Source organism: Bidens hawaiensis, unplaced genomic scaffold (assembly GCF_021521415.1).
Source record: "Bidens hawaiensis isolate Kalapana, Puna unplaced genomic scaffold, B.hawaiensis_p1.1 tig00030319_1, whole genome shotgun sequence".
Lineage (NCBI taxonomy): Eukaryota > Viridiplantae > Streptophyta > Magnoliopsida > Asterales > Asteraceae > Bidens > Bidens hawaiensis.
Genome location: NW_027495060.1, coordinates 136,743 through 206,614, shown reverse-complemented (window position 1 = coordinate 206,614; position 69,872 = coordinate 136,743). Strand labels below are relative to the sequence as shown.

Genomic DNA, 69,872 nt, shown 5'->3' with positions numbered 1-69,872 from the left:
GGACAAGGATGACAAGAGTACTGCTGGCGAGTGCCAGTGTGCTCTTCCGGTCGACCTCTATCAGTACGTCGTCAGGAAGTTCATGCTCGAGCCTTTCGAGCCTGAGTTTCCTGTATCTCATCAGACGGTGTACGATGCCCCCAAGGGCAAGATAGGGGTGTACGCTGCATTCTTTGTCTATGGGAATCTCATGTTCCCATTGACGAAGTTTGTATACCCTGTTCTGGAGAGACACGGTGTGCATCTGACTGAGGTACACCCAATGGCGATCGCCAAGATCCGCCATTTTGAGTGGGTGTGTCTCATTCTGGGTGTGGAGCCCCATGTTGACCGCCTGATGACCTTCTATTCCTGGAGGTGCATCCAGGGGTGGTATATGTAACACCCCGACCAAAGGCGGATTATACATCGGGGCGCCACATATTGTTTCATTACTCGTGACACTATTGGGTGTCAATATTTAATAAATATATTCATTCACGCATGCGCAACGTATACATAAGATATAAATAAACCAACATAAATCAATATATTATAAATCAAAATATTCGAACAGCAATAACTAGTCTTGATACATTTTAATCTAGGTCCAAAAGTAAAAACGTCCTATGTGTCCACAAGCTCCAAAACAGCTACTGCAAACCTGAACATGTGTTAAAATAAACGTCAAACACTTGCGTGTTGGTGAGAAATCAAGTTTAATACAATACATAGATAACAATAAATCTGCGCGCAACACGTGTATGTCTGGTGTTTAACAAGGGTGCAATCAGATTGTGATCAAGCCTAAATAGATCATAGCTCATAGTTCATAGTTCAATCCGTGCTCCCAATTGAGCACAAAAACGAGAAAACATCTGTGCAAGTGTAAACAAAGAAAACCGTAAACGATAGGTCTCCCGTGTTCATCTAATGGATCCATGAAAACTTCGGAATAGGCCGAACAAAGCGGTTAATGATACACACATACAAATAAACAGCCAAGTAAACGTCCTCAACACATGGGATACTGCGCGACTAAAGTTCATAAACAAGTTTAAGACTCTAAGTTTGTACGAACACATGAACATCCCAAAACATTAAAAGTAAAAAGGGATTAGATACGAGATTACTCACTTGATAAACGATGCGGTGTAAGATAAAGCAAGAACCAACTTTAAACAAGCACAAGTTAACCTATAAATAAGATTATTGTTTTAATGAATTGATTTAAGTCTTGATTATAAGTTAGCATAATTAATAAGTAAATTATTATATATAATATATATATATTACCGGAAAAGCAGGGCAGAACAGGGAGGAAGACGAAGGCAGAGAGGGAGGCGGCAGAGAGCAAGGAAAACAGGAGAGATTAAGTGTTTTGTGTGTGTAGTGTTAAGAAAATATTACTATTATTATTTATAGAGAAAACCCTAGGAGACACAATCCCTAGAAAAGGGGAAAGGATCTCAAGACAAACAGAACAAGACAAAACAAAAGATAACAAAAGATATCAAAAGCAAGTAAAAGATATCAAAAGATATGGCAGCTGCAGGGGGCAAGATAAAGCTGTCAGGGAACAGTAAAAAGCATGGGCGGGTCAGATAAAGGTATTGGTCAAGCATGGCAAAAGCAGATCTCAACAGATAATGTCAGTCACTTTATCTGCCAACCAATGGGGTTGGTGCGCATGCTGCGCCAAAAGTGGCTTTTCAGACATAAAGCAGATTAGGTCAACAGCTCAAAAGATAAGACAACACAAAAGCAACGGCTAGATTAAACAGAAGAAAACTCAAAGGGTTTAGCGCGAGAAGGCTAAGGCGCGAAGGCAGACACAGAAGGTCAAGAGAGCGCGAGCGCGAGCGCGAAGGCAGACAGAAACAACCTTAACGCGTCGCGGAAAGAACTACATTCCTAAGCGCGTCGCGGGAAGAATCATATTTCTTAGCGCGCCGCGGGAGGAACTAGAATTCCTAGCGCGCCGCGGGAAGAACTATAATTCTTCGCGCGTCGAGGGATGAACTACGATTCTTAGCGCGCTGCGAGAAGAACTACAAATCCTTAGCGCGTCGCGGGAAGAACTACCGTTCTTAGCGCGCTGCGAGAAGAATTACAATTCTTAGCGCGCTGCGAGAAGAGTTCGTCTCGCGTATCGCTGAAACAGGTGGTCTTCACGCAGGATTCCTTGCAAGGGGTCTGCGCAGACAACCTTAGGCGGGAAGGAACAAAAGAGTTAGAAGAAAAAGAGGGAAACAAGGCTTAAGGGCGGGACGGCGACAAGAGGGAAAAGAAGGCGGAAAGAGAGAAGGAGAGGGACGGGACGGCGGAAAGAAAGAGAGAGAAAGAGGCGGGAAGGAAAATACATTATTATTATTAAAAGTAAAATATAAGTATAAATAAATACTAAATCATAAAAGAAAGGGATCGGGTCAGAGAAACGGGTACCTGGGTCGGGTCGGATCGGGGCAGATGTCACAGTCTCCCCTACTTTAAGAAATTTCGTCCCGAAATTTATCTCGAAGTAGGTTGCGCAGAGAACAGGTGCGGGTACTTGATCTTCATTTGATCTTCCCTTTCCCATGTAAACTCGGCTCCGCGCTTGGACTCCCAGCGAACTTTCACGATAGGGATACGACTGCGCTTGGTTTGCTTTACCTCGCGATCCATAATCTCAACAGGCTTCTCAACGAAATGCATAGTTTCATCAACTTGAACTTCATCAAGTGGAATGTGAAGGTTCTCGTCAGCTAAACACTTCTTGAGATTGGATACATGGAACGTTGGATGCACATTACTGAGCGCGGGCGGCAGGTCTAGTCTGTAGGCAACTTTTCCCACACGCGCGAGAATCTTGAATGGTCCAACATATCGAGGAGCAAGTTTACCCTTCTTCCCAAAGCGGACAACACCTTTCCAAGGCGACACTTTGAGGAGAACAAGATCACCAACTTGAAATTCGAGAGGCTTCCGCCTACGATCTGCGTAACTCTTCTGTCGGCTTCTGGCAGTCAGCAGATGATCACGGATCTTGGCGATTTTATCGGTTGTCTCTTGAACAAGTTCGGGTCCTGTGATTTGAGTTTCACCCACTTCGCTCCAACAGATCGGGGAGCGGCACTTACGACCGTAAAGTGCTTCAAATGGGGCCATACCGATACTGGAATGATAACTGTTATTATAAGAGAACTCGATCAAAGGCAGGTGCGAATCCCAATTACCTCCAAAATCAAGAACACAAGATCGGAGCATATCCTCAAGAGTTTGAATAGTTCGCTCAGACTGACCGTCAGTCTGAGGATGATACGCCGTACTCATGTCCAAGCGAGTTCCTAGCGCAGATTGGAGAGATTTCCAAAAGCGAGATATAAAACGGCCATCGCGATCGGATATGATGCTCAAAGGAGTACCATGGCGGCAGACAATTTCCTTGACATAAAGCTGCGCGAGCTGCTCAACACGGTAGTTTTCACGAATGGGCAGAAAGTGAGCAGACTTAGTCAATCGATCCACTATTACCCAAATGCTATCATGTTTGCTTGCTGTCAAAGGTAACTTGGTAATAAAGTCCATCGCTACACATTCCCATTTCCACGTAGGAATTTCTGGTTGTTCGAGCAAACCAGATGGGCGTTGGTGTTCAGCTTTTACTTTAGAACAAGTCAGGCATCTCGCTACGAACACAGCAATATCCTTCTTCATACCGGGCCACCAATAAGTAATGCGCAAATCCTTGTACATCTTATCAGCGCCGGGATGAATAGAATACCGAGATTTGTGCGCTTCACTCAGGATATCAGCGCGAAGATTCTCATCAAAGGGAATCCAGATGCGATTGAGATAGCAGAGAATTCCACTCAGATTAGGCACAAAATGCGCTTACGCGCCACACGCTAACTCGGCGCGAAGGCTACCATTACTGATGGATGCGCGCTGCGCGTCACGAATACGCGATTCAAGGTTGCTTTGGATCGGCGCGAAGTGAAGCTGCGTGCGCGGCAAAATACAGTTAAGCTGGCAGGGTTTTCGGCTGAGCGCATCGGCTACCACATTAGCCTTACCAGGATGATACCGGATCTCACAATCGTAATCGCTGATGAGTTCGTTCCATCGGCGTTGCCTCATGTTAAGTTCCTTCTGATCAAAGATATGCTGAAGGCTTTTATGGTCAGTGTAAAGGATACACTTAGTACCATAAAGGTAGTGTCTCCAGATCTTCAAGGCAAAAACAACTGCACCAAGTTCGAGATCGTGAGTTGTATAATTCTTTTCATGAACCTTAAGTTGCCTCGATGCGTAAGCGATAACCTTGCCTCGTTGCATAAGAACACAACCGAGACCTTGGTTGGAGGCATCGCAGTACACGACAAAATCATCATTACCCTCAGGTAGCGCAAGAACAGGAGCTTCACACAACAAACGCTTGAGCGTTAGAAAGGCTTCTTCTTGCTTCGAGCCCCAAATATACGGTTTACCTTTGTGCGTTAGAGCTGTTAAAGGCAGTGCGATCTTTGAGAAGTTCGAAATGAATCGCCGGTAGTAACCAGCTAAGCCCAGAAAGGAACGGATCTCGGAAGGAGAGGATGGCGTAATCCAGTTCTTGATTGCTTCAATTTTGGATGGGTCGACATGAATACCCATCTTGTTCACAACATGGCCAAGAAACTGTACTTCATCAGACCAGAATTCACACTTGGAAAGCTTAGCATAGAGTTGCTCAGCTCTAAGCTTTTGCAACACCAACCGAAGATGTTGCTCGTGCTCGGCCTTGGTCTTAGAATACACCAGAACATCATCGATAAACACAATCACGAATTTATCCAAGAAAGGCCTACACACCCGATTCATTAGATCCATGAAAACGGCGGGTGCGTTGGTTAAACCGAAGGACATGACCAAGAATTCAAAATGGCCATAACGAGTTCGAAAAGCAGTCTTCGGAACATCTTCATCGCGGATGCGCAACTGGTGATAGCCAGAGCGGAGATCAATCTTCGAGAAACAAGAGGCACCTTGGAGTTGATCAAAGAGGTCGTCAATACGCGGTAAGGGATACCGGTTTTTAATGGTGAGTTTGTTCAACTCGCGGTAATCAATACACATGCGAAACGATCCATCTTTCTTTTTAACGAACAACACCGGAGCACCCCAGGGCGAAGAGCTAGGGCGAATGAATCCTTTAGCAGTCAACTCTTGAAGTTGGCTGGCCAATTCTTGCATCTCAGCGGGTGCAAGACGATAAGGAGATTTAGCCACGGGGGAAGCACCAGGGACAAGATCAATACGGAACTCGACTTCACGAGCGGGAGGGATACCAGGAAGATCATCAGGAAAAACTTCAGGGAAATCACGCACGACAGGGATATCGCGAAGCTTCTTCTTTTCTTCAGCAGGTTTAACCACATGGGCTAGAAATGCAACACACTTCTTCCGCATGAGTCTTTGGGCTTCGGCGCAAGACATAAGTTTAAGACCACTGGAGGGTTTTTCGCCGTAGATGTGAAGATCACCATTTTCTCGAGGAATGCGAATCATCTTCTTGGCGCAAATAACTTCGGCGCGATTATGCGAAAGCCAGTCCATACCAATGATAACATCAAAGCTTCCAAGAGGCATGGGGATGAGGTCGATCAGGAAATCGTTTTCGTTAAGGTTAAGCGTGCAATCTTTAATCACAGAGTTAATTAAAATAATTTCACCATTAGCCAATTCAACTGAAAAATCTTCTTTTAAATCGCTGCGCGGTCGCGCAAGCTTCTGCTCGAAGGCGCGAGAGATAAAACTTCGATCGGCGCCAGTATCAAAAAGTACAGAAGCATAAAATCCGTTAAGCAAAAATGTACCATTAACTACGTCATTATTCGCTTGCGCTTGGTGCGCGGTTATGTTAAAAGCTCGTCCGCGTGTCACTTGGTTCGAAATCTGGTTCACCGGATTCGCTTGTGTGATTTGCACTTGTAGTCTCGGGCACGCGTTCCGGAAATGACTGGGATCACCGCAGTTATAGCACGACCTGGGTCGTGGGTTTTGGTAGGTTGGTTGTGGATTCTGCGGGTAGACTGGTGGTATTGGCGCAATTGGGTTGGCGGGAAGGATCCTACAGAACTCAGCAGAGTGACCAACGCGGCCACATCGGTTACATTGTCGACACGGGGTCTGAGTTGGGTGGTGAAGTCTACAGGTTGGGCAAAAGGGTTGGTTTCCTGTGTAAGGTTTCTTAGGAGGCGGGGCAGGGAGTGCGGGATTGGTTAAGGCATAGTTGTGGACTACAGGAGGTGTTGGGTAGGCTGACAGTGGGTTAGGCGCATAAACTGGAGGTTGGTATGCGGGTTGCTGGACTATGGGTGGGCTGGTAAGCGCATAGGCCTTGCGCCTGCGCTTGAGGTTGTTACGGTTTGAGGGTTCTGGTTTGGTTTCTGTTGGTTCAGGAACAGTCTTGGTGAGTTTGGTCTTTTCTGTTCCCCGCAGGAACAGGGTTCCTGCTCTGACATGGTTGTCGCTGAGCACAGCGGCCAACTCGATGGCGTCAGAGAGGGTAACTGGGTTTCTGGCCCATACAGAATCTTGAATTTCCATGGGGAGACCCCCAAGGAATTTCTCTATGGCTCGGCGGGAAGGGGTAACAAGGTGAGGGACAAGCAGGCTTAGTTCATGGAAGCGCGTCGCGTACTCGCGCGCTTCACCGCTGTATTGCTTAAGATTCCAAAATTCTTCCTCCAAGCGCTTAACTTCGTTGGGAGGGCAGAATTCTCGCGAAAGAATTTCCTTAAATTCCTCCCAGAGCATGCTGGAAGCAGCTTCTGCGCCACGCGCATGAGCTACTCCATTCCACCATGTAAGCGCTCTGGATTCCAGGACACTGGAAGCATACAGGGTTCGTCTGTCTGAGGGGCATTGGGTGTGGAGGAAAGTGTTTTCTATTTTCTCAAGCCACTGAAGCATCACGGTGGCTCCTTCAAGACCTGTGAACTTTGGAGGGTTACCCGCGTTAAAGGATTTAATGTTATAACTAGAGGTGTTGGTATTGTTTTGGCTCAAGGCTTGGGCTATCGCGGCGGCCATTTCCTGGGAACGTTGCTGTCTACGCATGCGCGAGGCTTCTCTTCTCTGAAATCGGCGAGATAGCGGAGGCATTCTATAAAAATTTTAATTTTAGTTAATATCTTGGCCTTAGCGCAAAGTTTTAATCTTATAAAGCTTGGTTTCACGGAGTCAGTTACTGTCAAAAGTTAAAGTAAAATAAATGACCCTAAATGCAGACTTAATAAAGGTAACAAATTCGAATCAAGAATCGACAATTCATGTATCACCATGACTTTCCGAATTCCTAATTTAAAATATACGAGCAACGAGTATTGGAGATTGACGATTCATGTATCACCATGACTCTTCAATCTTCAATATAAAATATACAAGAAAATGAGTATTGGAGGTTGACAATTCATGCATCACCATAACTTTTCAAGTCTCCAACCTCAGAACATAATCGTAAATGGAAATTGAAAATCAACTATTCATGTATCACCATGACCTTTCGGATTTTCAAATCCAACAAACGAATATGTAAGAAAAATCAATAAAAATCGAAATTCAACAAAAATCGAAATATCGCGAAATAAAACATAAGATCATATACTGCGCAAGCGCGAGCATATTCATAAATAACGAGTAACTAACAATAAGCGCGCAAACATGAGATTTCTCTCATGCGCGAGAAGGGACTCTTAGGTATTCTAGGCCGTTACGTCTAACCACCTATCCTAAAGTCAACGAGCTCTGATACCAATCTGTAACACCCCGACCAAAGGCGGATTATACATCGGGGCGCCACATATTGTTTCATTACTCGTGACACTATTGGGTGTCAATATTTAATAAATATATTCATTCACGCATGCGCAACGTATACATAAGATATAAATAAACCAACATAAATCAATATATTATAAATCAAAATATTCGAACAGCAATAACTAGTCTTGATACATTTTAATCTAGGTCCAAAAGTAAAAACGTCCTATGTGTCCACAAGCTCCAAAACAGCTACTGCAAACCTGAACATGTGTTAAAATAAACGTCAAACACTTGCGTGTTGGTGAGAAATCAAGTTTAATACAATACATAGATAACAATAAATCTGCGCGCAACACGTGTATGTCTGGTGTTTAACAAGGGTGCAATCAGATTGTGATCAAGCCTAAATAGATCATAGCTCATAGTTCATAGTTCAATCCGTGCTCCCAATTGAGCACAAAAACGAGAAAACATCTGTGCAAGTGTAAACAAAGAAAACCGTAAACGATAGGTCTCCCGTGTTCATCTAATGGATCCATGAAAACTTCGGAATAGGCCGAACAAAGCGGTTAATGATACACACATACAAATAAACAGCCAAGTAAACGTCCTCAACACATGGGATACTGCGCGACTAAAGTTCATAAACAAGTTTAAGACTCTAAGTTTGTACGAACACATGAACATCCCAAAACATTAAAAGTAAAAAGGGATTAGATACGAGATTACTCACTTGATAAACGATGCGGTGTAAGATAAAGCAAGAACCAACTTTAAACAAGCACAAGTTAACCTATAAATAAGATTATTGTTTTAATGAATTGATTTAAGTCTTGATTATAAGTTAGCATAATTAATAAGTAAATTATTATATATAATATATATATATTACCGGAAAAGCAGGGCAGAACAGGGAGGAAGACGAAGGCAGAGAGGGAGGCGGCAGAGAGCAAGGAAAACAGGAGAGATTAAGTGTTTTGTGTGTGTAGTGTTAAGAAAATATTACTATTATTATTTATAGAGAAAACCCTATGAGACACAATCCCTAGAAAAGGGGAAAGGATCTCAAGACAAACAGAACAAGACAAAACAAAAGATAACAAAAGATATCAAAAGCAAGTAAAAGATATCAAAAGATATGGCAGCTGCAGGGGGCAAGATAAAGCTGTCAGGGAACAGTAAAAAGCATGGGCGGGTCAGATAAAGGTACTGGTCAAGCATGGCAAAAGCAGATCTCAACAGATAATGTCAGTCACTTTATCTGCCAACCAATGGGGTTGGTGCGCATGCTGCGCCAAAAGTGGCTTTTCAGACATAAAGCAGATTAGGTCAACAGCTCAAAAGATAAGACAACACAAAAGCAACGGCTAGATTAAACAGAAGAAAACTCAAAGGGTTTAGCGCGAGAAGGCTAAGGCGCGAAGGCAGACACAGAAGGTCAAGAGAGCGCGAGCGCGAAGGCAGACAGAAACAACCTTAACGCGTCGCGGAAAGAACTACATTCCTAAGCGCGTCGCGGGAAGAATCATATTTCTTAGCGCGCCGCGGGAGGAACTAGAATTCCTAGCGCGCCGCGGGAAGAACTATAATTCTTCGCGCGTCGAGGGATGAACTACGATTCTTAGCGCGCTGCGAGAAGAACTACAAATCCTTAGCGCGTCGCGGGAAGAACTACCGTTCTTAGCGCGCTGCGAGAAGAATTACAATTCTTAGCGCGCTGCGAGAAGAGTTCGTCTCGCGTATCGCTGAAACAGGTGGTCTTCACGCAGGATTCCTTGCAAGGGGTCTGCGCAGACAACCTTAGGCGGGAAGGAACAAAAGAGTTAGAAGAAAAAGAGGGAAACAAGGCTTAAGGGCGGGACGGCGACAAGAGGGAAAAGAAGGCGGAAAGAGAGAAGGAGAGGGACGGGACGGCGGAAAGAAAGAGAGAGAAAGAGGCGGGAAGGAAAATACATTATTATTATTAAAAGTAAAATATAAGTATAAATAAATACTAAATCATAAAAGAAAGGGATCGGGTCAGAGAAACGGGTACCTGGGTCGGGTCGGATCGGGGCAGATGTCACAGTATACCTTGGTCAATCGGATCAAGGGTTTGAAGATCTGCGCTACCGAGCGCAGTCTTCGATCTTGGAAGCGGGAGTTCTTCTATATCTCCGCTCGCGTCATCCCCATAGCGATGACGTTCAAGAACGGGAGAGCTCTCCCGAACCTTCACGCCTTCAATTACCAGGAGGCGGAATGGTTCTCCAAGGTTTCCCGGATCCAGTCTCCGGTTTACCGCTTTGCGGAGTCTGGGATGGTGATGCTCGGGATGAGCCGGGTGTGGAAGGAGGCGTCACAGATTCCCATCGTCCTCGAATACGGTTTGAACTCTGTCCCTTACGGTATGCTTCATATTATCCGTTAATTTAGGGTTTTTGTTCTAACCGTTTTTTTCTTTTTGTTTTCAGAGGGAAACGACTTGCAGTCTCTCCTGCAACCGCGGGAGAGTGATGGTCCCGCTCGGATGGGTACTCGTGCTCTAGATGAGAACGAGTTTTCCATCCTTGAGCAAACGGCGGATCGTTCGTGGAGGTCTACCCACCGGGCCACCCGATTCTAAGCGCCACGCGGCCAGGTAAGGAGTTATTTAACCCTCGACCTGTCAATGCTCAAACCTCTGCTGGAATTCCTCTAATCTTGTCATCTTCTGATGAGGAATCCGCAGACGGTCCATTCTTCGTGAGGAAGAAGGCTGCTGGCGGGAAGGGGAAGGCGAAGGTTGCCTCCACTGCCGATCAGGTGAATCGGTCTGACTCAGAGACCGAAAGCGAGGAGGTGGCGGGGAACCCTGGTGGTGTTGAGATCACTGCTCCGGAGGTTGAGACGGCTGTCACCTCCGGGCAGCCCAGTATAGCGACGGTGGCTGGCGTAAAGAGGCCGGTTCCATCGGGTTCGTCCCCGCCTGTTCGTACCTTCAAGCTCAAGAGGACTCGTAAGTACAAACTTCCTTTACTTTTAACTTCATATCTTTCCGCCATTATACTTATATATCTTGTCTTCATGTAGGCGTGGATGCTACCGCATTCCAGGGTGGAGCGGGGAGGAGCATCTCCGGACCCATGATGGTAGGTTTGGTCAACCTACCTGAGGCGATGACCCAGGCGGCTGCGCCTGCTTCAGTTGGTTCAGTTGCTCACTCGGTTGAGGCAACTGTTCCAACTGTGACGTCGTCTCCGCCGGCTGTCAGTGCCATATTCACTGATTCCTTCACAAGATCTTCGCTAATACTACCCAGACTTAGCTTCTTTGAGTTGAAGCGAGTGATGAAGTCTAGCAAAGATTCATCTTCCTCTCGAATGCAATTGAGGATTGTCCATTGCTCTTCGGTATACTTTCTTTGTTGGCTGAAGTGTTGGCTAAACTTCTGTTGGAAGTCTGCCCAATCATAGATGTGGTGGACCGGTAGACGGTCAAACCACGCTCTAGCCGCTCCAACTAGCGTCATCTGGAACATATAACACCACGTGGGTTCCGTCCAATTGCTGACGGTTGCCCCCGCTATGAATCTGTTCAAATGATCGTCTGGGTCGGATATACCATCATAAGTGCCGATGTTGGGCATCTGCTTGGCACTATTCAGGGCGATTGCTTCCGCAATGTCCCTTGCAAACTTGGACGTTCCCGCATTTGCAACAGTCGGTCTAAAAGCTTTGGAGAAGTCACATGGGTTTCTACCCGCGTCTTTTGGTTTGAAAGTTTCTCCCAAATTCCTTCTCGGTTGGAAGTCCGTGTCCTTACGCTTCCCTTTCGCCTTATGGCGAGGGTTTACGTCGGTGTCGGATTCCTCCGAATCATCGTCCAAGTACTCGCACTCATTGCTCATGTTGAGCTGTGGAGTGCTTCCGAATTCGTCAGCCTGTTGGAGTGAACGTAAGCGTTCATTCAACTCAGCTTGGAATTCCCTTTGACGTTTTTCCGCCCACGCTTTAACTTGTTCAAGTGTTTGGCGGGGGTGCCTCGTCTGTTGTCTTTTCACCTGGGTATCAGTGAATCCCAGGGGATGATTGTTTACTGCACTTGCCCCGGCTCGGGTAACCTGGGTAGTGTTCGTAAAATTTACTGCACTTGCTCCGGCTTGAGTAACCGGGGTAGTGTTCGTAAAATTTGTGTATTCGCCGGTGTTACCCCCAGTAGCTGGGGTTGTGGTTACTGGGGTTTCTTGGTTACTCCCTGGCTTGGGGACCGGAGTAACGTTAACCATCTTTTCGGAGGTTTTGAAAAAACTGAGAGAATTAGTTCTAGCTTTTATGCACGGATGGCGCCAATGAAGAAACACTAAGTGACCCCGGGCAGATTACGGATAATCTGGGGGTTAAATAGATTTTCCCACGAGGGGTTAGGTCCGGCAAAGATGGTTCTTCTGATGACCTGCAAAACAGACACCGTGAGCTCGTCACTAAGAAGGGGGGGGGTACCTCCTTGTGACCACCCTCCAGCGTGAGAATCAGACTAGATTGCTCTTGAATATAAGTGTATATTAAGAGATTGCTAGAGAAGATAAGATAATGAGATATAAGATAATCCTACCATTCCAAGGTGTTGGAGTATTTATAGCCGAAGGTAGGTTTCCAAGAAGGTACAGCCGGCTGAATAGTGTTCCTGTTCTGCCAACTGTGGGCTACGCACATGCCATGCTGGTGGTTGGTGGGTAGGCAGCGGCTGATAGTGACCAGGCCGGCTGTGTACTATTCCTGTTCCACCAACTGCAGGCTATGCACGTCCTTCGACAGGTTGGTGAGTAGGCAGCGGCTGATAGTGACATACAGTACAAGAGCGTGCTGCTCGTCATACTGTTGTCAGTGAGCTGTCGTATCTTTGGTCAGATCTTTTGTCCATACCTCGTCAGGTATAGTACAAAAGATCCTCCAGTATCGTACGGACTGGCTCATTTGTGCGGGAGTGTTCTCGGCTTTGTGCGGGAGTGTTCCCGGCTTGCTCACTCCTTCAGGTGACATTACTGAATTATTAAGAGTTAAGTGCCTTGTGCGTGTAGCCTTGCTGCGCGGGTAGCCTTCCCTGATGGCTAGTATCCGTTGCTGCGGGAACAGGCGGAGTACGTCGACCATTGGGAGGCTTTTCCTGCGAGAACAGCTTGCGTACTGCGCGTAAGGACGTCACGTCTCTGAGCATGGTGGGTCCTGCGGATCCAGTTGGTTTCTGCGCAGACGTCTCTTCAAGGTGAGTTGCGAGTTTAGCCTTTGCGCAGACGTCCCTGTTGAAGGTGAGTCTTGCGGGTTCAACTGCGCAGACGTCCCTCTTTGAGGTGAGTCTTGCGGGTCCAACTGGGCTCTGCTGGGACCTACCTCTTCACCCGATATCTGGAGGAGTGCAGAGTGCAACTTCTGTTAATGACTTGCCTAAACCAGCACCGGCGGTCCGTAACCTGATGGAACAGGTCATACACACTACACAGTTACACATATGCCCTTTTCTTGACTTATTATTATTATTCATATGTTTGACTTTAAATTCTGATATTAAGGCTAGGTCTGCTCACTTGTGTACTGCAATGTCACGAATGCACCAACGTAGTAAAGGATACCCTTTTGGCTCACTGGTAGATTTTGCACCCGATGCAATGGGGCGTAAGTTTTGATTTCATTTATGACCACCACTAAAACTTGTACAAGATTTATAAAATTCTGACATGGGCTTTTCATATTTGACTTCCAGATCCAATATTTTCTTTTTCACAGTTGGGTATACACACACGGAATCTATTAGCTGATCCAAGGTGCACGAAGAGGTATGCACCCGCCTTAACATCGAGCGGGGCGGGTCAACCCACAAGATATAGACAAGAGGCTTGAAATCAAGATGTCATGAAGGCACAAAGCCAAAACCTATGCGCATGGCGCATATCACATATGCTCACGCATCACATCTGCTCACGCATATCACATATGCTCACGCATATCACATGCTCACGCACCATATATGCTCACGCATATCACATCTGCGCATGGCGCATCTGCGCGTGGCGCATATCACATGCTCACGCATATTACATATGCTTGCGCATGAAACATCTGCGCGTGAGAATAAAGAGAAGACCTCGCGCATCCTCAGGATAGGCGCATATCACACATGCACATAATCAACCTCGTCCTTATCCAAATCAGGATAAGGACAACCCTGATTGTGCTCATCAGCCAACCTTCCAGAAGGTATCCTTTAAGGAATAAAGAATATGCTGATGTTGACAGCTGCCAATGAAAGGTGGACAACTCAGCAAAACCCATGTGCTACCACGTGATTGCACATGGGTCAGGTGAAATACCTTGGTCAGAGAATAATCAATGAAAAAGCACCAGGTGTCATAAGGACACGTGGCGTGAAGCAATAGGAGGAGGCCAAAAAGGCCCTAATGGGATCTGAGCCCAATCATGGGAAACCCTAACACTATAAATACCACACCACCTCCACAAGGGGAGGTAAGCAAGAAAATACACTCTAAATCCTTACTCACTCTCAGATTATTATTATCTTCTCCTACAATCTCTTATTCTCACACCGGAGGGTTACCCCAAAGAGGACCCCTCTGTCCCTTTCTGAGGGGTAAGTTCACGGTGCTGCTCGTTTTGTAGGTGGAAGAATTCATACTCCGGAGAACCATCGGTGATATAGCATACTCATACCTGAGAAAAGTTGATCGTCTACTAGTGAGCCGATCTACGTTTCTTCATCTGTTGCATACAACATACAATAATTTAGCTTTTAAGCTGGATTTTTTATGGTGGTTTGTTTGGTAGATACCTGGATGGAGCGGTTTGTCAAATGCAAGGGCTACAATTTTTGGTGATGTTTTCCCTCTTTCTGAAGATGAGCATCAGGTGATTAATTTTCAAACATAAAAACCTTGTTATTGATATTAATTTGAATATTAATACTATTGTAATTATCTAGGAATGGGCACATAAGCAGTATATAGCAAAACACCAACACGCGCCTTCGCAGCAGTGGGGAAACTTCTACTACTTTAGGATGCAGAATATAAGGTTCTTTATTCTGTATATACTTATTCCAATGATTTTCTTATAGATTTATTTGTACAAAAAATAATGTAATAATGTTGGTTTATTGGTTTGAAGCAGTGATATATATTTTATTGGAGGTTTTGGCACGGTTGCTTGGGTTAACGTTAAGGAATACGAGTCTCTTCAACCTGATGAGATTACCGTTAATGGCAGTGAGGAGAACCTGAAGGTTAGGGTATTAAATTGTTGTTGGTTTTGCAGTTAAATATTTTGTATTATATAATTTTAACTAAAGTTTAATAATGTCTTGCAGGAGCTGAATAAGATGTTTTCGAAGCCTCTAAAAGAGATATTTTCATTAGAGAGCAAGGTAGATGATGTTTCTTTAATATCAATTGATAGCAAGGGAGCCGATATTCGTGTCCGTAATGGTGCACAGGTATGCAAATTTATAATCTGAGTATATTCAAATGAACCCAAGTCATCTAATTAATTAACTTGGGGTAAAATAATCATGTCTGTTTTTATTTAATTTCGCAGTTTAACATACAGAGGTTGGTATTTGAAGAATGGGATGGGATTAAAACAGTGGAGGAAGCCAAAGCAGCACTTTGGAACTTGGTAAATAGTGGTGGGGTCTACAGAGTTCACAAGTAACAAATTTTGTTACAAGACTTTGAATAACAGCAGTAACTTTGGTTTTTTTTTGTTACTGTTAATGTTTTTGTTGGGATTTGGATTAATAATCAATGTAGATTGTTAATAATCCCTTTTTAGTTGGCTGAATTTGCATATAATGGTTTAATAATATTGTCTCATAAATGCGACTAAACACTAAACAGCATAACTGTGCAAAAGAGTGTTGCATTTTAATCACATCATCCGGGTCATATTTAGTTAGAAAGACAAGATGAATGCGTTGAGCTGGAAACATTATAACTTTTGCACTGCTACTAGAGGTGGTAATGTGAGTGGGTTGGGTTGGATTTGGGTGATGAGTCAGGATGAGTATGGGGTCAGGTAGGTTTTTAAAATAGAGGGTTAAGATGGATATGGGTCAAGATGGGTGAAGCTAACCCATCTTGACTCAAGTTAAGGTTGACATACAAAGGGTTTTAAAAACCCTTCAAAAAATATTCAAAAAAACTATTAAAAAAATAATAACTCAAAATATAAATAAAAAATGCAAAATGTAAAATAACTAAAATTTTCCCCCCGTCATCCTCGTTCAATAAAAAAAAACTCGTTTTGTACCGGTGTAGGTTCGAGATTTTCGGGGTTTTTTTTTTCGGTTCGGTTTTTTTTTTCATTTCGGTCGGTTTCGGTATTTGCTCGGTTTCAATGATTTCGTTTTTTTTGTTTCATTTTGTTTTATTTTAGTCGGTTACATTTCAGTTTTTTTGTTTCATTTTGGTAAGTTTTTTTATTGCATTTCGCTTTTCTTTGTTTCGTTTTGGTCAGTTTTTCGGTGTCATATCGGTTTTTTTTGTATCGTTTTGGTCGTTTTTCTATTTCGGTTTCGTTTCATTTCAGTATTTTTGTTTCGTTTTAGCCGGTTCGGTGTTTTTGATTCGTTTTGATCCGGTTTTTAAATTGTATTTAGTTTTTTATGTTTCCTTTTGGTCAGTTTTTCAGTTTCAATTCAGTTTTTTTGTTTCGTTTCGGTCGTTTTTCTATTTCAGTTCAGTTTTGTTTCGTTTTTTTGTTTCGTTTTGGTCGGTTCAGTGTTTTTGTTTTGGTCAGCTTTTCAGTTGCATTTCGTTTTTTTTTGTTTCATTTTGGTCGTTTTTCTATTCCGGTTCAGTTTCGTTTTGGTTTTTTTGTTTCGTTTTGATCGTTTTTCTATTTCAGTTCAGTTTCATTTCGATTTTTTTGTTTCGTTTTGATCGTTTTTCTATTTCAGTTCAATTTCGTTTCAGTTTTTTTGTTTCGTTTTGGTCGTTTCGGTGTTTTTGTTTTGTTTTGGTCAACTTTTCATTTGCATTTCGTTTTTTTTGTTTCGTTTTGGTCAACTTTTCGGTTTCATATCGGTTTTTTGTTTCTTTTTGGTCGATTTTCTATTTCGATTCAGTTTTGTTTCGGTTAAGTCGATTCAGTGTTTTTGTTTAGTTTTGGTTAGCTTTTCGGTTGCATTTCGCTTTTTTGTTTCGTTTTGGTCAGTTTTTCGGTTTCATTCCGGTTTTTTGTGTTTCGTTTTGGTCGTTTTTCTATTTCGGTTCAGTTTCGTTTTTGTTTATTTGTTTTGTTTTAGTCGGCTCGAGATTTTTGTTTCGTTTTGATCGTTTTTTGGGTTTTGAATGAGTTTTGTTTCGCACGTGATAGTTTGGGTATTTTGAATTAGATAAAATTTGGATAACTTGGATAATTTGTTTTAACCCATTTTAACCTATAAATGAAACTCACTTGTATATTTCCATCCCATCCTGACCCACTAGAAGAATTTTTATGATTCATCCTAACCCATCTTACTTTTAAAGTTTATCCATCTCGACCCAAAACAATCCGTTTGGGTTGGGTTTCCCACCCTTAACTGCTACATAATGTTTCCTCACTGTTTGTCGCAACGCGCTGGCGGATATCAATTAGGTTAACATTAAAAGGAGAGGAAAGAAAAGAGATTTCATAAAGTGTTTGGCTAATGGCCATCAGGGGTGAGCAGATTTTGGGTTTACATGAAAAACCCAAATCCCGGACAGTGCTGCAGATAATAGAATATAGTCTCGGTCTGGTCCTCGGTTATTACTGACAAAAATCAATAACGATACAGTTAGAGACGACCTGATGAATAACTAAAAAAGTTCCTTCTGCATTTTATAAGTAGTACTTGCTTTTAGCTTAAAACCACTTTTCACTCCAACTTCTAAGTAACACACGTCTAGTTTTCAACGACAATACTCGACACCCCAAAAGCTTTTACCGGCATAACTCGTAATCTACCCATCACATATTATTTCAAAATTGAAAAACATCATAGCTTACTTACTAAGTTATAGTTAAGTAGACGAAACTGAAAATCAAATTTCTTTGAAGCTTTGATGGACTACAACATCATAGCATTCTTCTTTAACATAGTCAACGAGAACAAAATATAAATCCACACGATTCCTCCATTTTAACGGTAGTCCAACATGCACTCGGTCTTGGTCTAACATTGGAAACCAAAGCCCGAATCGATGATCCTACGACTGCCCCATCGGCTTGTTGGGTTTCAACGGTGGTTCGGAGCGAAAACGATCAAATATTTTAAACCCGTTTTAGTTAATAATTTCGTTTCGATAGATATTAATCAATATTAATATACAAACTTATAAACGAACTATAAAAACGCAGCGGACGATTAAATGATTAAACGAACCAATACCGAAACCCAAAACCCGGATCCGATTACAACTTTATACGAGTACGAATAAACAAAAGTATAAACAACCATAGATTAGTTTATCGATATACCTCGGTTATCGAAACCGGGAAGACACCGAAGGCTAACGAAAAGAGCTAGAGATGACACAATCAATAACCATGCAAGATCCGGCGACGGCGACGACGGATTCCGGAAGGTTCTATGGCGGCGGCAGCAGCTGATATGGCTCAGACCCGGCGACTATAGAGGACGGCGGACAGCAGAGAACAACGACAACAACTTGGAGCAGCTTTAGGTCACCGGAAACAGTTCGCCGGAAAACCGGGTTGGCCGGAGTAAGGCGGCAACACGGCTAGAGGAGGTTGCGGTGGTGCTCGGAATGGTATCAGCAGCTCAAACATTTGTATATAACCAGTGGAGAAGGTGGCTAGCTGTGGTGATTGTTATAGTGGCCGGAAATAGCTCGCCGGAAAACCGAGCAGCCAGAAAACGGCGGCGACGGCGGCTGAGTAAGGTGGAGCTGCTAGGGTTTGTTAGTTTTAAGGTTGTTTTTATAAATAATATTAACTTATACTATATATAGGAACATATTTATGGTTTAATCAAGTTAAACCAATTGGGCTTGAGCCCAATTAACAAAACAAAGCCTTTAACCACCATCCGATCCATCTAATTGATTGTGTCGGGCCCAATTAACATTTAAGTGGGTTTTTATTTCGTCACCCCCGTGTAACTCATACCGGGTCACATTCGGGTCGGTCCGCGTTGACTTGACCCGAACCGACCATTAAATCCAACAGTCTCCCACTTGGACGGATTTGGGTCAAGTATCACAACGCTAACAGCTAGAGGCGTTCTAGCTACACATAGTTGTCCCCAACTAAATATGACATTTTTAAATCCATAACCAAAGTATCTTGGAATACCTTATTGCAAGATTATGAATTTATAGTAATCGTTGTCATCTATCCTTTCTGTATAAGACATTAATTGAACAATGAGACATGGATCAAATCAATCTCATATAGTGTTCAATTATTGTAGTTCTCGATATATAGTCAAAATGGTCCAATCAAACACACAGTAAGTTTGGGTGAGGCCTCACACTTTACCAGTTTGAATCAACGAGGGCGCCAATATGTCTAACTGTTACATTTTAATGTAAGAGTACAAAATCCCATCTTGACTACATACAACTCCCACTGAACTCCAGAACATTCTCAATCAATGCCTTTATGGCTGGCAGTTACTCAACAGCGGTTAACGTGATCAAAAAATATTCCTCGGTAAACGAAAGTTCTAATATGTATCTCAGGTCTAAGGATACTAAATGAGCATACTATTATCAAAACATCTTATGATCAAGATTCATGAAGATGATTTGATGCGAGTTACATCCAACGTCATTCATAATGAGGTATGTGAGTTTGGAAATCAACTGCTTGAGTCCAAAGTCAGAATAGTCTTAATTCAGAATTGTTCCCACGAGTCTGACCGACTATGGATAATTTAGAATACAATATTCACGGATTAAACGTATTAAAATGAACACAGTTGTATTATTCAACGTTTGCATTTAACCATTAAATCAAAAGTGAACAGAGAAGTACAACTGCTTAAACGTTCATACATCCAAATACTAAATCAAAATAAATCACTAGCAAGTCTAAGCCCGATAGCATCTCTATGCTTGTCCTGAGTTATTAGCTTAGTGAACAAGTCAGCTAGATTTTGATCTGTGTCTACTTTGCTTACTATGATGTCACATTGTTCCAGTATTTCTCGTACATAGTGGAACTAAAAATGTGCTTGGCCATGTGATGAATATTGGGCTCTTTGGCTTGAGCGATAGCACCTGTGTTATCACATATCACGTCGATCATTTTTCTAAACTTGGAATTAGATCGAGGTTGGCTATGAATTTCTTCATCCAAGCAGATTATGAGCGAGAATCATCTCGGTCATTTTGGAAGTTAGCGTCACTGTAACATCTTATAGTGAGCTCCTCTTCCACTCCTCCAAACACGCATACGAGATGTCTGGTCTAGTGCATAATATAGCGTACATGACAAAGCCAATCGCTAAAGCATATGGAATTGCTTGCATGTGCTTTGTTTCAATGTCCGTTACCGGAGATTACGATTTGCTAAAACAGTTCCTTTAGCAATGGAACAACTCCTATCTTGGAGTTGTCCATTGAGAAGCGTGTCATGACTTTGCTTATGTATGCACTTTGACTTAGCCCTAGAAGTTGCTTAGATCTATCTCGGTAGATCTTGATTCCTAGAATACAAGCAGCTTCTCCAAGATCCTTCAATGCAAAACAAGATTCCAACCAGTGCTTAACTCCCTTAAGCATAGGAATGTTGTTTCCAATGATCAATATATCATCCATATGCAAGATGAGGAATGATATAATGCTCCCACTAGCCTTTCTGTAAACATAGGACTCATCTTCATTTTTTTGATAAAATCAAACTCTTTGATTATTCTCATCAAAATGTAGATTCCAGCCACGAGATGCATGTTTGAAAATCCACTTGCTCCCTATTGCCCGACCTTCGGGGGGTAGCTCAATCAAGTTCCAGACTTGATTGCCATGAATAGATTGCATCTCGGCGTTCATGGCTTCACGCATTTTCTCAGATTCCGGATCCAAGATTGCAGATTTGTAGTCAGTAGGTTCATCGTTAGACTCGGCTACTAATAAGACTTCGAGACCATCTAGATGCCATGAGTATCTAGAATTTGGTACGAGATTCATACTACTTCTGCGAACGCTCGTGTTCATGTCTGATGTATTAGCAACAACAACTTGTTGATCAGACGCTCCAACTTCCTCAGCGGTTGATTGTGGTTGTTGAATTTTTTCAAGATCGACAATGTTATCTCCAGTTCCTCGATCGAGAAATTCTTTCTCGAGGAAGTGACCTTTCCTCTTGATAGAAATCATATTTGTATCAGGATGAAAGAAGTAATAACCGCTTTGGTAGTAGTATTTGACGAATGCGGGAGGCGGTTATAAGGGCGAAACTCCAAAAGGAGCGAGGCAAGTTAGTTCTACATATCATCGTTCGAACCATGTTTAGCAAGGTTAGATTCCTCCTCTTGCTCACGCCATTATGTTGGGGTGTGCCAGGTGGAGTGAGTTGTGAAAAAATTCGACCCTCTTTTAGATGAGTGATGAACTCTGAGCTGAGATACTTTCCACCTCGATCTGATCCAAGTATCTTAATGGTTTTACCAAGTTGTTTTTCCACTTCGCTTTGAAACTCTTTGAACTTTTCAAAAGTTTCATGCTTGTGTTTCATAAGATACACATAAGCGTATCGACTATAATCGTCGATAAAAAAACGAAGTATCTTTCATGGTTTCTAGTCATGGTTCTGAAAGATCCACATACATCAGTATATATGAGTCATAACAGATCACTTGCTCGTTCACTTTTATGAGTGAAGGAGTCCTTGGCGAGTTTGCCAGCTAAGCAAGACTCACAATTGTCAAAGGAGTCCGGTCCTGTGGATTCAAGAATCCCTTCGGATTTGAGTCTTTTAACTCTTGCCTTGCTTATGTGGCCAAGTCGGCAATGCCATAGAAATGTATCATTGATGCCAGATCTGATACGTTTTGAAAGATTATATATACGTTATTATTAGTTTGAATATCAATCTAATATATATCATTTCAAGGTTTAGCCTCGAAATAAAAGATGTCATTTAAGTAAGCAGCAATAGTTATTCCCTTAAAACACGTACTTAAAACCTTGTTCAAACAGTAAAGAACCTGAAACGATGTTGCTGGTCTAACCAGGAGCATACAAATAATTATTTAAAAGAAAAACTAGGCTAGATGGACAAGTAAAATGAAATACTCCAGTTGCCAGAACTTGTACTCTCTTCTCATCTCCAACGATGAGTTCCATGCTGCCTTTATTCAGTTTCCTCCACTTATCAGGCTCCTGCAAGACATTAAAGATGTGGAAATCACATCCGGTATCAAATACCCATGTGTTGCTAGAAACAGTGAAAAGTTTAATAATGTATATGGAAATACCTCGAGAAGAGCCTTCACCATTGGCTCTCTTCATCTTGATCTCAGCAAGGTATTCGGGGCAGTTTCGCATCCAGTGTCCCATTTGGTTGCATCGGTGGCACTGGCGCTCCTCAAAGGGCGGCGGCGGTGGCTTTGCAACTTTCTTGTCAGTGTTGGTGGCAACCTTGGCAGCAACAATAACTTTCTTCTTGCCTTTACCCTTATAACCCCGGTTCTTGGGATTAGGCTTCTTGACACCAGCAGGTCGGATAAGCAGAACTTGATTGGTTCTTGAAGGAATGTTCATCTCAGCCGTCTTGAGCATGTTATGAAGCTCCGGCACTGTCTTCACCCAGTCATTCATGTTGAAATTCATTACGAACTGGTCGTATGAGCTGGGTAGAGAGTTGAGGATGAAATCAGATGCCATCTCATCAGGCATGGGATAATCAAGTTTCTTGAGCTGATCGATGTGCCCCTTCATCTTAAGAACATGCGCACTGACGGGAGACCCTTCTGCCATCTTGCAACTTATGAGTTGTTTCATGGTGTCGAAACGTTCTTGACGGGCTTGTTTCTGGAACATGCCCTTGAGTTGCTCAAGCATCTCATAGGCACCAAAGTCTTCCAAGCCTTTAGCAAGCTCAGAAGTCATGGTGACTAGCATAATGCAGGAGACATCAGCCGAGTCATCCTTGTGCTTCTCAAGAACTTTTCTAGCAGCGGCTGTGTTGTTTTCAGGCTCGGTTGGAACAGGTCCATCGAGAACATACAGGCGCTTTGCCATGGTGAGAACAAGCCTCAAGTTGCGGTGCCATTCAATGAAGTTGGTACCGTTCAGTTTATCCTTCTCAAGGATAGTCTTAAGGGCGTAGGGTGAGTTTTCGTTTGACGACATCTGATTAATTAAGCAAAAGTAAATTTAATTAGTATTTTCGACGTTGTAGTCCCATTATTAATGACCCAATAACATTAATGAAGTAGGAGTGTGAGAATCTGGCTTCCAGTTATTAAAGATAGCTGTAGCACACAACATTAATAAGTGGTTAGGCAGACTGACAACGATTGCCAATTGTGAATATAGCACAACTCTCGGTTATGAGGCCTATAGAGACAACGATTGTCTGTATAGATACGTTTAGCCTCATCTTTGCCCACTTTAAGTCTCCATACAGCTTTAGCACGTAACAGGAGAGTAAAGTAATAGTTGTCCTAGTACCATGACGTGTGAAAGGGTAGGATGTGTCAACGAAACGCTTTCACCTTGATGGGATAGTCTAGAAAACAAGTGCGGTGTTGTAGCTCCAAACACTCGAAATTTCTCATCATGCCTCAAGTGTGACTTGTAGTAGGATTGGCATAAACTATTGGTTTTTAAATTGTGATGAATTTTAAAATTACCAAATAGAGTAAAAGTCAAATTTTACTATATTTATTATCGGGACGAATTGATGAACCCTTTCATCTCTCATGACACTTAGTTTTAAATAACCTATTAAAAACTAAGTTTGTCGCGATATAACTAATCAATTTTAAGTTAATATAAAATCTATTAAGTTATTAGTTTTGGAAATCAAAACGCTTTTAATTTGCAAAACTTACTTGGTTAATAAAATGTTTATTTTCAAATTTATTTGGTATTAGGTCGGTGATATTATAATCCTATTATAAACAATCCAAGCAACCACAATAGCAAATAAAAAATATATAAATCCTTATGGCCAAAAGGTGATCGGTCTCGCTAGAGCCAATTAGGGAGACTGATCGGGTCAAGGGGTTCACAACACAAAACAACCACAAGGATGGACTTTTTCGTGCATCCCGTCATCTTGCCCGAACTCCCACAAACTCCAAAAAATCCTTGAGCTCGTCCTCGGTTATCTTCGCGTCTTCTTTATTACAAATTTATAAACTAACAATAATTTGCCCTATTACAAATTTGAACCATCTTTATGGCCAAAAGAAAATCGAAAAATATATAATAACCGTTTACAACTTTTGAACCATCCATATGGCAAAAAACAAGCTCAATAACCAAACACAACCAAACAAACATAGGTCGGGCCGGATTTACATATTCAAAGTAAATAAATTTCGGGTCGTTTTGACTTGGTCATATAAAATAAACAAACTTTGACCAAATCTAAAATCACCCGAAAATAAATCTAGATCAAAACTTTAAACGATTTAAAGTTTAAGATGTAGATCCGGTTTTGAACGAACCGGGATCGACTCATACGTTGTAACCGCGGCTCTGATACCACTGTTGGGTTTCAACGGTGGTTCGGAACGAAAACGATCAAATATTTTAAACCCGTTTTAGTTAATAATTTCGTTTCGATAGATATTAATCAATATTAATATACAAACTTATAAACGAACTATAAAAACACAGCGGACGATTAAACGATTAAACGAACCAAAACCGAAAACCAAAACCCGGATCCGATTACACCTTTATACGAGTACGAATAAACGAAAGTATAAACAACCATAGATTAGTTTATCGATATACCTCGGTTATCGAAACCGGGAAGACACCGAAGGCTAACGAAAAGAGCTAGAGATGACACAATCAATAACCAATGCAAGATCCGGCGACGGCGATGACGGATTCCGGAAGGTTCTATGGCGGCGGCAGCAGCTGATATGGCTCAGACCCGGCGACTATAGAGGACGGCGGACAGCAGAGAACAACGACAGCAACTTGGAGCAGCTTTAGGTCACCGGAAACAGTTCGCAGGAAAACCGGGTTGGCCGGAATAAGGCGGCAACACGGCTAGAGGAGGTTGTGGTGGTGCTCGGAATGGTATCAGCAGCTCAAACATTTGTATATAACCAGTGGAGAAGGTGGCTAGCTGTGGTGGTTGTTATAGTGGCCGGAAATAGCTCGCCGGAAAACCGAGCAGCCAGAAAACGGCGGCGACGGCGGCTGAGTAAGGTGGAGCTGCTAGGGTTTGTTAGTTTTAAGGTTGTTTTTATAAATAATATTAACTTATACTATATATAGGAACATATTTAGGGTTTAATCAAGTTAAACCAATAGGGCTTGAGCCCAATTAACAAAACAAAGCCTTTAACCACCATCCGATCCATCTAATTGATTGTGTCGGGCCCAATTAACATTTAAGTGGGTTTTTATTTCGTCACCCCCGGTGTAACTCATACCGGATCACATTCGGGTCGGTCTGTGTTGACTTGACCCGAACCGACCATTAAATCCAACACGGCTAACATTTACCGGCTTGGTTGCCACGTGATATAAAAAAATAGAAAAACAATTTACAGCAACCCAACTCACAAACCGGTTCGATGGACCAACCCAACTTACAACTAGTTTGCCAATTATTTTATAATTAACATAGCTACAATCTACATGTCTATATCTCATTTTCTCATTTAACTTTCCATTTTTATTTTCTCTTTCAAACATTTAATTTAATCTGTAATTGAATTTCTTAATAATATGTAATATCCAACATTTTACAAAAATATAAATATACATTTTGTTTAACTTTTTATTACGAACATTCCGTTATAAACTTCATGAAAAACATAGTCATTTCAAAAATATATATATTTTGTAATATGGGTTCATAGGATTTATATTTGTTAAAAATTATAAATAATTTATTAGGTTTAAAATAAAATAATTATTTTTAACATTTCTAAAATCTATTATAAAATAAAATATAGTCATAAATTATATTTATTATAATAAATCTTTTGTTGCTTGGTTAGCTTGTGAACGAGTGTGACAATTTGAGTTGAAGAAGTTGATTTGAGTTGGTTTGTGAATAAAAATAGTCTAATATGTGTTAACTTGGGTCTTGGTTTAGGTTGAGGATCATACGAGTAATTAGGGGTGTGCAAAAAACCAACTGAAACTGAAAAAACGAAAAATCCAAACGATAAAACCGAACTGAAACAAAAACCAAGGCCTGATCTTATATTTTTGTAAAAACCGAACTAAAGGTTCCGTTTTGGTTTTGCATGTAATAAAAACCAAAAACCAAATCAAATACTTATACCTAATTTTTTTTTCGGCCTAAAATTTAAATCTCAAATGATAAAAACCGAAAACCAGAATACCAAAACTAAAAATCTGAAACCGAATAATTTTAAAAATCCAAAAACTAAAGTTATAGTTTTTGGATTGGTTTTAACTCAAAACCGCATCAAACCACACTACACCACGCAGTCCGTCAGATGATATTTATATGTCGCTACATTTTTGCGCACACAAACTCACGCGAGAGATCTGAGGGGGGTCGAAAAGTAGGTCTTTTCTTATCGAAGTCATCGTCTATATCAAACCCACACACACTCGCCATTGCAGTTACAGTTCCAAAATGGTTGCAGCAGCAGCAAAGCCTGAACCAGATTCAACGAAGAAGAAAGAGATGGTTCACTCGCCACTTCTCACTTACTTCTCCGTCATCACTCTTCTCTCCACGTGTCCTCCATTCGTCATCCTCCTGTAATCTCTCATTAACCAATCAGATCTCTATACCTAATCGATTTCACTTTCCGTACTGTTTCTCCAAACAGATTTATATATATTTAATTGATTTACATGCGCGCACAACCACACTGTATACATGCATATTATTATTGTTTACAGCTTACTTCTGTAATTAGTTGATTACTCTCCGTTTATCTAATTAGGTTACGGTTTTGATCTTATATTACAATTCCTAGTGAATAATTACTCTCTGTTTATCTAATTAGGTTTCGTGTTTTGATCCGAAGTTCCTAGTAAATGATGAATTATTGAAGCAATTACTAGTTATACTGTGTGATCTAATTGGTTCTTCTGATTTATCATGCATTCATGTTACATAATCACACAAGCACACTGTATGCATGCATATTCTCTAGTAAATGACGAATTAATGTATTATTGAAGCAGATAGTAGCTATACAGTATACTGTGTGATCTGTTTGGATATAGTTTTGTTCTGGATTCATGAGAGCATGCGTCATCAATTCACTATGTGTGATGTTTGTTAAGATTCTGACGTTAATTAGGGCAAAACAAACTGTTATAATTTGGATCTTCTACACAAAAAGCAGTCACCAACGCTATGTCATCTCACTAATAATTAAATGTAACAAGTATAATTGATCTGTTAGTATGCTAAAGCATTTTTAGCCGGCTCAAGCTCGGCTCGTTTTGATTTACAAGAGCTCGAGCTCGGATCGTTTATTATTTATTACTTAGCTTCTATATGTTATAATTAATTTTTTTATATATTTTGAGAAAAAACCTTAATCAAACCTCAGCTCTGATCGAGCCCGTGTAGTACCTTAAACGAGCCAAAGCTTGGCTCAAGCTTGGGCGTGCAGTGTGAATTTAACACGTAGAAGTACAAAAGAGGTAAACTTGTAATTTGTAAATACACAACGCTCGTGAAGGCTCGACAAGCCTAAACGAGTTTCCCATACCGAGGTTGAGCTCGAAAATGCTCAGCTCATTTTGAGCTTTTTATTGATCTGAGCTCGAGTAGCTCGCCAGTGGTTGCATTTGTTTACACCTCCAACTTTATCTATCAAAGGCCCTAAGAAAGTTTATTTGTGTTTGCAGATGGTACACAATGGTACACCAGGATGGTTCTATACTAAACACATTCAATTATTTAAAAGAGCACGGGATTGAAGGATTTGTGAACATATGGCCTAGACCTACTGCTATTGCATGGAAGATCATTGCTTGTTATGCGCTTTTTGAAGCTGCACTTCAGCTCTGGTTACCCGGGAAAAGAGTCGAGGGCCCAATATCTCCTACAGGCAATAAGCCAGTCTATAAGGTACCAAACCAGCAATGTTCACACTATAATATTGATTATTAGCATTATGTTTGACCTCAACCTGTGTTACTATATTATTCTTGTTGCAGGCTAATGGTGTGTTAGCATATGTTGTGACACTGGTTACATATATTAGCCTTTGGTGGTACGTCACTGTGGACATTAGTTTCTTATTGCTACTGTCTAAATCTTCTTAATACGATTTTCTTGTTAAACTTTTAGGTTTGGGATATTTAATCCCACGGTTGTTTATGATCATTTGGGAGAAATATATTCTGCACTCATTTTTGGAAGCTTAGTTTTTTGTGTATTTTTATACATAAAGGTAAGAATGAGAAATAAACCAGATAACGTAACATATTAATATTTAATATACTATATTATCTATGCTCCTGAATTCTGATCATTGTAGCTGATGTACAGGGTCATCTGGCACCTTCTTCCACTGATTCTGGTTCTTCAGGAAACATAATCTTTGATTTCTATTGGGTGAGCATCTCTAAATTAATTATTATTATCACAATTAGTGTTTGCTAAAGTAATTGTTTTTGGTGTCATAGGGCATGGAACTGTACCCTCGAATTGGCAAGAACTTTGATATTAAAGTTTTCACAAACTGCAGATTTGGAATGATGTCATGGGCTGTTCTTGCTGTCACCTACTGCATAAAGCAGGTATGCAGTCCAAAATCATAAACTTCAGTGTCTTGGAATTTACACTCGAATGGATTATTAAGCTTGCAATGTTTTAATCCAGTATGAAACAAACGGGAAAGTATCAGATTCTATGCTTGTAAATACTGTGTTGATGTTGGTTTACATTACAAAATTCTTTTGGTGGGAAGCTGGATACTGGAACACAATGGATATTGCACATGATCGAGGTACGTGTGTATGTATTTTGCTGTCATATTTTTTTTGTTATATTCTGAAATCTTTATTATTATTGCAGCTGGATTTTATATCTGCTGGGGATGTTTGGTTTGGGTTCCTTCTATTTATACTTCCCCTGGCATGTACCTTGTCAATCATCCTGTTAATCTTGGACCTCAGGTGCTTATTTATTTCTACAAATGAATATTTTCATATGTCAACGTATTTTTTATACAAATAAAGGTGTAAAATGTGATTATTTTATTTGTTTTTTGTGCACAGCTGGCAATTTCCATTCTAATAGCAGGGATCCTGTGCATATACATTAATTATGACTGTGACCGACAAAGGCAAGAGTTTCGTAGAACGAATGGCAAGGCCTTGGTGTGGGGGAAAGCTCCAAGCAAGGTAATATTTTTTAAATTTGTGTTCGTCTGTGGCGGTTCTACCCTTTTTGAGTGTAATAAATTAGTAATACTAATATATAATCATTTGGTATTTAGATAGTTGCTTCATACACTACAACGAAAGGGGAGACCAAGACCAGTCTTCTGTTGACTTCAGGGTGGTAAGTAGCTATACCTAATATGTCCCACACTCGTACATCCATTCCTTGTAATGATGACGATGTTGTTGTTTCAGGTGGGGGCTTTCTCGTCATTTTCACTACGTACCTGAAATTATGGCAGCGTTTTTCTGGACAGTACCTGCTCTTTTTGATAATGCAAGTCATAGATTCATGTTTATTATTGTTGCACTCTTGAAAAAATATGATTCGGTTTTTTTATAAACGTGAGATTTGTTACTTTTGCAGTTTCTCCCATACTTCTATTTTGTGTTCCTTACAATCTTACTTTTTGATCGAGCTAAAAGAGACGATGATAGATGTCGTTCAAAGTAAGTGTCCCACCCGTGGCTTTCTTGCATTCTTTTTATAAAATAATCTTTTCTAATAATGGATTTGGTTTGCGTGTACGCGCAGATACGGGAAATATTGGAAGACATATTGCACCAAGGTACCAAATAGGATCATACCAGGGATTTATTGAGATGAAGTTGTATGTCATGTATTTGTATTGTATAACTTTTAAGTTATGATTAAACCTTTTTTTATTAATGAAATAAGTAGGTTTGGGGTTTTGTTAGTATATGGGATGTGGTTTGAACATGTAACTAGCTAAAAACAGTATGGATTAGATTTTATGGTTTGATTTTCTGATTATTGATTTTGTTGGGATGTATATTCAGGTAAAAATGAATCAAATGACTAAATGAAAAATATAAATAAAAATAAGAAATCGATCCAACAAAATTGTAATTTAGTTGGTTGGGGTTGGATCTTGCAGTCATTTGAATAATCTTTTTCCTATTTTTAAAAGTGAAATCAATTGGTTTCATAAAAAAAAAATCCTCTTTTTTTATTTGAATGATCCAAAAAGATATTCTCTGTGCTGTGGATTTGGATTGGATCATGACTTATTCCAAAAATGAACCGTGACCCAATTTTTATATTCAATAATGAACATAGATATTACATCAACATAGCAGGTAGACGGGTAACAAGCTGCGCCGCCACCCCTTTCTGAATTGCAAACCCTAACCTGCTAAAGACATACCCCTGCCCCTTTGGAGTCGACACATTGCTATGCACAACCCGTTGGACCCTGGTTAAGAAACGGATAGCTTCCGGTGCCAAGGAACCAAAGGTATCAAAAGCCAGAGGGACAAAAATATGTTGGTTCTCTTCGCAGGCTTTAGCATGTTTCTCCACCTTCTTCGTTTCAGCCCTTTTCATTGCTTGCCATGTTGTAATATCTATGTTTATACGAACAATTAAAAAAATAATGAACCGATCCAAGCATCATCCGGATCTCTTCATAAATAAATAACAAATATATTTCCTTCATATTATAAATATATATATACATAATTTTTGCATCGAGATAAAAGGCAAACGAGTAACAAGCTGCACTACTAGGCACTAAGTTATAAATATGCATAACTCGTTGGCTCCACAATCTCATGCATGACAAAACCAAAAGTATCAAAAGCAAAATGAATAACACAAGTGTTGGTTATCAATGTATGATTCTTATGTTTGATCACTTTATATGAATCAGCTTTTGAAAAATCCCGCCCTCGATGACTCAATACCCAAACTCATAAAAGAAGACATTTATGTAAAATCCACACACGCTTATTTACCACATAGGCACATATCCATCTAAAGAAAAAAATATCATCTGCTTTGCAATGGACAATCAAAGTAATTTATCCATATAAATAAGTATTAATTTTTACAAAGTGTTAAACTTTTCAATCATTCATTCATATTAGAAAAAAACAAAAGAAGCAAACAGTCAAAAACGAACCAGGCGTGGTCCAGCGGTGCTGTAGTCAGACACATATGACGTGGCGAAGTGTCAATGGTTAAAGATCTAGTCCATACATATACACATACATGCGTAACACAGGATCCGTACCCGGTTCAAAGGCCAAATTACAGCATCAGAAGGCATCTAGATAGGATCCATACCATTATTCACGTTGTTCTTTTCAATCTGCCTACACGTCTCTTCCATCTGTTGATAGATAGCCAGTATTATTATTAATTGTTATTGTTATTATTTAAACCCTAACTCATATCTCCTGATCTCTCTATATCCGTCAACATGCCGTCTGCTTACGGTGCTCGATTAACCACGTTTGAAGATTCCGAGAAGGAAAGCGAGTGCGGTTACGTCCGCAAGGTTTCATTTCTCATCTATCTATTATCTGTTATCAAATTCCGTTATTAATCGGTTATTGTTCCGTTCGATCGGATTGGAGGTTATTAATATGTGTGTGATTTAGCATTTTAACCGATCTAGTGGTTTACTATATGCCTAGGGTGAATGCTTTGAGATTGTTGTGTGATCTAGTGAATTAGTGTGATCTGTGATTGAATTTTGGTTCTATAGAAATGATCAAGTGGTTGACTCTATGTCTATAGGTGACTGGATCGTAATAATATGGTTTGTGAAGGATATTTATTTGACATTATTAAATCATTAATATAATTTTGTAATGAGAACTTTATTTAAAGGTGATTCCTAATGGTACCAATGAGTATGATGTTTGACGGTCATGAAAGCTGTTTGGTACTTCTAGATGATATGTCTCGATGTGCTTTTTGACGACTGTATATTCATTAGAGAGGACACATATATTTGCTTAGATAAGTTAAGATAGCGATAGGATCTCTCAGTTTCTTACATGTTAATGAATGTCTTATTTATTAAGTTATGGTTAAACTTTATCTTATGTGACTGTTTTTAAGTACATGAGAATTTTTTTTATATTTTGAGAATCAACAAAAAGAAACTTTATCTTATGATCTACTGAATCTGGCAGGTATCAGGGCCTGTGGTCATTGCAGATGGAATGGCGGGGGCTGCTATGTATGAACTTGTTCGTGTTGGACACGACAACCTTATTGGGGAAATTATCCGTTTGGAAGGAGACTCTGCTACGATCCAAGGTATTTAGTCATAGAATTTGAGGAGTATTGTATTTTCTCAATACTCTTGCTTTGCAAATGACTAATTTAGCTATTCGGTTCAACTTGATCTTGATACACTTATGTATCTTCAGTTTCATAATATTGAGAAAAATTATTCATTGTATTTCAGTTTATGAAGAAACAGCTGGACTGATGGTGAATGATCCTGTTTTGAGGACACACAAGGTATGTATATTACATCATAGCTCCCTTGGAGATTGAAATTAATTGAAACTTGCAGTAAACTTGTCTTTAACTTGCAGCCTCTATCAGTGGAATTGGGCCCTGGTATATTGGGAAATATTTTTGACGGTATCCAGGTTCGCAAGCTTCTTTTCAACTTTGTTCTACTATTTTGTTTTTTACAAGAGTTACCAAATGAAATTTGCTTTACTTGTTCAGAGGCCTCTGAAAACTATTGCAAAGAGATCAGGTGATGTCTACATTCCTCGTGGTGTATCCGTCCCAGCTCTTGACAAAGATATTCTTTGGGAATTCCAGCCTAAAAAAATAGGTGATTTTACAAATACAGTAAATTATGTATCTTTTTATTTTGGAAGTCTGAAACTGTTCATGTGATGGATATTTATAATTTTAAATGTGTTTTGACTTTTGATGCCAGGCGAGGGAGATCTTGTAACTGGTGGAGATCTGTATGCTGTAAGTCTTAAAACATTAATGTCTTCATCATTACAAACTTAACAAAATTCTGTTTTGTTTGTATGCATAACATTTTATTGCCGTAAGTTGTTAATTTATCTTCTTATATCTCTGCAGACTGTATTTGAGAACAGTTTAGTTGAACATCACATCGCTCTGCCTCCTGATGCAATGGGAAAGATAACATATCTTGCACCACCTGGTCAATACTCATTGAAGGTTTTTCTTTTAAACTCTTTTTTGGCGTTTAACTACACGTCTACATCTGTTTTTGAGTACCAACTACTTTTTCCTGTTTTTATACAGGACACTGTGTTAGAGCTTGAATTCCAAGGCGTCAAAAAGAAATTTACCATGCTTCAGGTTTTCTTTTCTTTCTCTTTATTATTTTAATTTAATATCCCCAATTGTTTTATATTTTGAATAGCAATTGCTTTATTGAACATGTGTATTTTTTTTTACTTCACAGACTTGGCCTGTGCGTACACCTAGGCCTGTTGCATCAAAACTTGCTGCTGATACTCCTCTTCTTACTGGACAGGTGCATATCATTAAATGTTAAACCTTTATTTTTTGCTTTCTATGATTGGCTATTTTGCTCTTGATATATTCCTAATAATCTCTTTTATGTATCAGCGTGTTCTTGATGCCCTTTTCCCTTCGGTTCTTGGTGGAACATGTGCCATTCCTGGTGCATTTGGCTGTGGGAAAACAGTTATTAGTCAAGCTTTATCTAAGGTATTAAAATAAAAATTGTCATTCATGACTAATTTGAATAATTAGATGCTAAAATTGTTTTGATATTTACTATTTTCTCTTTATTATGCAGTACTCAAACTCAGACACTGTTGTTTATGTTGGTTGCGGGGAAAGAGGAAATGAAATGGCAGAAGTACTACACTTAATTCATTAAATTTTTGTTTCAGTTATAGATGCACTTTTGTCTTCAATGTTTTACTATAAATTGGCAGGTTCTTATGGATTTTCCTCAATTGACTATGACTTTGCCTGATGGTCGTGAAGAATCTGTCATGAAACGTACCACGCTTGTTGCCAATACTTCTAATATGCCTGTCGCTGCTCGTGAAGCTTCAATTTATACTGGTAATGCACATGATAGTTTTGTTTAATTTTAATGATATTTAGGAGTTACCTTAAGCTATAATTCATTTGTATTTTCTTTTTAATTCAGGAATCACCATAGCTGAATACTTTAGAGATATGGGCTACAATGTAAGTATGATGGCAGACTCTACCTCACGTTGGGCAGAAGCATTGCGTGAAATTTCCGGTCGTCTGGTACACATCATTCCAAACTACACATCTTAGTTTCTGTCTTTATGATAATGTGCATATGTGAATTTTTTTTTCTGTTTCACATTAATTTATTATTTTATTCTTTATCACATTGTGTTGTACATGTAACATATGTGGTTTAAAAATGACTATGATGAACGCGTGACAGAAGTAATTTGTTGGTTTTTTAAAATGTAGGCAGAAATGCCTGCGGACAGTGGTTATCCTGCATATCTGGCTGCACGTTTGGCGTCTTTCTATGAACGTGCTGGTAAAGTGAAGTGTCTAGGTGGACCCGAACGAAATGGTAGTGTAACAATCGTTGGTGCCGTGTCTCCTCCTGGAGGAGACTTCTCAGATCCCGTTACATCTGCTACCCTCAGTATTGTTCAGGTAATTGTTTTTTTTAATATATTTTGTGTATATTTAGTTGACTCATTAATCAAATGTTACACATCTTTCACATTTTATTAGGTTTTCTGGGGTCTAGATAAGAAGCTTGCCCAAAGGAAACATTTTCCTTCTGTTAACTGGCTTATCTCCTACTCAAAATACTCGACGGTGCGTTAATGAAATTAATTACTTTATAATGTGCACGTCTTAATATCTTATACATCAGTTGTCACTTTTTAGTTTTTACCCTACTAAAGGATTATCACGTTTTCAGGCTCTAGAATCATTCTATGAGAAGTTTGATTCTGATTTCATCGACATCAGGACAAAGGCTCGTGAGGTGCTTCAGAGAGAAGATGATCTTAATGAAATTGTCCAGGTATATTGTTTTTTAATGTTCCAATATTTATATTGTTTGCTTAAAGTGGGAATAAAATTTTATGATATGAAAGGAGAATTTTGCACAAAATTACAAGCCAAGAAAATGCTTTTTATAGTTTATTATATGTAAATTAATATGCATATTGCTAAAAGGATGATATTATGGTTGTTTTAGTTGGTCGGAAAAGACGCTTTGGCTGAAACAGATAAGATTACCTTAGAAACTGCAAAACTTTTGAGGGAAGACTATCTTGCTCAAAATGCCTTCACACCGTATGTACATCTCCCCTAATTTGTATTACATATTGTTCACACTTATATGTTTTAAACTTTTATATTGTGGTCATGACAGGTATGATAAGTTCTGCCCCTTCTACAAATCTGTATGGATGATGCGCAATATTATCCATTTCTACAATTTAGCCAATCAGGTGGGCTATCCTCTGTTTTATTTATTATAAATTTAGCCCTAATTTGCTGTTGATAATTGTTTGCATAAAATACGTACACGCGTATTCTGGCTAATTTGCTGTTGATAATTTTTTGCATAAAATACGTACGTGCGTATTAATCTCTTTCACTTTGGTCATTATACTATATTTTGTACATCCAACTATCCAAGCCATCAAAATATGACTTTGTGTTCTGTTTTGAGTAGATTTTATATGCAAACGTAAGCTGCCAAACGTGATAACTTTAAATAAAAAAGGTTACATTTATGTAAGGATGATAGGTTTACATATATTATTAAATTAAATTTTATGTACAAACACAGTACCATCAGTTTTATGCAAAAACCGTGATCTAATATTCACAAAAAAGTTTGAAAAAAGGTGTTTTATTTTTATCTTTAACAGGCGGTGGAGCGAGGAGCTGGAATGGATGGCCAGAAGATTACATACTCACTGATTAAGCATCGGTTGGGTGATCTATTTTACCGCCTAGTGTAAGTGAAATTCCAAATGAATATTTACTCATATTGTGGTTGGGTTGGCCCAGATTTAATAAATAATTAAATGGATCATAACAGGTCACAAAAGTTCGAGGATCCAGCTGAAGGAGAAGATGTTTTAATTGGGAAATTTAAAAAATTAAACGAAGATCTCACTTCTGGTTTCCGCAACCTTGAGGATGAAACTCGGTAAACACACAACACGTAATAATCAATTTATTTGAAGATAAACGGAGTGACACTGTTCGTCTCTCAAGTGTCAGTCAGTCGGTTTCAGGGCGAGTTGTTTTGAAAAAGGAAGCAAATGAGACTGTTATTAGTTGTTTGATTTGTTTATTTTATCCAAAGGCTGTTTAATGTTATTTGTGTTGTTTAGCATTATATATATCTGCATCCTTTGGGCTTTTTGTGTTTGAGAGGTGAAATAAGCAGAGCAGCTTGCAGGTTACTCTCAGAACCTGATGTTGATGATATTTTTGGATTATTGTTATTATTTTTTACTTCAGTATATTAATAAATAATAAAGAAAATAAGGTGGCTTTGTATGTTGGAAGTAACTTTTAAAATGATTGTCAAGATTGTGTTCATGCTGTATGTTACTTTCATGTGCCTAGCATTTGCATTTTGTGTTGCATATGGTACTTTTAAAATGATTTAGAAGTAAGACTAGCAGTGGTGTTAATTGTTTAAAATAACGAGGGTTGTTCAATTACGAATGCATAATAGTAAAGTTTCGATCATTGTTTAGAACTCTCGGATGTACAAAATAATTTCCCAAATTACACAAAATACGGTGTTAAATCTTTTGGAAACAATGCCAGTCTTGTAGACTTCAATACAAATGAGAATATTGTTTTTATAAATTTATATTAGCGTAACCCAAAGTTTTAGAAATACAATTATTTTGAGATTCAAACACAATAAGAAATGAATTGATGATACCTACATCTAAAACAAACGGCAAATGAAGAAAATCTGAGATTGGTTTACAAACTTTCATCCAGGGGCCGTATTTACCGATTTGAATGACGTGAGAGCCACCGACATGCATCTTCTTAGTTTGCTTCTAGATCCGAAGAAAGATGAAGTTCTTGGGACGTATGTGGTAAGAAGACATTGACACGTGTGTGGCTAATAACTTTAAGTTTCATGAATAGTAGATTTACTGAGTGTAGAAAATGTTGGTTTTTAATATATATATAATATAAAGTAAAAATAAAAATGAGAATAACTCTATGAAGTTCTTGATAAGGACTAAGGAGTATAGGAGACGGATGTGGTAAGAAGACATAGACACATGTGTGATTGATAACTTCAAGTTTCATGAACAGATTTATAGAGTGTAGAAAATGTTGTTTTTTAATATATATATATATAATATAAAGTAAAATAAAAATGAGAAGAACTCTAAAAGTTGACATTGTCTCATTCATATGGCAATTAGTCTAATTTTGACTCTAAAAAAAACTTTAAAAATATTAACTATGTAGTTTAATGTTATCACTTAAAACTCATGTCGTAACCTTAGGAGTTTAGTGCAATTCTTTTGACTTGACACATTCTGACTTTCCCGATAGAAGTTTATAGATTCGTTAGCAGAGGTGGATGGCATAGAGGAGAGAGAGAAAGAGTAGACGTGTTTCTTGAAAATGGTTACATGAAACAAAAGGAGAGAAAAATTGTACATTTTAGAACGTTTTTTTAAACCAATTTTGATTATGAGAGATGTAAAGCTTGAACCAAGATGATGTGACCATACTAGAGTCACTTCTAATGCTGATTTTGACATAGCTTTTTTTTCTTAAATAATTAATAACTATATATTAAACGAGTCACATTGTCTACGCGCCAACTCAAGCTTTTAACAAGCTGAGTATGAGACCAAGCTCAATTTTCCGCTCATAATAATAAACGAGCCAAACTGTAGATGGCCCGGCCCTACTTACAACGACGTCGTAATGTGTTATAAACCTGATTTCTTTTTTATTTTTCTTATATGTTTTAATAATAATAATAACAATATAATAATAATAATAAAAATATAACAATATAATAATAATAATAATAATAATAATAATAATAATAATAATAATAATAATAATAATAATAATAATAATAAAGGAAGTTTCCAAGTTCCAACTACTATTCCACTTTGAAACCTAACCAAATAATCTATTAATTCATTTGTCAGATAACAATGAAACCGAAAGCACAGTTTGTTTTGACTGATTCCAATTGTCAATGACGACTACTGAAGCAGCCACGGACGACCTCAGCCTTAACCACCGCAACGGCAGCGGTAACGGAGTAAAGAAGGCGGTTGAGTTGAGATCAGCAGTAATAATAATAGGCAAAGGAAAGCCGTTGATCGTTGCGATGTGTAGTACTCTCGTGTATTATCACTGCGCCTACCGTAACTCCAGCATCGTTTCACTTCTTTCTGATGTATTCATCGTCCTCCTTTGCTCATTAGCTATCCTCGGCCTCCTTTTCCGCCAGATGAATATTCAGTATGTGTTGTTAATTATTGTTTAGTTATTTATTACATTTTATCGATTTGTCTCGGAAATATTAGTTTAGCATCTGATTAATAGTATCGGAGTAGGTTAGTTAATAACTGTTTAGTACCTGCATTTAGAGGTTTTAAATGCCAGGTATATGTAGGTGGTTTATAGGAGGATTTAGGAGTAGGTTAGGTTACGATTCGATTAGGTATGTGTTCGAACGGCTTTATGTTTCTGTTAATTGTTTAGTTATGTATTGAAATATCAAATTAACACAGACTGCAATTCAATTCCTCAAGTTTTAGTTTTTAGGTTTTTGGATGAATGCATTTAGTAAATATTAGTTTCAGATCTGATTACAAGTGTTTAAATCCTGCCAGGTGCAAATATTAGTGGTTTATAGGAGTAGGTTAGTTTGCTGTTCAGGAAAAAAGATTAGTTTAAGATCCGATTAGGAGGTGTGAACATATAGGCGGTTTGTAGTAGGTTAGTTAGTTTGTTATGTATCAAATATCAAATTAACACAAAGAAATTTTAATTCCTCCAGTTTTTAGGTTTGTTTTTCCAGTAATGTATGCGTATTGGATCGATTTATCTGGTAAATGTTAGTTTAAGATCCGATTAGGAGTGTTTAAATCGTGCGAGGTGCAGGTTAGAGTAGGCTAGTTTGCTGATTAAAAATGAAAAAGAAAAATTAGTTTGAAGGTACAATTAAGAGGTGCATATGTAGGTGGTTTACTGAAGTGTTTAAGAGTAGGTTAGGTTGCTGTTTTAGAAATAAAAAGTTTAAGATCTGATTGGGAGGTTTCAGATCTTCAGAGTATAGGTGGTTTAGGAGTATTCAGGAGTAGGTTAGTTTGCTGTTCATAAAAAAAGTTAGTTTAAGATCCGATTAGGAGGTTTCAAATCATGCGAGCATAGGTGGTTTATAGGAGTTGGTTAGTTTGTTGCTTAAAAGTAAAGAAATATATCTGATTAAGAGTTTTAGGGTTTAATTTGTGTTTAAAAAAAGTTAGTTTAAGATCCAATTAGGATATTTTAAATCCTGTGAGGTGCAGCCGTGCAGGTGTAGGTGGTTTATAGAAGTATATAGGAGGAGGTTAGTTTGCTGGTAAAAAAAATAAAGAAATATATCTGATTAGGAGTTCTACGGTTTAATTTTTGTTCTGTGGTTTTTACAGAGTGCCTGTGGATCCTCTGGAATGGCAGATATCTCTGGATACTGCTAACACGTTCTTCGCCTGTTTGGCTAATACTGTAGGTGCAGCTGAATCTGTTCTGAGGGTTGCTGCAACCGGCCATGATAAACGTCTATTTTTAAAGGTATTTAACAGACAGCTTCCTTTTCATTTCACCCTAGTTGCTGCAATTGTAATTTTATAAAACAAGAGGATTATTGTGTTATACAGCAAATGAAAGTCAATTAGTCATTTAATGTAAGGATGCTTAGTTTCTTTGTCTACAACAATACTAGAAACCATTTGAAATCTCTTGGTTGAGACATTGTGTGGAACTCTTCTGTCAAGTCAGGAAGCCATGTACTGGTGAGTTGGTTATTAGTGGATCAGGGAAGGGTTATGATTGATATTCTCTGTGACAGATTTATAGATGGACATGTTGAAAGTTGTAGTTACATTGATAAAGCTAAGGCTGTACTTAAGGGGATAAAAGTTGCCATGGACAAAAGCATAACTAACTTCGAAATAGAAGTGGTTCTAAATAGTTAAATACATCTCCAAATTTAAATATCTGCATTACTGAAGTTTATATAACCATGCTTAAAAGCTGTATGATAAGCCTTTTTTTTATAGATTGCTGTTATAGAGGCCAGCATCCTAGCTAATGAAGCATATGATTATGATGCATATGAAAATGTCTGGTTTAATAGGCAGTCTTTGGTAATAAACGATAAAACTCAAGCGCATTAAGAAAACAGCCACTCAAACAATATTTTGGACTACCTTAATATCCTCTGAACTTTGCCATTAGATTTTATTCTTTCTGCATCTTAATATTTTGGTATGAATTTAGAAATTACTTTGTTTGATTAAGTTACTAACAATAAGTATAACCCCATTCATAATTCTTTGTAGGTGGTTGTCATTCTTTACATGCTATCAGCTTTGGGAAGATTGGTCTCAGGTGTTACTGTTGCATATGCTGGTATGTTACATTTGTTAACCTTCATATGTCTTGATACACTAGACGGGTGCCCGCGCGATGCAGCGGGTGTTTGAACCTATTAATCACGTACAACTATAAGTGTTTATGGTTCTGTTAAAACCTTGAAATCGTTTAAACCGGTCATTGGTTTGACTTCTTTTTTCTTTTTCTTTTTTACTTTCGGTTTGTTGGTCGGTTTCAAAATTTTCAAAACGTAGTGAACGGTAGGTTCGCGGTTTATATCGGCAACCGGCCATATGAAATCAGAAAAGACTGTAAATTAACCTAATTGCAGTATGATTCTTTTTGTAATACTTGTTATTGTTTCACGTCCTAAATCTCCATTAATATTTACCATTTATGTGGCTAAAATTATCATTTTTTATTTATGATCATATCAAGTATCATATTATGTTGGTTTTTAGTTAACATTGACGGTACATTTACATTATTAATTATTTTAAACTAAATTTATTATTAAAGTTTAAACTGTGAAACCAAACCAGAACCAGGCCGTTAGTAACGATTCGGTTTCAACTTTCAATGGTTGAGTTTGGTTTTGGACGACAAAAAATCAGTATTAACGGGTGGACTCTCAAGTTTAACTTAAAAACCATCAAAACCGACACTGAACACCCATACGTAACATATTAATTTGTTTAAAATGAAAAAAAATTACAACAATATTATATCCAAATTAAAGAGAATAAAATGCTCGTTTTTATGGTGCAATTTGTTTATAAAAATATTAGCGTATGAAAAGGCTATAGTCGTTTAAAAATCATGGGTGGGAAGTTAGTTTACAAGTTAAATTAAAAACAAAATATGGTTAAAGATGAGGGACCAAACTTGTAAGTTGAATAGATTGTGTTTAAAAGACATATTTACCCTTACTAACACATGTACCTCATGCTTTAAGTGTTGTAAATTACTTAAAAATGGGTGTCTTAATTTACCCTTGTTTGGTGTATTATATATAGTATAGATTATGTATACTTGCTTCCACAAGTTCTTTTTTACGCAAAGATCAGTGAACTTTATGATCGGGGCACTTGTGAATTGTGATGGAAGTTATTGTAGTTGACTTATTGACCAACTCATTTGCAAGCTTTACATTTAATTTGCTATTACTTTTTCACAGGAGTGAGCTTGTTTTGTCTGTACATTCTTGCTGAAAATTCATCATTGTTTGGGACATGCTCATCAAAATTTAGCTGGAGAAGTGATAACCCAAATGATGTGGTAGATAATTCATAATTTTCAACACTCCACGTAACGCTGCATGTTCTGCAAAGTAGGTAATTTTTTTTCCATTCCGCGTTTGTTACATTTCAAAGATTATGTAACCAAGTTTACATTAGAAATGCCTTATGAGATGATTTGTCATTGTTTTCTTAAATCTCTTGACATAACTTCATACAAAATCTTAAACATAACTCTATAACAAAAGTCAAATTGGTGTGTCTCAGTGTATTATTTTCTTAATAGAGCAAAACATTTTGATACACCGGTTGGAACTTTGTTATGGTTAATCGGTTATTATTATTATTGGTGTTTGTCACCAATCAATATGTCTTTCCAAGCTTCATAAAACATCCACGTGATGCCAGAAGATGGCATAACCTTCAAACAACTCGCACCCCATCCTCTATATAATCCACCAAAACCTTTTTCCCTAACAATTTCAGATAGTGCAGCCGCCATGTGTGGCGGGCAATTCCCCCGTAGTGCCCCAACCATCAACCGCTTCCTTGCCACCTCCAATGGAAAACTTAATGTACTTGCAGTTAAACCTGACCAAACACACAAATTCATTTCACCAAAATACATGATTGAATCCTAAATTAATGTCACACCTGAAAGAGCTCCAATCAGCAGCATCTCGAGCCGGCTTAAAGCTTTCTTTTTATGAGCCGTGCAGTAAAACCTTTTCATGGTGTCATACATGAAATAAAAACAAGTGCTGTATGGCAGCATGCCCATTAATGTTGGAGAAAGACCGGAGTAAAAAGACCTAATCCCTTCATTTTTATACATCTTCAGAACCGCAATCCTCAAGTTAGGATAAACATCAGGACTTACGGTCAACCGATCCTGTGTTAGTTGAAAACAAAGAAAAATTAACCATCAAAATAACGAAAAAAGAAAGACAGTTTGTTACAATAATTACGGTTTGACCTTTTTTCAGGTTATATGTTGTTACCTTTAAGACTTCAAGAGGATGGCATGCAAGGGTGCTAACAAACCCTGCAGCTGCACCGCCAAGGGCAACCGGTGACAGCCATGATAGAGAAAAACTTAGTTTTACCGGACCAATTTGCACATTGGGACAATCGTCTTGACTCCATTTTTCTTTTGCTGATGTCATCACTCGTTTGACACATTCAAATGTTCCGAGTTCAATTGCTTGTGTGGGAACGATTCGTATCATGTTTATTGCATTACCGGCCCAGAGTCCTTGCCAGCCTCGTTTCTCAATTATCTCTAAAAAGCTACCAGATATCCTTTTTGACCCAACACCAACCACCATTCGGGTTCTGCATGATTAAATTCCAATGAATGCCAAAACGATTTAGTCTTTTAGGCGTCTTTTATATTAATTTTGCTTTGTTTAGAAAAAGCACAAAACGGCCCAAGACATTTAGGTCCCAAGACGCAAGGCGCTGCTCCAAATAGGCTTTATGTAAAACAACTAAACACTAACACGGACATGTTCTTAGATAGGAATTATACAACATGACACGTTTAACACGATTAAATGTAACACGACTCGTCTTACACGAGTCAACCATTCGTAATGACGAACCTGATGGTTTCAAGAGGAGCTAGAATAGCTTTGGTCATGGCCCCAGCCAAAGCACCACTAACAAATTCACCAACTTCTCTCCTCTTTACAAATCTCTGAGAGCCAAAATTGTACCAATTTCACTTCAATTTGCACATTAAAAAGACTCTGTTCGCAATGTAATCATCCAATTCAAGGAACACTTACAGCAATTGGTCGTCGAATATCGGGAATTTGGAAGGAAATGGAATCGTTGTCGTTGGTGCGATGATGACCGAAGACGCCAAGGTGAAGGTTTTTGTGGGTTGGCATGGAGGCTGAGATCAATCCATGGACATCCTCCATTGAAGTAATAATAATACTAATGTTGTTCCGATGCTGAAAGAAATGATGAACAAAAAGTGTTAGATTACGTGTGGGCAATTAGGCAGATAGATAAGTAGATAGATAGATATTTGCAACAAAAAGCATGAAGAGAATCTTGCATGGGGCTGTGACGATGACTTTTGGGTCATTTTATTTTGCCTGTTTAGATCTTTTGGTATCCTACTTTTTGTGGTCGTTGATAAAGGTTTTTAAAATTTTAAATGAACTAAACAGAACAAAGGGCTTGTTCGTGTTGGTTTGTTAAACTTTTATATGAAGAACATACGGTTATGTAATTTAAGGAAATGAATTTGTTCATGTTCGTAACTTTTTAGACAAACTCAAAAGAACACAATCGAAAATAAATGGACAGAAATGAACATAAAGAAAGGTTGGCGGAGGCATGGAACTAGAGTGGTGAACGTGTATAGAGAATGAGAGTAAACGAGATTGTGAGAAATGAATTCAAGGTTAGTGAGTTAAAGTATAAGGTTATAGCGAATAAAAAATGACTAGACAATAACAAAGTTTCCTAATTGTTCAATTTAGGCCGGACTTAAAAAATAATTTAAAATCACTAAATAATACCTCATTCGTCTCATTAGAAGTGTCATAGTTTAAAAAACACAAAGTTTAAGGTAGATTGAATTATTACTCTTTTTTGCTTACCAAAGGACAATAATGTCCTTGGAAATTGGGTCTATTAATATTGTATATTAATGCTAGTTGTGTGTGTTTAAGGGTAAACTTAGAAATTGACTAATAAATTTGAAAGTTTGACATTTATAATTGGACAAAAAAAAATATAGACACTTTTAATAAGACGGAGAGTATTAAAGATTCTTATATTTCATTTATGTTTCACAAGAGCGGTACACAATGAAAATTGACTAGTTGAGTGATTTTAGAGAAATAAAATTTGGTAAGTAATTTTAGTAGAAGTGTATAACACTTAAAAATAAAACTTACTATTGGATGAGTTTTCCACTAAAAAGATTCAACAAACTTCTTTTCATACTTTTGCTTGTATTTTAGTATTGTTGTTTGTTTAAAAAAATATATTATTAGAAACAAGTATTAAAATATAGAGAGAGAAACTATTCTTCAAAAAAGCAACAGCCTCTTATTTGGGTGGTGTTTGTTTAGAGGATATGGAATGAGTGGATATGATAACAATGGTATAAGTTTGATTCGTACGTAAAGTGTGATCAATATGAATTGCCAAATTAGTCTATAAATTTGTTCTCAACCTCCCAAAACTAGGTTGTTCTTATCGCACCAAGAGACGTAACTTTGAAACATGACTCGCATTTCACATTTCGCCCTGAGGCAAACAATCGAACATATTCTTAAAATGATGCAACTTTATTTCAAAACAAGACGATATTTAAACTAACCATAATTATAGTTAGTCTCTTGTTCATTTGCTACAAAATAAATCGATACAATCCAACCTTCAAGTCATAGCTTTTGCCTAACAACATTTTTTAAATTAGAATGATTTACAACCACCTGAATTCAAGTTTTCGTGCAACCCTTAAGATAACCGCATCATAAAATAACAAGAATAAGCAGATCAAGGTAACCCAATATATATAACCAGGCGCTTCGTGTTGAAGTTGAAGCCTTTTATACTTTATACAATGCACATAATGCAACTTCAATGTGCCTCTTTGACTATTAATAACTTCAAAAAAGGGGGACCATGGCTCATGACCCATGGACCATGAGTCACATTTATTATCTCGAGTAACGGTCTACAACGGCCTTGGCTCCCTCTGGTGCAAAGAACCGTGCCTGTAAATAATAAATTGGTTGAATTATAAAGGATAAGTATGCACCAAGTTTATTATAGTGTTTGAGGTTTATAGTAGATTAATACTAACTTGTATAAACATCCTCTCTGCATCTCCAGTTTTTCCGTTTGCTTTTAAAATAATTCCCTGCAGAGGTGTAAGCTTTATTATATAAACCATAGTCAAAATAGAACCCTAATTCATGTTAATTTTGCTAATGAAAGGATAGAATATATTCTCTAGAAATTTCTATATTGTATAAGAAATTATGTGATAATATTAAAGGCATTAAAGATTACAAAACATTGAAAACTTAAATAAAACAAGAAATGAGGAATGTTGTTAACCTTTGCTAAGTAACCCCGAAAATCATTCGGGTGGCTAGAGATGAGTTGGTCATAAACAGATACGGCATCGCCGACGTGGCCCCAGTCTGAGTATGCTTTTCCAAGAAGCAATTCAACCTATGGAAATGCATTATATATACAATTTATTTGATATATTTGATATCATGTTTTGTTAAAATTTGGGTATATTTGATATAATGATTTTTGGTTGAGTAAATATGATATTATGCCAAGTTTTGAGAGGATACAGGAAATTAACCCCTTTCTTTATCTTTATTAAATTTTAAGCAATATTTCAGTTCAAGTTTGTCTATTCAAAAATGTTACCATACGTTGGCTTGACATATGAAACTATATATTTTGCAATTATGTGTGCTGAAACTGTTATTTTGTAAAGGCGCAACTCACTTGAATAGGGTCCAATTGAGATTCTGTATCTATTTGACTATTATCACCTCCATTGTTATCTTGATTTGATTTCTCTCTTTGCAAACTGTCCCGAGTTGCCAGCAGGATCTTAACAGCCTAAATAAGCAGAAAATACAAAAATATAAATAAAAAAATAATTTCATTACAGAAAATTTTCAAGCCAACAACTAGATTAAACCATATTCAAAGTAGCATTTACATCCCATACCTCATCAGGTTTCTTAGCAGCAAGCAATGCATTTGTGAGACCACGGAGAATTTGAAAATCCATTTTATTTGAAATCTGTTAAGAAAAACACAACTGCTGACAGTATTATGAACCTTGCCTTCAATGTTAGTAACAAACTCGTTATTTTTGTTAGGAGGGTACGGACCTTTGCTGAAGTCCTATATGCAGCAGCACTGCCTTCAAAGTCCTTCATTCCCAATTTTACTTCACCAAGTAAACGGTAAATCTCAGGATCATTGGGTTTCACCTGATAACCAGAATTTAAATTCACACATATATAACTGTACATATATCTAGTTGAGATTATCATTTATTTTGTACATAATTTCAAAAGAACCTTGGTCAGATCTTCAAGCATGGATGCAGCCTGGGTATAATCTCCTAATTCTGTTAAGGTTACAGCTGCTCCCTGCAAATCCACTTGGATGATATGTATGTAGATTCATATACATATATACGGTGTGTATGTGTGTGTATATGTATGTATAAGAAAAAACTAGAGATATAATTAATAGTAATCAAACGAATAAAACTCTATTAATATCCAGCATAAGCATAGTACATTGACTCACCTCACGTGCATCAACATCATCAGGGGAAGTGCTAAGGGTCGCCTCATATTGTTGTAGTCTTGTCTATAACAAATGAAAAACATGTTCAGAACATAGGAATATAGGATATCATTAGCATGAATCAATGTCTGATTGTACACTAAGCAATAACCTTATCAAATAAAGTGATAAACCGATAATAAAGGGTAATAAAACGTATGTGGTTACTCATTGTGAATTTTACCTGAAGTGTTTCTTTCTCCTCTGGTGACAATACATTCTTTTCTATGGCGGCATCTCTATTCGAACTGACACTGGAAAGCATAAGTACATATACAAATTAGAAATGGAAATTTTTGTATGGAGAGTTATTTTAACTAACAATGAATGTTTAATAAACTATACCTTCCGGAAGGAATAAAATCTCCAAGAGCAAATACCAACCCAAAAACAACAACTGCAACTCCTACTCCAATCTAATATAGTGCATGTTAGAATGTAAACCACTGAATATGCTACATGGTACTCTATTCATGGTATAGAAAAATACAAAGTATCCTACATGTCATCACCTTAGTACCAAGTCCCACTTTGTCAGGCTCTGATGCAACTGGAGCATCATAGTCAATTGTTCCATACATATTCTGTTCTTCAGCTTTTTTCTGGTTCAATGCTGACCTAAGCGGTAACCATATATATTTCCATCAAGCAAATTTATGGCATTCAAAATCTTTTCATAAATACTAACTATACTAACAACCATTGAAAGTTTGTTTAGCAGACCTTAATCCCAATTATCAATTAAATCATTTGATCATTCAAGTAAATTCTTAATAAACATTATAAAGTATAGTGAAACCATATATTAATGTTAAATCTGAAGAATGGTTAGGTAGAATGTAAGACCTTTTGACTGCCTGAAGCTTTTCCTCAAACTCAAGATCGGATGTAAAACTTTTGGATGTTGCATCCATTCCATAATTTGTTGCAGGCGCCTCTGTAGGAAAGATGTTCAGAGTTCACAGTATTGCATCAAAAGCAGAAAGATATTTCTAAATAAACTCGATAAAACTGATCATGCCATAAAATAAAACATAAATGGCAGTCAATATTCGAGTTCATTTTAAAGGACATAATACAAAGCACATATACGCTATTATACAAATTCACTTACGATTAGGTATGGAACCAGGTTGTTGTGGAACTGATTTCCTGCAATGTTTAATAATCAATCATTAACCAGTCAAATATGAGTAACATCATGGACCTGAAAGGATATACAAACTTGCAGTTTTCAGTAAAAACAACACAATAGTATGAGACTATGCTTTCAAGCTTACATCCAGTGCTGTAAAAATTGTTATTAGGCGCCGATAAATCGGAAATCAGAGGGCTACCGATTCGATTTCACCTAATAGGCCCCTAACATCGGTCAAAACCTTTGAAGCATTTGAAAATTTATACTTATTTCAATAAACTGTATATAAAATTGTTTATGTGTGTGTGTATAATAATATAATTTTGAAAAAATCCGATTAATCGCTAATTTGTACCCTACCGTCCGACTAGCATATCAGAAGCAGAAAAACATTAATTAATTAGAAACAAATTACAAACTACCTCCGGCGTGCCGTTGCGCCTTTACCTCCATCCTTACTATCACTTGCCTGAACAAAATATATTTAGGTTTCACCACGGATTCATAATTAACATAATAAAGTGAAATTAATTGCAAAATTGGCGTCCGGTAAGTTATACCTTGTTAACTGCAGGTCCGATCGACGGATAAAGCAAGTGGAGGTTAGCCGGTGATGCACCGGTGGTGCATTACTATTAACACCACTGGCATATGTGTTCGTAAATATCATGTTGCGATGATGATAGTGTATAATTAGGGATGCTGTAGACATTTACTAGTGTATGAGTATCAAACTATCAGATGAAATGGTTAGTTATCTTTATAAAAACCGTTATTACACACCCGAAGAAATTAGGGGTGTAAACGAGCAGAGGCTAAAAGTAAACTCGTTTAATAAACTATCCTGATACCGAGCTTCATTTACCGAGCTCGAGCTAGCTCATGAGCATAAACGAGTATAGTTGAGCTCGGGCTCGGCTCGACCCATTTGCACCTTGCTGGAAATGTGAAATTCAATTTAATTCCATGACCAGTTTGATCCAACAACCTGAGTTACTATTGTGATATATTTTAACATATATCATATTCTTTTGTAATGTTTAGATTGTCTTTTATTTTTATTATAATTATTATCATTTTATATCTTCTTATCTTATCACAATATACACATGTCAATTTATTACTGTTTGCGTCGTGAATATAATAGGAGATACTATCTCACTGATGTCATATACCCTTACTGGGATGTCTTTGTCAGGTTAATAACTTCTCAACAACTTCGGATTCACAAGTTCGCTAAACTAAACATCAAGAGGTTGTTAGAAAAGACATTGAATGAGCATTTGAAGTTCTACAAGCTCGCTTTACATTTCTTTGACACACATGCCACTATCAACACCATCAGTGCATCTCCGTAACAAAGTCTTTGTATACAATAGTAACAATACCCTTAAAGAGACATCATTGTATACACAAGTAGTTATGATCACTATGTTAGTGGTTTAGTGAAAACTGAAGTTATGAGTTAGTAATGTGTAAAGTTACTTGAATTTCCATTTTTATTCTAACAAGGCAAGTGCAAATAAATATACGCGGTTATTACGTTAAAAAGCACAATCACAACGTAACAAACTCAAGTGGCTAGAGCTTGGATTTGTTGTCCCAGTCTGTATCATGCATTCTTGTGCGTCTATGGCCGAAAACACTAACATGGTTGGCAAGTTTTTGGAAAGAATCACTTACCATATGAGAAACAGTTATATTGTAATTAGTGTCAAAACAAATATCAACATGGACATCAAAACACACACCCAATGAAATATTTCTTTACTTTATTTTCAAAATTTCGAATATAACATAGACTCGCAACAAAATAATATAAAAAATGTGTATAACGTATAGACCAGGCCGACCTCGTGGATTTTTAATACAAAGGGAAGGGGGCTTCTGCTTGCTTGTATGCCTTCAAAGGCTTCAACCATAAACAAATAAAAACAAAAACAAAGCCACCCATCCACCATTTTATAATTCAGCTACACTGTGTCAATTTCCAAGAAACCCAAACCTTGTTTGGCGAGTATTTACCATTCGATCCTTTGGGGATGACGTTTTTACTACGCCTGCTTGCCGCATAAGCTCTGTAATCATAGCCAGATGTATGAAATGAGACTCCCAAAATATGCATCAAAACTCAAAATTTTATAATAACATTGTTTACAAATATTACAATCCAGCCAATCCTTTATTTCATTTTAGGCAAAAGGTTTCATTAACTTTTTGGCCCAACAATGCCAAAAAAATAAAGGTTTCATCAACTTTATTACTCTATCACATAGGTCTAAAAGAGCTAAAATGAGCTTAAGCCTAATGGAAGATCCTAATAAACAAGCTAGAGCCCGAGCTCATATGGAGTTTAACTAAGCTTAAACGAGTCTACTATTTATATAAATAAAATAAAATTTATTTTATATAATAATTATAAAATTACATGATAAATATGAATATTATGATAAAAAAAACTAAATAATATATATTTTGTTATATATGAAATTAATATATAAACAAAATAATTAAATTTTTTTACAAATAATAAATGAACTGAACTCGAGCTAAAAAGTTTATTAACGAGCCAAGCTCAAGCATTAAAAACATAGTGTAAAACGAGTCGAGCTCGAACTCTCTCTTAAATTGAGCGACTCAAGATCGAGCTTGGTTCATTTAAACCCATGTACTCTCTTGGGTCTTAAGTAGGTATATAATATATATTCACTATTTATTTATTTATTTTACCTATTTATTTTATAACAGTGATTCATTGTAAGTTCTGATTTTCTAACCTGATTTTCACTAAATGTGTCTATATACATATACAAATATATATACACATACGCAAAGGATACAAGTATTTGAAATAATACAAAAAAAAAAAAAAAAACTTGCCTCGTTTTCTTTCAAGCTCTTCAGCTAGTTCTTCTTTCCATCTTCTTTGCCTCTCGGAGAAGCTTGCACTATAAACATAATATCTTAATTTTCAAGACTCAGTTTCATATAATAACCACAAGTAAAAGTTTTTGCATTAACAAACCTTGGACTAATGGCATCTTTCTGAGACTCAAGAACATTCTCATTCATTTGACAATGCTGAGGTGACCGAGGTTCATGAGGATTTTGATCATTAATATACGAGACACGGCGCTCAGATTTATTACCAGGACTACTAATATACGACACATCAACAGCAGAAGATAGCCTCCTTTTAAACAACCTGTTACTATTAGGTGATTTGCTTTTAGGAGGTAAGTTCAGGTTTGTTGATGAATTTTCCTTGTTTTCAATTCCAACAGGAGAAATAGATGCATTTAAGGAATTATAAAACTCTTCATATAGAGGTGTTTGCATCTTCTTTAAATCCAAAGCCTGTATGACAACAAATAGTCAACAAAAAAGTCGAGGATTTTACTTTCGTAGTGTTCATTGATAGAAAAGAAAGTAAACATGCAAACAAATCTCACCTTCTCATCTATAAATGCTCTTATCTTTTCTTCTGTAACTTCTTCATCTTCTTCGATTCCGGAAGCCCCGTTAGGAAAGGTGAAACCGTCATTATCTAATTCTACAGGGGCCTCTGCAGTAATTTCAGAAACTTTATCTGGAAACAAATTAACTGCTGTATCTGGGCCCACTTCTGGACTTCCATCAAACTGACAGTGCCAGTCATCATCAGGCTCCATCATGGGATTATAACTCTGTTATGAGATAATAACCAGTTAGCAATTTAGCATTAAGATGAACCATATTTTCAAGAATGGTGTATGTGCATGTGTTTATACCTTATTGATGTCATTAGCAAGTGAAGTAGAATCTAACTTCATAGATTTGCCAGCCATGAGATCATCATCATCCATCTGACACATGTCATCATCGTATCTGCTTGAACCTAACATAGGTCCTCCAGAATATTTTTCAGGGTATATAGTTGAGCACCTCACGCTATTCATATCGTGAGCGTCCACCATGCCACCATGTGTTTTAATCTCTGAACTAATGCTGCATTAGCAAACAATTTTCATTTGTTATTACAAAAGATAGAGGTGGTTAGAAATGAGCCGGCTGGGTTGACCCTAGCATTTGTCCAAATATTTCAATAGTTATAAACAATAATTGTGTCAAATATGATAACAAAAAACTTATTATTTAAAAAGTAACAAAACTTTATGAATAAATGTAGAAGGTGTTATTTGACTGTTTGACCCGTTAACCTGAGCCTACCCATTCATTAACAAATGGGTCAAATGGCCACCACCAACAAAAACTAATTTAAGGCATAAACTAAGTCAAAAATATCTTACAGATTCCTAGGTTCCTTCCTAGATGTCCGTATTTGATTGCCAGGGGTATCCTGATATCACAGAAAAGTGTTACAAATTTGTATAGAAACGGTTAAAGTATACATGATTTTTGAGAAATTGAATCAAGAAGGCAAGAAAACTGACCATAAGTGATGTCCGAAAGACAGGATGAGTCTCGTTATACTCCCCGGTAACAAAAGGATGCTGCAGAGAATCAACACACACCATAAATAACAAATTTCTATTTACTAAAAAAAACTAGACATTACATTCCTATTTAGTGACTACATATAAAAGTTGTCATGGAGAATCACCTGTAGCAGCTCTGATGCATTAGGCCTGAGACCTGGTTCCCTGCAAGCACAATTAACATTAAATGCAAGAAATAAAAACAAAAACTTAAACAAGCAATGAATATTATTAAGTTAATACGAAGAGGGTACACTTGTAGGCCATACATAAAAAAGAGAAGTTATGAACAAATTACTAGGTAGTTAGGCACATATATAGAATGAAAAATAAAACACAGGAATAAAAACAAATTTCATACTTTTGGAGGCATTTTAACAGAAAATCCTTTGCATCAGCAGAAAGATGGTCTGGTATAGGTGGATGAGCTTTTGTTGTCCCTATATGGAAGAGGGCAGCAACCTGTAGGAAACATGCATGATTTAGTACATTATTGATAGATAAAAACTGATTCTAAACATATAAGAAACGGACAAATTTCAATGATATAACTTATAACTTATAAGAAACAATCATAATGCACATATATGTATGCAAATACCTCCTGATATTGCTGGCTCCATGGAGGCTTTCCGGTTGCCATTTCAATAACAGTACATCCAACACTCCATATATCAGCAGAGCTAAAACAAAATAAAGCAAGCTCAATCCATCTAATAGTCCAGTTAAATGTATAACCGAAAAGATAAGAAATAATAATAAATATAGCATGATATGTATTTATTCACTTACAAGCTATGGCCAGTCTGGAGTATAACTTCAGGAGCCATCCAATACGGAGTACCCTTCATTGACTTGGCACCAGTCATTGTAGCCTACAGAACATTATGCAACCACACTGTTTACAAACATAATTATCTGAGACTGAGAGGAATAAATATTATATATAAAAGAGCACACATACCAACTCTACAACTTTCTTAGAGGCCCCAAAATCTGCAAGTTTAATCTGTCCTTTATTATCAACAAGTATATTTGCCCCCTGCAAGAGTATTTTGGAACATAAATGAATATACATGACTATATCCATACATTACAACTTTTACAAACTCACACTCACATACTGAGCTATTTTCAAATGCATACATACCATGGGCGGATTCACTTACATGTGAGGGGGGGGGGGGGGGTAAAGACCCCCACTCAACTTTGGATCTATAGTGTAGAAAGTTTATTTATCATGATAAAATTGTAAATAATTGATAAAAGGCTCCCTTCTTTGTGTTTGTGTTTAGTATGCCATTTTACTTGTGAAAAATATTTAAAAGAAGAAGAAGAAGAAAAAATGTTGCAGAGGATATGAGGTTATGGAAGAAGTGCAGGAAAGAAAGAGAAAGTGGGGAAGAAGAAGATAAGATAGGAATGAGAAAAAAATGAAAAAACAATAATATTTAAGTGTACTTTTTTAATTAGAAAGAAAAAGATATTCTATTAATTATTAAACAAATCCACTTATTAAAATTTGATTAAGTTTTAAATATTAATTATCATACTAGTAATATAATTAAAAGTTATAATATTAACAACATTTACTATTTTAATTTGTTAAAAGTTATAATATTAACATTTAATTTATTGTTTAACTTTTCATATAACTCTTTATCCATTTAATCATTCAACCTTTTCTAAATCTATTTATATGGCCTCTTTTCTTGGTTTACATATTTTCGTTACATTCTCGTTCACGGATTAACTAAAAAACTCGCCAATTAATGTGTTACCCATCTTAAATTACATTACTAGAAGTCGGATAATAAAATCAGCTTATTTTTTACCCGACCCGACCCATATTTGCCCCCCACTGACTAAAAATCCTGGATCCGCCACTGATACATACACATGAGAAGTTAGAATATACCTTAATATCCCTGTGCATGATACCATTTTTGTGGAGATACTCCAGCCCTAATAATAATTGCTTTGTGTACATTCTTATCACCTGATCCATGTATAAGAAACAGATATAAGTTTCAACTTCCAAACATTAGAAACTAAAAAAAAGAAGAGCAAATTGTCTGCTATATATTATGTGTCTTTAGAAGGGAAAACATTTTTCTAACCTAACAAAATTTTCTTATAAAAGGATTCAATCAGTTGAGTCGTTGAGATTCAAAAATATGATAGCAGTAACTTACAGATTCAGGGAAGGAACCAAATTTTCCAAGGAGTGACGAGATGGATCCACCGGGAACAAATTCCAGGAAGATATTCAATGATGACTCCTCCCTACCAGTTCCTAGGTACCTCTGTAATCACATTAAGAAAGGAAAGATTCATTAACCTATGACAGGAATTCCCATTTGCCAAATGCAAGATGATAAAATATATAGACAATTACACTTACAACAATATTTGGATGTGAAAGATTCTTTAAAAGCTTCACCTCTTCTTCCAACTCGCGGATATGAGCCTATAATGCGTTAAATTTTGAATTTAGTAAATTTTGAAATCTCCGTACATAATCATTTTTGCTATGGCATAGAAGTTCAGGTACCATGTCTTCACAATTTGTGCAATACATATACAAAAATCAGTGTAGTAAAAATCAGAATTAACCGGCACTCCAACAATCCAATTTCACCTGATCGACCCATTAATCTGTAGTCGGTCAAATCAGACCTTTTTTTATTTATTTAAATTATTTTGAAAGGCAATCAGACCATGTTTGTGTTATGTGACCTTTTATAAGTAAATTTTCAAAATTATAAAAACCCCAAAATCCAGTTAATCCCTATTAACCTCTAGTCGGTTACCCACCGCCCGACTAGCGCCTAACGAGTTCTAAAACACTGAGAAAAATATTGTTTGTTTTTACAATTGCGTCTAAAACTTGTAATGTATACATTAGTAAAGTACTAACTATATTAGTTACAGACTAAATTAGATCATAATTCATTAACTAACAAATCACTAGTTAGCAAACAAGTGTACATTTAAGCTTATCCAAATCGACACACCTGCGTTTTATCCTTCGAGGCCGAATTCACAACAACCGAAACCTGCATACAAACAAGTCAAAACACAAGTCAACACCACATCAACAAGTCAATCAATCAATCAATCAATCAATTATGATATTCATACCTGTTTAACAGCAAGCAGCTCACCGGAATCCAAATTCATCCCCATATAAACCCTACCAAAAGCTCCACAACCAATTAACTCCCCTTTCCGCCACCGGATCTGCGATCCGGCCTTGTCTTTCCTCACATTCCCACTCGGAGGCGGTAACCGCAACGCCTTCGAAAACAGTCCGATTTTCGACTTGCGAATACTCGAACCGATCTTTTCGACGAATCCTCCAAACGAGCCACCGACGGTGTCGTCATTTGGTTTGAAGACTAGCGATCGGCGAACGGATCCGATGAAGTCTTGCATTGTTTGGTGATGATTGAAGTGTGTGTGTGTGTCAAGTGAACCGTTGGAGAAAATGGGTTTCAAAAATGGGAAATAAATAAATAAATGGGAGTTAACGTTGGAGTTAACATTAGTCATTACTACCCACTTAAAATGTCTCACTTTTATTATTATTATCATATAATATAATAATAGAAGTTTGGCGAAGCAATCATGTGATTGGTCGCCAAACTTCCTATTTGCTTTTAATTTGTTTTACATTTTAAATATCGTGTCGGTTCGCTGCTGTAAAATATAGGGTTTTTTTTTCTCGTTGATGTCGTCAAATGATTTCAGCCAAATTCGCGCAAGCTCGCGCTCGCAAGCCAAAGGTTTTTTCCCGTGAGTTATTTTAGCCCATCGATTATGGACGAACTCGTGTCAGGTCAAGGCAACAACGCGTCTATATTTTTGGTTTTCGCCGTGTTTTTTTTTTTTTTGTAAATATGTTAATTTGTTGTACTTTGAGTGTGGACGAATTAACTTATTGTTTTAATTTTGGAGTCGTAACCTGATACCAACCGAACCTGTGTCGGATCACCACCACAACACATGGTTTTCTATGTACGATTTAGTCTCGGGAAAAGTCGATTCCGACTGAAGTCGCGTTAGTTCGCAAACGTAACGCGTGGGTTTTTTTATCACTTTTTTTGTCCATCATTTCCATAATCAACGAATTCGTATCAGTTCGCAAATGCAACACGCCAGTAGACGCACCGCATGATTTGATAAGTTGTACGAGCACGACTGTCAATAAAATCAACAAGACCGTAAAGATAGTGATCGTATCGAAACAGAATCAAAAGACAAATTAACAACAAGCCGTATGACCGTTTGGATCTGTGAAAGAAAGCAAGCTGAAAGAATGTGTTGCAGTTCATAAAACTCTCGTTGCTGCTTTAAATGCTGCAATAAGTAAGTTTTACTTTTTCTTTATAAACCACCGGGCAATTCTATATCTAATATATTATTATTTTTCTTTTTATAGGATGAAAAAACCCATGTGCAGTAGAATTTCCATACTCGACCTACTTTGAAGGCTGCCTCTTGTAACAACAAACGAATTAAGCTTCCAAACAATTATAATACATTTAATAGTTCATGCTTCAATTATTATTTAATCCACCGAACATACATGTGGGCCTAAAACTCAAAAAACCTTAGAATTAATTGCTTGAAACATCAAATCGTTACAACCTTGCGTTGAATACTAAAAAAAACATGTGCATATCATGATTAATCATAATTTTGTCCAACTAATTAACAAAAATCTATAATTACCCCATTAATCTAAATGCGACACAATAGGCATGTATAGTAGGGCAAGAGTCTCAACATATGGTTTTGGTTTAGTGACATAAAAAAATCTTCGGTTATTAATTTATATATTAAACTTCCTTCAATCCTAACAAAAAATATTACAAGATCAGTTTAATTAAAAGATACTAAATATTTTTATTTTTTAATCAAATGATCATTGGTGTGGAATAAATAGGTATGATTTGGCACCTCCATATTTAACAAGGCAAAAACCACATGGTTTGTCCCCACAAACCAATATCACACTGCTAGTTTGCTACAATTGAAAGTCTGAAACCGTGAGATAAGTCAATTACCAAGAATATCCTCTAACCCTACTATCTTGCATCACATCCAACCATCTTCTTATATCTTTGTCGGGTTTTTAAGTTTGTTTAGAGTTTAAATGCGTTACTTTTCGAATCAAATTATTGGAGTGGGTCAGATAGTTGGATTTTTAGGTGTCCTATTTCTTCATTTGAAACTATCTTAAATACTTGAATTGTCACACTCAAACCTAAGGCAGAAATACCGGAGCGCGAACTGATTGTTCACAGCTCACAAGGTACTATAATGTAATTATAATTTGACAATATCTAATTTATTTATATAAAATAACAAGTCATAAACAAGTAGATCAAGTATAAAGAAATTACAAAATGATATCAAATAATTCTTGAATAAGTTTTAACCCTCTCCAACATACTTTGAGGTGCTGTAGTGTAGTGCACTGTCGAAACACGAAATGAAATCTGACCTGATCCATGACGATGTTTCCACGGATTTTGAGATGAACGAACCACGTCTTGATCTTCTTCTTCAGCTGCTGGTGACCTGCGATGGCTTTTTGGGAGTGTGGAGGTGACTGCTAAGATATCCTGAGGATTTCTTGTTTACAGACACAAAAAAGTGGTGGTGGCTCTTATTGAGCATGACCCACTAATAAGGAGGTGGAGACCTCCTTATATAGAGAGCCTCATGGCCACCATCATGATACCCTAATGGGCCTAGCCCAGTTAGGGTTACCTCCACAAAACCCCCTCAGCCCCATAACATTGTATTAGTCCAGGTAATAAAATAAGCCAAACATAATAGATTTAGGGCGTAGAACCGGGTTTTAGTACCATACCCCTACAAGCCCCCCAAGTCCAGCGTTGCTCCTGGGCGCGCAAGCGTCTAGGTGGAGCGCTGGACTTTATAAGGTGTGAGGCGGTTTTTTCCCTTTTCTTTGGCCTTGTCTTTATTGTCTTTTGAGTTTTGGGAGGTTTTCTTCATGATGGTGACATGTTGTAATAAAAGCCTGCGCGCGAGGCGACTTACGAGCTATAGGAATAATGAAGCATGCGCGCATGGCGGCTTACGAGCTATAAGAATAATAAAGCTGGCGCGCGAGGCGACTTATGAGCTATAATAATAGTGGAGCCTGCGCGAGTTGCGGCTTACGAGCTATAATAATAATGAAGCTCGCGCGTGAGGCGACTTACGAGCTATAAGAATAATGAAGCCTGCGCGCATGGCGGCTTACGAGCTATAAGGATAATAAAGCTGGCGCGCGAGGCGTCTTATGAGCTGTATGAATAATAAAGCTTGCGCGCGAGGCGTCTTACGGGCTATAAGAATAATAACAGCCTGCGCGCGAGGCGTCTTATGAGCTGTATGAATAATAAAGCTTGCGCGCGTGGCGTCTTACGAGCTATATGAATAATAAAGCTTGCGCGCGTGGCGTCTTACGAGCTATAAGAATAATAAAGCTTGCGCGCGAGGCGTCTTATGAGCTGTAATAATAATGAAGCTTGCGCGTGAGGCGACTTACGAGCTATAAGAATAATAACAGCCTGCGCGCGAGGCGTCTTATGAGCTGTAATAATAATGAAGCTTGCGCGTGAGGCGACTTACGAGCTATAAGAATAATAACAGCCTGCGCGCGAGGCGTCTTATGAGCTGTGTGAATAATAAAAGCTTGCGCGTGAGGCGACTTACGAGCTATAAGAATAATAATAGCCTGCGCGCGAGGCGTCTTATGAGCTGTGTGAATAATAAAAGCTTGCGCATGAGGCGACTTACGAGCTATAAGAATAGTAACAGCCTGCGCGCGAGGCGTCTTATGAGCTGTATGAATAATAAAGCTTGCGCGCGTGGCGTCTTACGAGCTATAAGAATAATAAAGCTTGCGCGCGAGGCGTCTTATGAGCTGTAATAATAATGAAGCTTGCGCGTGAGGCGACTTACGAGCTATAAGAATAATAACAGCCTGCGCGCGAGGCGTCTTATGAGCTGTAATAATAATGAAGCTTGTGCGTGAGGCGACTTACGAGCTATAAGAATAATTACAGCCTGCGCGCGAGGCGTCTTATGAGCTGTGTGAATAATAAAAGCTTGCGCGTGAGGCGACTTACGAGCTATAAGAATAATAACAGCCTGCGCGCGAGGCGTCTTATGAGCTGTGTGAATAATAAAAGCTTGCGCGTGAGGCGTCTTACGAGCTGTAATAATAGTGGAGCTTGCGCGTGAGGCGGCTTACGAGCTACTTTATGTCCCGCGCCACGCGCAGATGTTGCATGCGCGTGCGCGTAGACTTTGGTATGTGTTATGCGCCACGCGCAGATGTTGCATGCGCGTGCGTGTAGACTGTGATATGTGTGAGCATGTGATGCATAAGCATGTGTAATATGCGTGAGCATATGTGATGCGTGAGCATATGTGGTGCATGAGCATGTGGTATGAGGATTCCCAACCCTTAAGTTTGGCGCGTAGCTATATGGGATATTATGAGGATTCCCAACCTTTAAGTTTGGCGCGTAGCCATATGGGATATTATGAGGATTCCCAACCTTGAAGTTTGGCGCGTAGCCATATGGGACATTATGAGGATTCCCAACCTTGGCGCGTAGCCATATGAGATATGATGAGGATTCCCAACCTTGAAGTTTGGCGCGTAGCCATATGGGACATTATGAGGATTCCCAACCTTGGCGCGTAGCCATACGGGATATTATGAGGATTCACAACCTTGAAGTTTGGCGCGTAGCCATATGGGACATTATGAGGATTCCCAACCTTGGCGCGTAGCCATATGGGATATTATGAGGATTCCCAACCTTGAAGTTTGGCGCGTAGCCATATGGGACATTATGAGGATTCCCAACCTTGAAGTTTGGCGCGTAGCCATATGGGACATTATGAGGATTCCCAACCTTGGCGCGTAGCCATATGGGATATTATGAGGATTCCCAACCTTGAAGTTTGGCGCGTAGCCATATGGGATATTATGAGGATTCCCAACCTTGAAGTTTGGCGCGAGGCCTGATGCGCGCATGCACGGCGATGGAGTGGTGACTCGTGAATGCGCGTGCATGGCGGAGGTCTCTTGCGCGAAACCCAGATGGTGGTTTCCGCGGCGGCACATGCACGGCTGCGGAGTGAGAATCTGTGGGCGCGCGTACATGGCGGCGGAAGTCTGGCAATTTCTAGATCTGCAATTTTAGAGTCAGACCTGCAACTTTAGACCTAAAATCCAGGTCTGTAATCTAGATCTAGATCTGTAAATCAGATCTAGGTAGATCTGAAGCTCGGAGCAGATTTAAAACCATCACAGATCCGGAGACCTGATCATTCGAATCAGGCTGTTTCTTTTTGCACAGATCTGGAAGCCTCTTTTAGATCTATGGATCTTTTTGAGCTTTAATAGAACAAGCCTTGAAGCCTTTTTCTGTAAACTTCCAGATCTGGGTTTTTCCTGGGAGAGATCTGACAGCCGAGATGAAGATCGAAGGGTAGTTCGTTGCCGTCCCACGGATGGCGCCAATGTCGAAACACGAAATGAAATCTGACCTGATCCATGACGATGTTTCCACGGATTTTGAGATGAACGAACCACGTCTTGATCTTCTTCTTCAGCTGCTGGTGACCTGCGATGGCTTTTTGGGAGTGTGGAGGTGACTGCTAAGATATCCTAAGGATTTCTTGTTTACAGACACAAAAAAGTGGTGGTGGCTCTTATTGAGCATGACCCACTAATAAGTAGGTGGAGACCTCCTTATATAGAGAGCCTCATGGCCACCATCATGATACCCTAATGGGCCTAGCCCAGTTAGGGTTACCTCCACAAAACCCCCTCAGCCCCATAACATTGTATTAGTCCAGGTAATAAAATAAGCCAAACATAATAGATTTAGGGCGTAGAACCGGGTTTTAGTACCATACCCCTACAATGATATCATACTTTGAGGTGCTGTAGTGTAGCGCACCAAACGAGGTATTAAATTTTTGTATGGTTTGAAACTATAGCGCAAACAAGCATCATCAAAACAAACATGTCTGTTGCCTTGGATTTGGATCAGACTTTAACCCTCTCCAACATACTTGGAGGTGCTGTAGTGAACCAACCATGTATTAATTGTTACCGGAAAATCAAATCATGCTTAGACAGTACATTGCCTTCCTATTTATACTCCTGTTGATTCTTTACACCTTCACCAATCACCTAACCTCCGCGTTGTCATCAAGAAATTAAATATGACCGGAGATATGAATTCAACCGAAGCAAATGTTGGTTTCACGACGGCTCACCATCCCCAGCGGAATCGCTTTCTTATCGATAGGTATCTTTATTGAGACCATTCCCATCGGTTTGGTTTTTCTTGTTACCTTTCGGTCGGTTGATTTCAAAAAATCTCAAACTATAGTGAACGGTTTGGTTTGCGGTTGATATAACAAACTAACCGTAATATATAATTATATATATATGTTTATGTTATATACGCTTCATTTAAGATAAATACTCTGAAGTTGTGAAGTATGAACTAGGCTAATCATATTTGGTTAACTGGATGCAAATGGATTTAATTGATAGTTTTGACAAAACATATCATCCACCCTTTTAAGTCCTAAACACAAGCAAATTAGAATTAGAGATTCGAAAAACCGTGAAACCAATCCGTTACTAACGGATCTCAATGGTTCGGTTTCAGTTTTTAATAACCAAAAACCGTTACTAACGCTTTGGCTATGGTTTAACCTAAAAATCGTCTAAACCGGACTGTGAACAACCCTATTAGACATTAAATTTACAACATAATTAGATTAAAATACCATAACAAATTAAAATATCAAAATTATAACATAATTTTTTTTTAACAAATTTAACTTAATTTCATTTCATGGTAGAAACATAGATATTACATCAACATAGCAGGTAGGCGGGCAACAAGCTACGCCGTCACCTCTTTCTGAATTGCAAACCCTAACCTGCTAAAGACATACCCTGCCCCTTTGGAGTCGACACATTGCTATGCACAACCCGTTGGACCCTGGTTAGGAAACGGATAGCTTTCGGTGCCAAGGAGCCAAAGGTATCAAAAGCCAGGGGGACAAAAACATGTTGGTTCTCTTCGCAGGCTTTAGCATGTTTCTCCACCTTCTTCGTTTCAGCCCAAATATATTATATTAAATTAAAATATCATAACCAAATACATTATATTTACTTGATCTAGAAATGGAATTATTTCTATTTTATATTTTAAATAAAAATGCTATTTTTGAGTTTCTGTTATTTTTTTGGTTGGATTGTGAGTGGGAGTGAAAATTTAAGTTTGGTTGAGTTGTGTTGGTGAAAGAGAGATAACTTAATTTTTTGATAAAAAGTTGAGTTTGGTTTGGTTGTGAATGGGAATAGTTTGATAGCCGAGCTTAATCGATCCTAAAAGTAAGCTCGTTTAATAAAGCTCAAAAGCTAGCTTGAGTATGATTTTGAGTCATCCGGAATTTAAATCCCAGTTAACTAAATTCTAATAATATGTTAATAATAATGCAGTGCTACAATTATTGCGGTCTACCTAGTGATGCTCCCCGCATACCTCGACATGATCACGTTCAACAAGACGTCCTACGGCATGGAAGGCGATGTGATGAGGAATATTTTCCACATATTCAGCGGGGCCATAACCATCACGAGCGGGTTTCTTTTTGGTATCTTTCTGGCGTCCAATGGGCGCTACCCTTGGTGCGGCAGAGGACTCGTTATCTTACTTATTTTCATAGCATTCGGGATTGAGCTGATGTTCTTCTTTGGCCTCTCGGTGATTAAGGCCTTCGAAGACCTTGGTTGGGTTCGGAAGTAACAGATTGAAACTAGTTTAATTTTTCTTCATATTTAATCGTATTAAATTATCATGTATGGATTAGAACTATTAAAATAAATTTGTGTTGACTTTTAAATTAATGTCCACAAACATGTAACATTGTCTCGACCATGTTCAGAAGGTTTCCGAACTCCTAAGTGATTTTATGTTAGAAATGCGTTCTTTGGCCATTCGATGCTTGGTGCAGTAAACACAAATACAAAACTGCACAACAACAAGAAGCCTGCATTTTTACAAAATCATATAAAATCAACAAGTTGGGTCAGATTTGTTAAGTCAAACTGGTCATTATTGTTACGGACTGAAACCATTGTAAGGTATGGGACTTGTCCCACATCGGTTGTATGGGCAACTGATGTGGGGTTTATAAGCCAAATGGGTTCCCTCACCTATCGGACTAGCCTTTTGGGTTGAGTTCTTCTGTTCACCTATCGGACTAGTTTTTTGAGTTGAGTTTTTCTGTTTGGCTTGTAATAATTATGATGCATACAGATCATAAATATATCAAGGGGCAATATGGGAATACATAAAATTTGACACTATAGAACCTTAACCTAGACTTACAAATACAACGGACATTATGAGGAAAATTTATACATACTAACAATATTATGGTAATCACGTTCAATGACGAGTTACTCAAACATTAATAAGGTTCATATTAGCTATATGCTTATTTTGTAACAACGGTTTTGGTTTTCCATTAATTAAAACCAAAAAATCTGAATCAGACGAACTGAAACCAACGGTTTGGATTTATGTTTTAGTAAAAACCAAAATTTTGGTTCGGTTTCTGTTTGCATCTAATTAAAACCAAAACAAAATAACCAAACCCAAACAAAAAATGACATTTTTGTTTTATGCTTATGTAAAAACCAAACCGTGGTGAACTAATCCACCGGCCTCAACCGCAACCCTGTGAACCCAACTGTGGTGGTTCCATAATCTGTTTGTGTGAACTTGAATGTTCCAAAAAAAATATTCAATCAAAATAAACGATCTACATGTGTTTACTAAGACTCAACAAAATAAACTGTTTAATATACTAATACATAAAAAATGCATCAAAATGAGCTAATGATATATTTTTTTTTAGTAACAAGGCACTGAAACTAAATAAATAAATTAAGGCCCAAAAATATAATTAGTACATGAAGTTGGTTATCACAATAATAATTAAAATAACCATAACCAACTAGTTTAATGTCATAATGATGTAAGTATTTCTTTTCATTACAATCCAAACAAAACATTATTTGCTTTAAAATGAGCAAAATGTTAATCGAAGGGTTCATATTTACATAGACATTATAATATAATAATATGCAACAAAATCCATACCCTTGCACCCATTATGCCTAAACTAAAATGCAACAAATAGATGAACATCTCTACATGTATTCAAAGGGAAGAAAATGTGGTACAAAAGATGCATATCTTGTGTCAAACAAATCTATCGGATCTAATAGTTCATGCTTCAATCATTATTTAATTCACCAAACATGTGGGCCTAAGACTCAAAAAACCTTCGAATTGATTGCTGGAAACATCAAATCGTTACAACCTTGCGTTGAATACTAACAAACATCATTTTTTAAAAGATTTTCTTGATCAAATAATAATAATAATAATAAGGCTAAAGATGGGTGGGTTTGATATGTCGTCGTTGGTGGATGCAACAGCAGCAGGTGCGATTGGATCTCTGGCAAGCACCACTATACTCTACCCGTTAGACACCTGCAAGACCAAGTACCAAGCTGAGCTACGTACCCCTAATCTCAGAAAATACAGGTGCTTATCACTCCACTTTCTACATAACATACCTTAATTCTTGTTCTTTTTTATTCTATATTTGAATTTGCTATGTGGGTCTTGTTGATTGATTGGTTTATCTGTTAACTGTGAATTGAACTTTTATTATTTGTAATAGGGTGTGCTTGAGTCCGTTCGGTTTTGGGTATAACCATAGTTATCAAATGCGCTAGGCGCACTCAAGGCGCATATGCCTCGCCCTAGGGCCTAGGCGCAAAAAAAGCTAGGGCCTGAATAAAAAATTTAAAATATATTATTCTTCAAATAAAATAAACAAAAGCTGTTATATAACATTTAATATCATCTAATTAGTACCAAAAGTTCTAAAATATTCAAAATTCAAATGTAATTCCAGAACTTGAATAACCAAAGGCATCAATATAATGCCTTTGACCTCTCCTAGATCTATGTTTTAATAGCACGCTTTGCGTTGCTCGGCCTTTATCTTCTCATGTTCTTGGCATAGACAATGCTGAAGCGCTCGCCTAGGAACTAAAAGCGCATTTAATGAGCCTCGCCTGAAAAATGGGCCTAGGCGCAAGAAGCGAGGGCTTATAATAACTATGGGTATAACCAAAATGTCGATTTGGTTGGGTTCACTTTCGGTTTTGCCATTGAGGCTCGAAATTTTGAGCCGGAAAAAAAAAAGTTAGCAAAATATAATAAAATGAATTTGGGCCTAAATTTTTTGTTAGTTGATAAATAATTGATTGTTATACGTTTGGGCTAAAATATTTTGGTTGAACTATTATAAATTACTTCAAGTTTGTTATAATTAAAAATAAAAATCCATAATTTCAGTTTGGTTTGGATTTTCAGTTTTAGTCGCACGCAAAACTGAAACAAAAGTTTGGCTTTTACAAGAACATAAAACCAAACCGTCGGTTTTTGTTCCAGTTTGGTTTTTTTTCGGATGGGTTTTTTGGGTTTCATGCAAACCCCTAATTATTTGTATAGGGTGTGCATAAAACCGAAAAAACCAAACCGATATAAACAAACCTAAACAACAATTGACAGTTTGGTTTTATGTTTTTGTAAAACCCAAACTTTCGGATCGGTTTCGGTTTTGCGTGTACTTATAACCGAAAAAGCGAACTTATAGATTTTCATGTTCTGTTTTGAATTTTAGTTAATTTAATATGTAGTTTAACCCAAATATTTTATCCCAAATGTATAATAATAAAAAATATTATCAACTAACAAAGAACTTTACGCCCAAGTTCATTATTTTTGGCCAACCCTTTTTTTCGACTAAAAAATTTTCAAGCCCAGATGGACAAAACCGAAACCAAACTGTTTTTAAAGCTCAAAACATGAAATTTCAGTTTTAGCCCAAAACCGAACCAAACCATGCACAGGATGTATTGCATATGGATTTGATCAACATAAGTGTTGGTTTTTGATGCTGATTTCATATTCCTATTATTCAAATTTTATCTTTATTCATGTCTAGTATAGGAACCTTTCTGATGTTCTGTGGGAAGCAATATCCAAACGATAGGTTCTTTCATTGTTTCAAGGGCTCGGGACGAAGAACCTGCAGTCGTTTGTCTCATCGTTTATATACTTTTATGGATATAGCTTCTTTAGGAAGATGTACATTGAGAAATCTGGATATAAGTCCATTGGAACCAAAGCTAACTTGCTTATTGCTGCTGTTGCTGGTGCTTGTACCGTCACAATAACGCAGGTTAGTTAATAATGCTCGTATATATATTTTTGCTTTATAGTTAACAATAATTTTGCTTAAATCCATATGATAAGATTAGAAAAGTCATTATAAAAATATGAAAAGCCTTTAATGAACAAACACAATCAAACAAACATTAACGAACGTAAACGAACACAATCAAACGGACATATTCATTTACTAAACGAACGAACATAAACGAACTTCCCGCTGAACAGTTAACTGAACGTTCAGTTCGTTTACAGCCTGATAATGATTAAATCTGAGGTGTTTTCTCAGCCGTTGGATACAGCTGCATCAAGGATGCAAACGAGTGATTTTGGCAAATCTAAAGGGTTATGGAAGACACTTTCCGAGGAAACATGGAGTGAGGCGTTTGATGCGCTCGGGATTTCAATTTTGCTTACTATAAATCCTGCAATTCAGGTAATTCATTGTCTTTATGATTGATAATATTTTCAAGAAAATTATATTAATTCTTTTATTTTTATTTTTGCAGTACACTGCGTTTGATCAATTGAAACAAAGACTACTGGAGGGACAGATAGGTAACCCGCAGTCGCTTTCTGCGTTTACTGCTTTCATGTTAGGGGCAGCCTCAAAGGGTGCTGCTACCTGCTTGACTTACCCAGCTATCAGGTAAAACCGTAAAATCTTTTTTATTATTATGAGTTCAGTTTTGACTTTTGAGGTCAAACTATATTCTCTAATTCAAAGTTGATGTCAATTATGTAGAAATGAATTAAAAGAAGTGCAAATTGCAAAAAATGGTAACTAGCTTTGAAAACTTTTATTTTAGCAACCAACTTTTTTAAGGATAAAAGACTCATTAAAGCTCAACACGGTCAAAATTATTGCCACGTCATCAATTTGACTCGGTAACCTGTTGGATTGATTACCTTAACTTGAAAATTTTGAAACTTTTTGGCTTTTTCCCGCCTTAAAAATGTGATGTGCTTAAACTTGAAATTTTACTAATTTTTTTAGTTTTCTTAATGGTGTATATACTTCTAAAAACTTGCATAATATCATATTTATCCATTTACCCCATAAAAACATAATATAAAAAACAATCATTTAGAACACTTAAAATTTCATATTTATTCAATTCATTAAATACAAATGTATAATATGACCATTATACCCTTCTCTTTCTATGTATACTTCACTCTTATAACAAAAATCCTCACATAGGGAAAGGGTATTTATGTCATAAACAAATGAAAATGAGTATATATGATATCATGACCTTTTGTTGGGTAAATATGATATTATTCAAGTTTATACATAATACAAATATGAAACCGCTTTGCAGTTGAATATATATATGTATTATACACAGATGCAAGGTAATGATTCAGGCTGCGGAATCTGAAGAAGACACATACGAGGAATCAGAAGCAAAGGCAAGGAAAACGGTATCAGGGGCGCTGTATGCTATATGGAAAAAGGAAGGATTTTTAGGATTCTTCAAAGGTTTAAGAGCTCAAATCCTTAAAACCGTGCTAAGTTCGGCTTTGCTTTTAATGATAAAGGAAAAGATCACAAGGAGTACATGGGTACTGTTTCTGGGAATAAGGAGATTCTTGTTTTTAAACAGAAGCAGATTAAAAAGCTCTTAAATCAGATGGATTCTTGATTGTATAATAATAAAAATAATAATAATAAAGGATCAAATGTGGTCTAGGCATCTAAATGTGCTTTTAAGCTTGTTCCAAAAAATATGATTCTTTATTAGATATGTTGATTATGTGCATTTTACTATTGTTTAAATGTGTAAAATGTTGGTGGTAGATTTGTTTGGATTATAATTAGCCATACAGAGAATTTAAATTTATACTTCATATAATAATATTTAGAAAATGTGATTTTCTGTTAATACTTTTTTTATACAATTTCGTTATTAAAACTTATAATTAATTTTTTACTTTATACTTTTTCTAGTTGTTAAATATTCAATTTGTTTGATATTCGTTTATGATAATAAGAAATTCTACTAAGTTTTTAGTGGTTTATAAATATGCTTAATTATATAAACTAATTGTGTGTGTAAACAATTCAAGGTTTATTATTATGTTTCTACACATTTTCTAATAAATGATTTGAGAGTGTATTTCTAATAATATAATGTTACATAAGGTGAAAATAATGTTCATAAGATACAAATAACTGAATAATAAGTCATTTCTTATATTTTTTCTATATCAATATAATAAATGATTATATTAATTTACTAATTTAGATGTTAGAAAAATATAAAGATAATAGAGATTTAATACATAACTAATTTTACAGATTAACCTAAAAAGAATCATAAACATACATACAAAATCCTCTTCGTTGTCACTTACAAAATCCACCGTTCATCAATGTTCAATTCATTCTACATGTTGTACAACTCATTGTTGTATATGGCTTACATCTCACATATTCTAGCATGTGTTCTTACGATCTCTTACACATCTTATTTTCACATATCTCTCTCTCTCTCCAAAAGTGATTTGGAGATTCATAAAACCAGTCACTGTTCCTTCTACTC

The 69,872-nt window shown here is 37.6% G+C and overlaps 7 protein-coding genes and 1 pseudogene across 8 annotated transcripts; 5 read left to right on the top strand and 3 right to left on the bottom strand.

Annotated features, from left to right (window-relative positions):
* The first annotated feature begins 14,508 nt into the window (after positions 1-14,508).
* Positions 14,509-15,673, top strand: LOC143580336 (uncharacterized). Its single transcript, XM_077063394.1, has 5 exons — positions 14,509-14,648; positions 14,722-14,813; positions 14,910-15,021; positions 15,106-15,231; positions 15,333-15,673. Exons 2-5 carry the CDS (start codon positions 14,800-14,802, stop codon positions 15,447-15,449), a joined length of 369 nt encoding a protein of 122 aa, XP_076919509.1. The 5' UTR covers positions 14,509-14,648; positions 14,722-14,799; the 3' UTR covers positions 15,450-15,673.
* Positions 15,674-26,444: 10,771 nt separating this feature from the next.
* Positions 26,445-30,119, top strand: LOC143580335 (7-dehydrocholesterol reductase). Its single transcript, XM_077063393.1, has 13 exons — positions 26,445-26,665; positions 27,773-27,995; positions 28,085-28,140; positions 28,218-28,320; positions 28,419-28,484; positions 28,556-28,669; positions 28,752-28,878; positions 28,947-29,047; positions 29,150-29,275; positions 29,371-29,435; positions 29,510-29,591; positions 29,682-29,764; positions 29,850-30,119. Exons 1-13 carry the CDS (start codon positions 26,538-26,540, stop codon positions 29,914-29,916), a joined length of 1,341 nt encoding a protein of 446 aa, XP_076919508.1. The 5' UTR covers positions 26,445-26,537; the 3' UTR covers positions 29,917-30,119.
* Positions 30,120-31,427: 1,308 nt separating this feature from the next.
* Positions 31,428-36,639, top strand: LOC143580318 (V-type proton ATPase catalytic subunit A). The gene is made up of 20 exons (XM_077063383.1): positions 31,428-31,617; positions 32,261-32,387; positions 32,539-32,594; positions 32,672-32,728; positions 32,811-32,922; positions 33,031-33,068; positions 33,186-33,287; positions 33,375-33,431; positions 33,538-33,609; positions 33,705-33,806; positions 33,898-33,960; positions 34,040-34,172; positions 34,261-34,367; positions 34,563-34,757; positions 34,839-34,925; positions 35,032-35,136; positions 35,314-35,411; positions 35,491-35,569; positions 35,996-36,084; positions 36,169-36,639. Exons 1-20 carry the CDS (start codon positions 31,540-31,542, stop codon positions 36,281-36,283), a joined length of 1,872 nt encoding a protein of 623 aa, XP_076919498.1. The 5' UTR covers positions 31,428-31,539; the 3' UTR covers positions 36,284-36,639.
* Positions 36,640-38,288: 1,649 nt separating this feature from the next.
* Positions 38,289-42,153, top strand: LOC143580320 (reticulon-like protein B22). The gene is made up of 4 exons (XM_077063385.1): positions 38,289-38,600; positions 39,776-39,917; positions 40,688-40,757; positions 41,899-42,153. Exons 1-4 carry the CDS (start codon positions 38,332-38,334, stop codon positions 42,012-42,014), a joined length of 597 nt encoding a protein of 198 aa, XP_076919500.1. The 5' UTR covers positions 38,289-38,331; the 3' UTR covers positions 42,015-42,153.
* Positions 42,154-42,182: 29 nt separating this feature from the next.
* LOC143580319 (putative mitochondrial adenine nucleotide transporter BTL1) lies at positions 42,183-44,195 on the bottom strand. The gene is made up of 5 exons (XM_077063384.1): positions 43,750-44,195; positions 43,564-43,658; positions 42,961-43,294; positions 42,614-42,851; positions 42,183-42,550 (listed from the first exon to the last, which is right to left on the bottom strand). The coding sequence occupies exons 1-5, from the start codon at positions 43,885-43,887 to the stop codon at positions 42,303-42,305; spliced, it is 1,053 nt and encodes a 350-aa protein (XP_076919499.1). The 5' UTR covers positions 43,888-44,195; the 3' UTR covers positions 42,183-42,302.
* Positions 44,196-45,648: 1,453 nt separating this feature from the next.
* On the bottom strand, positions 45,649-49,032 carry LOC143580334 (uncharacterized). Its single transcript, XM_077063392.1, has 15 exons — positions 49,019-49,032; positions 48,881-48,927; positions 48,435-48,472; positions 48,167-48,257; positions 47,833-47,938; positions 47,666-47,736; positions 47,505-47,574; positions 47,282-47,344; positions 47,047-47,118; positions 46,855-46,956; positions 46,689-46,763; positions 46,460-46,576; positions 46,052-46,168; positions 45,795-45,851; positions 45,649-45,705 (listed from the first exon to the last, which is right to left on the bottom strand). The coding sequence occupies exons 4-15, from the start codon at positions 48,232-48,234 to the stop codon at positions 45,649-45,651; spliced, it is 975 nt and encodes a 324-aa protein (XP_076919507.1). The 5' UTR covers positions 48,235-48,257; positions 48,435-48,472; positions 48,881-48,927; positions 49,019-49,032.
* A 1,106-nt stretch (positions 49,033-50,138) lies between these two features.
* On the bottom strand, positions 50,139-56,471 carry LOC143580317 (mitogen-activated protein kinase kinase kinase NPK1-like). Its single transcript, XM_077063381.1, has 17 exons — positions 56,081-56,471; positions 55,954-55,995; positions 55,341-55,406; positions 55,132-55,242; positions 54,855-54,935; positions 53,901-53,978; positions 53,729-53,811; positions 53,538-53,619; positions 53,298-53,398; positions 53,062-53,101; positions 52,892-52,951; positions 52,748-52,797; positions 52,229-52,445; positions 51,911-52,144; positions 51,484-51,815; positions 51,339-51,406; positions 50,139-50,536 (listed from the first exon to the last, which is right to left on the bottom strand). Exons 1-17 carry the CDS (start codon positions 56,372-56,374, stop codon positions 50,442-50,444), a joined length of 2,034 nt encoding a protein of 677 aa, XP_076919496.1. The 5' UTR covers positions 56,375-56,471; the 3' UTR covers positions 50,139-50,441.
* An 8,991-nt stretch (positions 56,472-65,462) lies between these two features.
* Positions 65,463-69,084, top strand: LOC143580333 (peroxisomal adenine nucleotide carrier 1-like; annotated as a pseudogene). The gene is made up of 5 exons (XR_013143626.1): positions 65,463-65,622; positions 67,102-67,333; positions 67,613-67,759; positions 67,833-67,972; positions 68,676-69,084. The product of XR_013143626.1 is annotated as a peroxisomal adenine nucleotide carrier 1-like (transcript).
* The last annotated feature ends 788 nt before the right edge of the window (positions 69,085-69,872 follow it).

Excerpts from the sequence above, each read along its gene's own strand:
- LOC143580334 (XM_077063392.1), bottom strand. The coding sequence starts at position 48,234 with ATGGATGCAACATCCAAAAGTTTTACATCCGATCTTGAGTTTGAGGAA. Across the intron at positions 47,345-47,504 it reads AGGAGAAAGAAACACTTCAG|ACAAGACTACAACAATATGA; the intron begins GTAAAATTCACA and ends CATTTGTTATAG. Across the intron at positions 46,957-47,046 it reads TGCTTGAAGATCTGACCAAG|GTGAAACCCAATGATCCTGA; the intron begins GTTCTTTTGAAA and ends TCTGGTTATCAG.
- LOC143580317 (XM_077063381.1), bottom strand. The coding sequence starts at position 56,374 with ATGCAAGACTTCATCGGATCCGTTCGCCGATCGCTAGTCTTCAAACCA. Across the intron at positions 52,446-52,747 it reads AGGAAGGAACCTAGGAATCT|CATTAGTTCAGAGATTAAAA; the intron begins GTAAGATATTTT and ends TTGCTAATGCAG. Across the intron at positions 51,816-51,910 it reads GAGCATTTATAGATGAGAAG|GCTTTGGATTTAAAGAAGAT; the intron begins GTGAGATTTGTT and ends GTTGTCATACAG.
- LOC143580335 (XM_077063393.1), top strand. The coding sequence starts at position 26,538 with ATGGTTGCAGCAGCAGCAAAGCCTGAACCAGATTCAACGAAGAAGAAA. Across the intron at positions 28,485-28,555 it reads TAATCTTTGATTTCTATTGG|GGCATGGAACTGTACCCTCG; the intron begins GTGAGCATCTCT and ends TTGGTGTCATAG. Across the intron at positions 28,670-28,751 it reads TCACCTACTGCATAAAGCAG|TATGAAACAAACGGGAAAGT; the intron begins GTATGCAGTCCA and ends GTTTTAATCCAG.
- LOC143580336 (XM_077063394.1), top strand. Across the intron at positions 15,022-15,105 it reads GCAGTGAGGAGAACCTGAAG|GAGCTGAATAAGATGTTTTC; the intron begins GTTAGGGTATTA and ends AATGTCTTGCAG. Across the intron at positions 15,232-15,332 it reads GTGTCCGTAATGGTGCACAG|TTTAACATACAGAGGTTGGT; the intron begins GTATGCAAATTT and ends TTAATTTCGCAG.
- LOC143580318 (XM_077063383.1), top strand. The coding sequence starts at position 31,540 with ATGCCGTCTGCTTACGGTGCTCGATTAACCACGTTTGAAGATTCCGAG. Across the intron at positions 33,961-34,039 it reads GAGGAAATGAAATGGCAGAA|GTTCTTATGGATTTTCCTCA; the intron begins GTACTACACTTA and ends ATAAATTGGCAG. Across the intron at positions 35,412-35,490 it reads GCTCAAAATGCCTTCACACC|GTATGATAAGTTCTGCCCCT; the intron begins GTATGTACATCT and ends TGGTCATGACAG.
- LOC143580319 (XM_077063384.1), bottom strand. The coding sequence starts at position 43,887 with ATGGAGGATGTCCATGGATTGATCTCAGCCTCCATGCCAACCCACAAA. Across the intron at positions 43,659-43,749 it reads ATATTCGACGACCAATTGCT|AGATTTGTAAAGAGGAGAGA; the intron begins GTAAGTGTTCCT and ends TTTGGCTCTCAG. Across the intron at positions 42,551-42,613 it reads GCTGATTGGAGCTCTTTCAG|GTTTAACTGCAAGTACATTA; the intron begins GTGTGACATTAA and ends GTGTTTGGTCAG.
- LOC143580320 (XM_077063385.1), top strand. The coding sequence starts at position 38,332 with ATGACGACTACTGAAGCAGCCACGGACGACCTCAGCCTTAACCACCGC. Across the intron at positions 39,918-40,687 it reads ATAAACGTCTATTTTTAAAG|GTGGTTGTCATTCTTTACAT; the intron begins GTATTTAACAGA and ends AATTCTTTGTAG. Across the intron at positions 40,758-41,898 it reads TGTTACTGTTGCATATGCTG|GAGTGAGCTTGTTTTGTCTG; the intron begins GTATGTTACATT and ends ACTTTTTCACAG.